Below are 72,089 nucleotides of genomic sequence, written 5' to 3'. Positions count from 1 at the left end.
AAGTGGAGGGTGATGGCCAGTCAGAGGTTGCTACACAGAGCTGCATTTTGGCATAGAATGAGAGAGGGGCTGTGCATCCCTGTGCCACTCTGCAGCCATGGTCCAGGAGCTTCCCAAGGTCAAACCCACAGATATTTCCTGCTGTAACCTCTGAGGCTCCCTGGTTGTCTCGATTGTGCCATGGTGTAGGTTGTGCCGTTGTGTGGGTTGTTTGTGGGTTGTGTTGTGTTGCGGATTGTATTGTGATATGGGTTGTGTTATGTTGTGGGTTGTGATGTGTTCTTGGTTGTACTGTGATGTAGGTTGTATTGTTGTGGGTTTTACTGTGATGTGTGTGATATATTATAGGTGTGTTGTAGGTTGTATTATGATGTAGGTTGTGTTATGCTGTGGGTTTCGCCATTGTGAGGGTTGTGATGTGTTGTGGGTTATATTGTGATGAGGGTTATACTGTGATGTGCTGTGAGTTGTGTTGTGTTGTGGGTTGTGTGCATTGTAGGTTTTGTGATGTGAGTTGCATTGTTATGTAGGCTGTGCTGTGCTGTGTGTTGTGTTGTAGGTTGTGTTGTGATGTGGATTGTGCTGTGATGTGTGTAGGTTGTGTTGTGAAGTGGATTGTGCTGTGCTGTGCTGTGGGTTGTGTTGTGTTGTGGTCCTTCATGGCTTCACCCCTATTTTTCAAGACTGTGGCTATGGCATTCCAACAGTTCTAAGAGTTACTGCGCCACTTACCAACTGAATTTTAGAATGTCTCTAGCCACTCACTCTCTATTTGCTTTTCGCCATGAAGTGTGGACCCCCAGGTTTGTTTCACATGAGCGTCATGTCCCATTGCCAATACTGGAAATCACTGCCACGTCCACTTATGGTGTCATAATTTATTAAATGTCTTTTTTTTATGGCATTTTGGGTATAATGTCAGCAAGGACAACAACTCATTATTTTCAGTGAACTTGAAAGTCCAGTTCAGGAGCAGAGCAGCCATACAAGAGCTGCAGGAAGGGAAACAGGAAGGCAGAAACCCTGATGCTGAAGGAAAGAAACTCCTTAGAAGACAAGATGCACTCAGAGTGGAATTCAATGCCCCACAAAGGGAGAGGGCTGAGCGACAGTGGTTCCCAAAGGCAGGAACCAAAGTGGCTTCTCCCCTGAAACAGCAGCCAGCACAGCACATCATTTCAGACCCTGGGTGAGTACTGTGTGGTTTCAGTCTCCGGACTGCTTTTATGCCATGAAGAGTTTTTTTTTTAAAGCCCATGTTTCTAATGAATGATTTATGAACATTGTGCGTGTGCATTGGGTAAGATACTTATTCTACATTCACTCTAATATCTGATGCAGAATACATACCCATTGAGAATCTATGAAATGAATGGAAGATTCTCCTCAAATATAACACTTTAAGAAAGAGCTTTACAGCATTCAGAACGATGTAGATAGAAATGTGAATTAGCCCTTCTGCTGAAGACTCTTCTGTTCTCTTGTTTGATTGTTTTTTCTAACAGTCCTACAATCCTCAAGCACTCATGGCCTTGGGTCCCTCTGCAAAACACTTGCTGGATTACTACTCCTCTGAGAAGGTCAAAGTGGGACATGTTTGGTGACCAAATATGGAATATAAAATGGTGTGAATTCTACACTTTGGAGCTTTGGAAGGTGATCCATATAAACCAAAGCAATGAAAACTCACATTGTGTGTTTCTTTCAATTAATTATGAACAAAACTGCTTTTCTATAGAATATCTCTCAGGAACCCTCAGAATTAGCCTCCTCAGATAACACATGTTAAAACTGGGTTTTGATCATTTGTCCAGATATAAGAGGAAAAGCAGAAAATCATCACAAAAGGCTTCCTGTTTTAGGTGCTTGCTAACATTGGTCCACCAGACTAAGTTCTTAATTGTTATTAAATTAGTTGGAAAACAAAGCACCTCCCCCCACACACACACCTTGAGAGCAGAGAGTCCCAGGTCAGACCACAGTCAGGCAGCTCTGATGCCAGCAGAACCTTCAATCTGGCTAAAAGCACTCTGAGGAAAACAGATGATTAATAAACAGGTCACACTGTCAATGAAGTCTTCAGCTGTGTCTTCATAAAGATAAGAATCAGTGCAAAACAGGACGTATGAGTACCTTATTCTTTTCTCCTCCCATCATCTGCATCCGTTTCCACAGATAGTTATCAACTCTGCAAAGTATGTCTTATTATATTTTTAGCAAGCATATTAAGGTAATAGGGACAGGAAATAAATTCCACTTGTCTGAAGTATACAGTTGGCCATTTTAATCCATGTTGGCCCACGTGAGACAAACAGGCTGGGTGATAAAGTGAAACTGCGGCCTCCTCTAAGAGCACCTCCATCTTTGAAATTGCCTCCTTCCTGGGGCTCCTGCTCCAAGCCTGGCCCCAGGAAAGCATGGTTCTTTCTACCAGCAGAGTTCTTCATCTTGTACTTCTGTTGGTTATGACATCGTGTCTGTGTCCTTTTACACGTGATTAAGTATCTCCAATCATTTGTGCAGCAATATGATCCAGTAGTTCACGTCTCAATGTTACTTATCGTCATGTCATTGCAGGGTGACTGATGGTATCCCAACTAGCAGACTTTGACCAACAGCCCACCAGTCTGCTGACCCCAGGCTGCCTGTACCTCTGACGACTCGCTCTATCCCAGACTTTTCTATAATTCTTAATATGAAGGATGTGATTACATAAATAATCACAGGCAGAAACATTTTTTTTCATGAGTCTCATGGTTAAATAGCATCGAACAATGTGACAAATAGTCAATAAATATTTGCAGAATTAATCAATCAATAAACACAATGGTTCCAGATAGTCAAACATAATTAAGGCATTTTTTTATATTCAAGAGAAGAATTCTTCAAGAATGAATATTTTTAAATTGATTTGACTCAGTCATTGAATGACTATGTAGTCTTACCTGTTCTGAAAAATATCTTTTCATTCAACATTATCAGAGATAATTCAGATTTTAATTAACAGTTTCTACCCACAAGAGCATAGTGTATAATTTGAGATTATTATATTTGAAAAAAAAAAATTAAGTGACTTTCGCTTAGACAATAAGGTTTATCTCACATACAATGTGCAATACATGATGCAAATCAGGCAGAAAACAGGCTGGGCAATTCGCCACTCTCATCATGCATGGCGACAAAACGGGGCACCCCTTAGATGGAGTCCTCACAGCAGTGTCTTCAGACCCCCACAAACTCTACTCACTAATGCAAATGCTGCCACTATGGAATCAGTCTGTGTGTAAACAGTAATGAAATGTGGGGAGGGGCCCACATTAACATTCTGTAGATGGAGGAGTGAGTCATTTGTAAGTTAGAATGCTCTGGAGGAAAGTGGCTCTTACTAGTTAAAAATGTAATGCCTTTGTAGGACGTGGGTAGCTCACAGACTTTGAAATCTGTAGACCTCTGTTATGGAGCCATTACAGGGCAATCACAACAGGGCAGACAAACCAAGCAAAGCAGCCATGAGAGAAGCACCCGGGCCTCAAGCTGTCTTTGAGTCTCTCTGCCGGAGAAGACATCCAGGACATCCTCAGAAAGTTTTCTCTCAAATCTCAGCTACAGCCCAGGTTCCTAGAAGGCCTGGAAGAATGACCTCCGTGAGGAGCTTACCTGACCTTGTGGCAATGGTGATGGCCTGAACTGACCAGCTTACCAAGTCCAGCAAGATCCTAAGTACTAAGAGAAAGAAGAAATAGATAGCAAGTCACTATTAAAAGCGAGCTCTGGGGTGGGTAGTCCACAGTGGAGTGCCTGCCAAGCCTACATGAAACCCAGAGTCATCTCCAGCATGTGTGGACAGTGGCAGGGAGCTACAGTCCAGAGGATACGAGCTACAGGAACACAGGATGTGAGCGATGCGCTCTGTTGGTACAGAGTGGAGTGAACCCGTATGGACTGGCAGAAGTAAACAACTTAATGGATAGCTAGCAGCCAAAGGCTTTCCAGGAAGAACAGGCTATACCTGCAAGACGGCTGAGCTAGAACTTTTTCTTGGTCACAGACTTCACTTGGACTGTTTTGACAGGTTAAATAGTATCTGCCTTTTGCTTTCCATTCTATAGGCCTCCTTCCAGGAGCTACATGCTCAAAGAAAAGCATTTTCCAGACAGAAAAATGACCTACCCCTAGTGGAGAGGCATATTCCAAACAACCAGTAGGAAAGGCTAAGAAATCCACACAGGGAAACTGCTGGAAAGATCTTATGGAAAACTGAATTGGACTCATACTTTGGAACATCTGTCACCTGTAATATTTCAAAAGCATCTGAATATACATTTCAGAAATGCAGCTGAACTGCCCAATAAAAATATTTTTAAAGCTATCACATTCCCAAACTGTCTCTATAAATCAACACATACTCTTGTCATTGTCTATACATATGTTCTAAGTTAAAAGGAATTTTATGAGCTTTGAACATCTTTTACTCATTTTTTTAGTATCTTAGTGCTAAGCTAATGTATTTTCCCCTAGCAAAATCTTACAGAGTGTGAAGCAATATTAACATGAACAGAGAAAACAAACCCAAAATTTAAATTGGCATTACAGGGCATAGTAGCAAGTCATGTCAGGCTGCCCCTATTTTATGAACTGCCAGGACTTAAGCAATACTAGCTGCGAATAGTCATGTACTCGTAACATTAGAGATGCAGAAATGCTTGTGCCTTCTGAGAGGAAAAGATGGAAGTTTATATCAACTTCTATATCCACCGAATATACATATAAACCTACCTGTGTGTCAGTCAGATTTCTTATACATGTCATAAATGTCATGCTACCCAGGTGGGACACCAAGATAGTATGATCTTAAGCTAGATGACAGCTATCATCTCTTTTATCTGGGTTGCCATAGTAACGCTACCGGTGCTTTAACACTGCACAAAATTATTTTGTGATACAGCTAATTTTTTCTCACTACAGTAAAGTGGCAAACTATAAAAATGGGCCACTATGGTAGGAAGGGAGACAAGCAGACAAGCATGTGATGGAGAAAAAGGAGAAGCCCAGACTCTAACCAGAGAACAAGGAGAAAGTATGAGGGAAAGAACACACCGGGTGTGAGCAAAGCGGCAAAGGCAATGGATGGATTGGCTGTGCGTAAACAATCCACAGAAATGTTTCTTAAAGAGGATTTTATCAGCCCCCAGAGTTCCTTAAAAAATTCCCCCAATGCAACTAAACTTCTTCACTGCACAGAGAAATATGAAAATATCAACAAAAAAACAACAGAAAGACTGGTCAGCAAAGGCCACACAGAGATGGCACCGATGTGGGAGCAGCCAGCAGGCTGCACGGCAGCCATCACAACCACATTTCATCAAGTGAGAGCAGACTTGAAAAAGAGAGAAATGAATATAAAGGTGAAATTCTTACTAAAAAGTGGGGATTATTAAAAGAATCAAATAAAATCATCATGAAAACTACAAGAGAACTATTGCATTGAATGGGCTTTTATTGAATAGAGAGAGAGGGAGGAACAAGCGAACTTAACACAGTAAATATAAATAGGAATTAGACTCTCCCAACCTGATGATTAAAGCATATGCACAAGCTCAGAGGGACACCTGCAAACCAGGCGCTCCTGGATCTTAAACCTGCTAACGATGAATTGTGATCTTGAGGAAAGACCGTTTTCTCTGAGCATTATCAAACAGTTACTGCTTCATAAATTTTGAAGCAAATTTTCAAAATTATGATGTATTGTATTCCCAAGTATTTTTTTTTCTGATTTGCTACAACTGGCAGCATGCATTTGGTCCACTATGGGGGAATCCACCTTTAAATGCAGACTGGAGTTGACACTTTAGTTCATTCAGATCTAAGGCTGTGGAGAAGAGAGGAGAGAGATGGAGAAATGGAGAGACAGAGATGGGAAGAAAATGGAAAAAATAGAGATAGGTGGGAAGGAAAGGTGGAAAGAGAGAAGGAGAGAGGAGAATGTGGGAGCAGAGAGTGAGAGAGGAGAATCAGAAGCAAGGCTGGTTCAGGAGCTCAGGAAATGCTGCATGAGAAATTGTCTTAGTGAGGGGTTTCCATTGCTGTGAAGAGACACCATGAACATGGGAACTCTTATAAAGGAAGACATTTCATTGTGGCTAGCTTGCAGTTTTTCAGAGGCTCAGTCCATTGTCATCATGGTGGGAAGCATGGCAGTGTTCAGACAGACATGGTGCTGGACAAGGAGCTGAGAGTTCTACATCTTTATCCACAGGTGGTAGGAAATTGTGTCACACTGGGCATAGCTTGAGCATATATGACTTCAAAGCCCACCTCCACAGTGACACACTTTCTTCAACAAGGCCACACCTACTCTCTCTATGGCCAAGCATTCAAACATACGAGTCTATGGGGGGCCATTCCTACTCAAACTACCACAGAAATGGAAAGTGGTGATAGGAGTAGAAATGCTCTATAGGAGTCGAGGACACACACACACCAGGAGCAGGAACAGGACAAGTGGGTCAGGGAACTGACACAGAACCAGCATGCGTGAGCACCATTCTCAGAGTAAACTGCTGCAGGATGGTGGTGAAGTAAGAGCTGGCATTGGTGAGACGCACAGTGATGACACCTCTGGAGGCTCTGAGACCAGTGCTGGGTGTCTGCTCGCTACCACAGGTGTAATATGAACGCTCACTCTGCAGGAGAGCAGAGCAGATGTGGCAGGCACAAAGATTCTACAGACTCCGCACAGTATGGCAGCTTCCTCTCCCAATGCCACGGGGCTGAAAAGGAAATGAACCGGGGCCAGAGAGGCAGAGCTGAACTGAACCAGAGAGCTGACCGGATAACACAGTCATAAGCAACAGCATCATGATTGAGGGTGGTGGTTTGCTGAGTGAACCGATGAGGCAAGAGCAAGAAGCAGAGCTGGGCAGAGAGGGGGAAAAGCCATGGGGATGGTCTGCTCCAGGGGAAATGGGAAATCCCGGGAGGTCTCACTCCTGGGCTTGACATTCTCTGTGTTTCAGCGTAGTTAGTCTGGGGAAATCTGTGTGCTCTCAACAGGGATGTACACTCTACCGCGTTTATTTGTACACACTGGGTGCTGTGGACAGAATGCCGATGCCCTCTCAAGTTCAGGGGTTGAAATTCTTATCCTGCTATGATGGTTTTGTGGGTGATGAGGTCATGAGGGTGAAGGCCCTGACTATGATCCATGCTCCTGTAAAATGGACCCCTTAGGGCTCCCAATTCTCTGCATCATGGGAACCACAGCGAAGAGGATGGTGCTAGGACAGAAGGTGCTGTTGTATGAGAGGGAGGCGGGGAGTACATTTGCTAGAACACCATGCTGAGCTCTGATCTTAGGTCGCCTCTTTGGCTCTCTGACCAGATGTGAAACCTCCAGAACCAAGGAGCAACTCTCTGCTCTGATTCGTTCAGCCTAGTGTTTCCTGATGGCTCCAACAGCCTGAGGCCCAGGTGTCCACCAGGTGATGCCCATCACTCCAGCTGCTTGTCATTCTCCTTTGCTGCTATCTCTCCTGACCTGCTTCCTCAGCTATCGTACTGAATTGCTCTCACAAGGTTTCTGGTTCTCCACTTTGTGTCCATCTTTGCTTTATGCGTTTTGAAACCACTTTTGGATGCTCTAAATAGAATTTTATTAGATTAAGAACCTAAATCCTATTTATATTGAGAATCAGTAAATCTTCTAAGGACATTCCTGGCAAAAAAAAATATTTGTCATAAAACCATCTTTCTTATCTAGTAATGCTAGGAATGTATTTACTTTCTATGACATCTTTTCTTACCTTTGACCTCTGAGTATTTTTTCGTTGTTTTAATCCAGTCCAATAATATTTTTGATGGATTGGCATAACATCATCCCCACTATATTTGGATTTAAACTCTCTCATCTTGTTTTCTTTCTTCCCTTTCAATGACTCTCCCTTTACCACTCTTATTATTTCTACATTAATCAAGTGTCCTAATTTTAATTGTTATCATTCTTTACCACTCTTTTGAAGCATAGTCCAGAGAATAAAACACACATCATGAATTTAATTAGGATTAATGGAGGCCACTACAGTGGCCCTCCTAATGCTTCAGCACAACATGACCACCCTCCTCCTTGTATGCTATTCTGAACATGCTTTCATCCCGCTTGATTTTAGCACCATCAGAACTGAATTGATCCTCGTCAGCAGAAGCGGTCTCTGGTTTGCCTTGAGCTCCCCTTTATCTGAGTTTCTAGGACCATTTCCTTCCTGACCGCTAAGCTTGCTGAACTGAACAATGAAGTGGAGGCTGATGCAGAAAAATCTCTTAAATATTTGCCTGAAAATTATTCTTCTTATCTTTGGGGTTGAAGAACAGTCTTGCTGTGAGTTACCTCTTTTCAACATTTACATACCACATTCAGTCTTCTGACGCATCACTAGTGTGTCTGCAGCTCCCTCTGGCATCATCACTGTCCCCCTTCCACACCCCTCCCCCCTTCCTTCCCGTGCATTGATGTGGTCATTGTCAATGCCATCATTCTCCTCATCACTCAGTTTAGCCTTCCTCACTTAGTGTTTTAGATTTCTTTTTTTTTCTTTTCCATAGTTTTATTTTTCTCATTAGTTACATTTTGTAATTCTGTATCCCAGCTGTATCCCTCATTCCCTCCCCATTCCCACCCTCCCTCCCTCATCTCCTCCCTGCCCCTTTCCAAGTCCACTAGTAGGGGAGGACCTCCTCCCCTTTCATATGACTCCCTTTTGTCAGGTATTTTCAAGACTGGCTGCAAAGTCCTCCTCTGTGGCCTAACAGTACTGCTCCTCCCTTGGGAGGTGGGGAGGTCAAAGAGCCAGTCATTGAGTTCCTGTTAGTAATAGTTCTTATTGGTAGATTGGATTTGGATTTCTCTAAGAGCTGGTGGGTTAACTGCCTTTGCACCAACTTATAACTCACCAAATTTCTTCTCTGGGAAAACATCTGTCCAGGTCCTCTTACCCTTTTAGGGGGTTCTGTTTCTCTTCTGCTGAGGTGCAGACCTTCTGAATGAAATAACAGTGGGTGCAGCTCAGGGCAATGCTGGGTGGCAATCCCTGAGCAACCTGCAAGTTAAGATCACAGATACTTTTCATGGTGGGAAGCTGGTGAAAGTCATTCATTTGGGCTCTACTGCAGAACCCCAGACTACACACCACTATGTGTCTGGGTGAGTCCATTCACAAATCTTTAAATGAGAAACCTTTACATGCCAAGGTCTTTGAACGCAAATTTCAGTGAAAAAATAAATACCTTCCTCGTAGTGATGTGTTTTTTATTGGGAGAAAAATGAGATTATTAAACAAGACAGATACAACAAATAAGAGGAACCAAAAAGAACTACATCAATAAAGAAGAAAGGAACGAAGAGAGGGGCTAGGGGTGGAAGGCAGTGGTTGACAGGTCCCCTATAAATTGACATTTAAAAGAAAGAAAGAAAAAGACGGGGAATTGGCCAGATAATTTCCCCGAAGGCCCCTGGCCAAGCTTGCCTCATCCTGAATCCTTACATCAAGATACCCCTTGGCCCTGCCTGGGGACTCAGCAGTCTCCATGAAATGGTTGTCAAGGCTGGAGAGCTTTCCCTGTAGTAACTCTGACGTGGGAAAGCTGAGAAAGTCGACACCAAGCACTGAGAAACTCCAGACCATTTGGCTGAGAGTTCTAAGACAAAGAAGAATCAGAGCCATCTCCCAAGCCCTTCCTGCACCTCGTATCCCAAAATTATTCTCACTGCTTGAACTGCTTCCAGAACAAAAAGCCATTAAAACTGAAAATGCCCGTCTAAATAGACCATGGGCCACTGTGCGCCAACTCCAAAGCAGAACATGCCAGCGCACAGACACCCGCTTATGACCTCTGCCTTGCTTTCGTTTTTATTTATTAATTTTTTTGAAGAATAAAATAAAAGCACGCACATATTAAGTTCTCATACTGTAATTCCTGGAAATCATTTTGGAGTCAAAGAATTTTGACTGTTAAGAGCGAAAACAAACACAGAGATTTCCTGCTGCTCTGGGAGTGGTGCCAGCGCACGGGGCTTCAACCGCCAGAACTGCTACGTGGCAAGCAGAGGCCAGGCTCCGAGAGCGGGGACCAGGCCGTATTGACAACTGCAGCGTGACAGCTGGGAGCCAGGCTCCAAGGTCAGGCAGCAGCTCTCTGACTGTCTCCAAGTACAGGGAACTACCATCCACCCAGAGAGGGCCTCGGGCAGGACAGTGTGAAGGTTCTTGTGGTGGAGAGAAACAGCAAGGAGAAGAAGGAGACCTAGGAGATGGCAGAATCTGAAGTAGGAATCAGGCCAACCCTATGTGACCCCTCTTGCTAACCCTTTTGCCAATGGCCAGCCTGGGGCTTAATATGTAGCAAGTACTACAAAGATCTTTCAGCAGTACTGTTCTTCACGGGAAAGATTTTAGATCTTTGTTCATAAGCTATGGAGAGGACCAAGGCTTCTGTGTTTACCATGGGCTCCTAGGGGTTTCAGGCTGTAGCTAAAAGGAGCTTCTGAGACCATCAGAACTAGTGTTTCATTGAAACACAACACTCATCACAACCACCCACAACAGGTAATTACCAGACATTTGAAATCCGCAGAGACAGATCACCACCCTCCACAGGAAAGTGCTCATCCCATCTGCTGTGGGTGGCATAGGATCTGTGCTTGCCTCAAGGACAGAAACCCTATGACTGTTCATAATGGGTCCTAGGAGTCAATGCTGAATCATTTTGTCAAGGTTTGGAAGTCACTCAGCAGTTAGTACTGACTTTTCCCCCAGAAAATTCCAGCAATGCTAACTGGCTTTACTAAACTCCACGAAGGCTCCTGTAATCTACAATCTAAAAACATGACACTGGAGGTCAGCCTCGCCTGGTCCTTCCATGTTTCCCAGCATGCATTGCTTTAAAAGTGATGTCTTCCTGTGTCTTTGACAGGTAGAATTTTGTAGGTTCTCATCTATAATGACGACCATCCTAGCTCTGTCTGACTTGAGGGATGAGGACAGGATGGCCATACAAAAGGGAAGCAGGCAAAGTTGAAAGGACTTGGTCTTATGTTGCAAAATAAAGTACAAACGGACATGCCCACTCCCATTAACTTGGTCTTTCTGTCTTAGACAAGTAGCCATGAAGTAGGCGTGACCAAATGAAGATCCCACTCTTAAGACAGTCCAGGAAAAAAGGACCCAGGCACAAGCATCTTGGCAGACTAGAACCATTCACCTGCTGGCAGGGGATTTCCTTCATGTGCCAGGGCTGACCATCTTCTACTCTGCAATCTAGGCTATAGGAATGTTGCCAGATCCCTTGAATGTAAGCCCTAAGGCCATGCCACCTTGCAGTGGCATGAGACCCCTGGCAGAGCCCCCTTCCTCCATCACCTCATTTAATCTACACAAATGAACCAGCAAGGACTTCTGTTCTCCAAGTTTTATAAAGAGGAGAACCAGGTTTCCAGAAGCCAGCCCTGGGGTTTGTTAGAGCTGGTGTGAGCCTGAGCACTGAGGACCATGTCTGGACTATTGAAAGACGTACTTTCAGGGTTCCTAAAGCTTTATGGAGCTAGAGTTTTGATACTTGATTACTTTGATGACATCCAGTTCTCACAATGTGGTTAGAATGACAGGCTCAGGATGTGTAACCAAAGGGAAGGGTGTTAGTACACTCAGTTCTACCATTGAGCAGCTTACACTGAGCACAGCTCCTTTTCACAGCTCTGGAGGCTGGGGCCCAAAGCCAGGGACAGATGACTGGCTTCTTCCCAGAATCCCTTTCCCCACTTCCGGACCACCTCCTCCTAGAAGCATCCTCACATTCTCTTCCTTCTTTGTGATACTTGGTGGCCTCATCCTCTTCTTAGAGAGTCATAGACACTATGAGATTGTGGTCTTATAAGTCATCATATGGGTGTCCTCACCTCTGAGGACTTCCCTTCCAAGTACAGACATTGGCTAGGTCTTCAGTATGGGACTATCAATTGACTCCATTACAGTTGCTAAGCTTCCTGATGACCCATGTTCCCTCTGACATAGGATACGCAGTGTGAAGGACACGAAGACTTGCCCTACTAAAGGAACACCCTGAGAAATGTAAGCATGCCACTGCCCTTTCCTTAGCAGTTTACAGTCTAGCCATCATTTCTCACGAAAGTTCTACTTCACTGACGTACGTGTTCACCGTTTTAGGGTCATTATCTCTCTGGATACCCAATATCTCCACTCTACATGTTCTAAACACATGATTAGTGACTTTCAACACCTTGGCGAGCTGCAGTCTCAACTTATGTTGAATTTGATCAAAGCAGCCTCTCCCACCTGTCCTCCCAGCACCTAAGCAAACCAGGGTTAAAACCACAAGCAGTTATCAAATTGGGACATGACTGAAATGAGTCTAAAGGCTGGGCCAGGACATTTGCAATGCTTCAACACAGTGAAGAGCTGGCAGGGCTTCCAAGTGTGAGAATGCCAGAATGGTGCTCCTCTAGAGAAGGACTAGAGAGAATGGCCTGGAGGTCAAGGTTCACCTTCAGAAAATGTCCATGAAGAAAACTGCCTCCAGTGCTAGAGAGAGAGAGAGAGAGAGAGAGGTGCTCCCTCAGAAAGCCATGGGGGAAAGGCAAAGAATGCATCGATTGTTTTTATCACAAAGAGAAAATTGAAAACAATTTCTTATTTTAATTAGTATGTAAATGTCTATGACACCTCAAAGTTTAGGTGGGAGGGGCTGATCATTGTTTTCCTTCTTAACAATCTTCTAGATGGTTCAGTGGCCCCACAGCAACCATAGAGTAGTGGGAGCAGAACTGTGGGAGCCAGTGTTTCTGGGGAATAAGAACTTTGCTTTGACAGAAGGTAGTGAGGATGAAGTAGGTGGTGAGGAGGCAGGGACATCCACGAAAGAGCTAGTTTTCACATTAACAGGATGGAAGCAGAAGACATCAAAATCTTAAAAGTCTCATTTTAGCTTACACTTTTTGGTTTCTGATGAATTTGAATAGACAAGTCCTGGAAAAATTCCTTGCCAAGAGTCATTTTGGAAAAGGAACCTTTGACAACAGTTACGCTATGAAATCTCAGAGTGGCAAAGCTTTCGAGTTCTCCACTGTGGCTGGCATCGGTTTCTAGGGCTCAAGAAGGCTGCGCTTGGAAGCCCCTGACAGAAAGAGCCAGGCACATTCTCCTCTTACTAAGTCAGCTCTGGACAGGGACAACCAACAACGTGGCAGCCCTCTCAGAGGACCAGCCCAGGAAGGGAGTGCAGGGGGAAATGGAAAGAGGCCGGTGTTTTGTTGCAAAGTGAGTTAAGAGAAGGCAAATTCCCAACAATTTTGTCTGGCCAAATTATACTTTGGGGTCCAGGTCTGTACTTTATATTTGAAAAGCTTAAATTAGTTTATAATCTCCTGAAATCTCATCTTGCCATTTGTTTTTAATACCACGTCTGCAACCTTTAAAAACACTTCTCCCCTTTGAATAAAAAAGTGGTATTCATTTAAGGCCAACTACTAGATTGTTTTATGTCACTCATTTAAAAAAAGATTTTACTGTTTTTTTTTTTTTTTGAGAGTTTCATACAGTGTGTTTTGATCGTATTCAGCCCCTAAGTTTTCCCACATCAACCCTCCTTTACACTCATCCAAATCTGTATCCTTTTTATCTTTAAATTCACCAAGTCCAGTTTGTGCTGCCCAAGTATTCTTGGATTTGTGGTCTCCCGCTAGAGTGTGGTTGACTTACCAGAGGCTAGACTTTAAATATCCCCCTTATAATGATGTATATTTGTGAGAAGATTTAACAGTTTTGTGTCCTGCTAAAACAGTGACGATTTCACCTGTGCCATGTCGTACAGAGCTGCTATGTTCCAATAATGACCTTGAACTTCTGATTCTCCTGCTTCCACCTCTCGGGTGTTGGGATCATGGGTGTGTGCCACCATGCCATCCAACTAGTGATAGGTACTAAACCCAGGGCTTTGTGCATACTAGGCAACTTTATGCAACTTTGTGCGTACTTTACCAACTGAGCTATAGCCACAGTCTGTTGCTTTACCCATGAGGCCAAACACAATGGTTGAATGAGGAAGTTGGATCTCTGCTAAGCTCTGCAAGTTACTGAGCAAAACAACAACCAAGCCCATCAGTCAGCTTGGTGCAACTGTAAAGAAATAGCCAAAGCGACTTAACCTCATAGAGGAGGGATATTCGGTCCTCCATATTGGAGGTCGAGCCCAAGCTCGATGCAAGGCTAAATCTTCACTTTTAGTCAAGAGTCACCAATAGTTGTAACAACTGCTTGTTGTCATTTTTAATTTTACTTTTTAAACTTTTTTTAAATTCATAGTCCTAGTGATATGCCGGGATGTTGGATGAGAAGCAGAGAATCCCAACCTCCTCAGATTCTGCAAAGAGAACATCCGAGGCTGGAAAGATGACTCAGTCAGTAAAGCTTTTGCCTTGCAAGCATGAGAACCTAAGTTTAGATACCAATATCCTAATAAGCCTGAGTGTGTCAACACACACCTGTAATCCAAGCCCCAGGATAGACACTGGAACCAGTAGGGCTTGCTGGCAGCTAGCCTCCTGAATCTTTGAGCACCAGGTTCAATGAGAGGCTGTCTCCAAAGGTGAGGTGGAGAACAAAGACACCTACCTCAGTGGCTTCTAGCCCCCACACATCTACACATACTAGCATAAACACACACATAGATCTAGACACACACACACACAGATCTACACATACACACATGCTCACTCACACACACACACAAGCAGGCATGCATAATCCAATCCTAAAAGTTGTGGTGTTTACTTCAGGTACTCAACCCATGAAAGTGAAATTAGAAAACATTAAACATAATGCACACCGATGTCCTTCATCTTACTACAGAAGAGCTGCATTCTGAGCCTAAGGCTACCAGCATCCCTTCCTCCCGTTGAACCCAAACTCTGATGAACATTAAATCTTCTGAATAGTGGCATAGTCACCATACAATAAACAATGCCCAGAATTCATCCTTGTCCAGCTAGTTCTGTTTGCCCTCCTCCTTCCACTTCTACCCCAGAAGTTAAATTCAAATTCTGCTACAACTCTATTAAAGCAAAGGTCAGTCTTTCTGAGTAGGGACCGCCCTACAAGGGCTGTGCCATACTCTCTGTTCATTCCTTATTGTGTTTGTGGAGCATGGAATTATTTCCTTTCAGTATTTTGTGAATGTCTTATGCATGGCCCTGCGGATTGACTTTATGCTTAGGTTCCATGAGCAGAGCTTTGTTTCCCAGCAAAGTTTATGGAGAGCAAGTTTCATTGTCACTGGAATGTTGAATAGTCTCTGAGTCCCATGTCTCCTCTTTCCTCTTCCTAGCTACCAAATGTGTTTTCTTAGCAAATTCCTCCTAGCATGCAAATGTTCCCTGGAGACAATGAACTCTTGCATATGTGTCCCAGATTCTCCTGCATATTCATCCCTCCATATGGTTCTGGGGGTTTTCAAGTTTTCAGGCTAATAATGCTGGAACATCACTCAGCAAAAGCTGCTCCAAGCTAAGGATAAGGTCCATACGTGGCACCTGTGTGAGTCCAGTCCTTGTGATTTTTTTTTCAGCTCTCCCTGAGATGCTGATCTCCAGCCAGCTGTTGAAGATTGGTCAGCCACACACACTAACTCCCTTCTGCTGCATTTCAATTTCAGTCATTTACTTGTGTGCAACATGAATAATCCCGTGAAGCCTTGAGCGTGTGTGTGCCATGTTGTTGAAATTACATGTATACACAGACATGCCCATGGTGTGTCTGACCTTGCAACTTGGCTGACCATTACCTTCAACATCATCTGTCTTCCAAGCCCTGACTAATTTTTCCAGATCTGCTTGACAACCCATGCTGGGTGGTGACATGGAGATCTTATGCAGAGGCTTCTCCCCTGCTGCAAGGAACATATGCAATCATACAGAAGCTAGGGCGGGAGTGGGAAGGCAGTCACTTCTGACCCCTGATCTACCTACTATGAATGCCAGAGACTGCCTTGCAGTGCTGGAAGGTTGCTAAGGAAAAAAGTGAGAGGACAGTGGTGTGGAGGACTGGACACCTCAGCAGGCTTAGAGATACAAAGCTGTTTCTCAGGCAGAATCAGAAGCTCCATGGCTGTGAGGAGATTCTGGACCTGTTTCTGGGGATGCAGTGACTGCTAAGAGCACCTAGGCCTTTCCTCTTGGCTCACATGCTCTGGCTGATGAGGTACTGGACACAGCTTGTTCTGCCAGCAGCCCTTGCTCAGCACCTGGAGGAGGGCAAGGCCTCCACTGTTGCTCCAGGTAGGACCTGCCAGTGCTCTGCATACCACCAGCACCAGCTGCTTTTCCACAGTTCCTTTTTCCTGCTTCCCTCCGTATTTCCACCAAACATAGTCCCCACTAAGCTCAGCGAGAGCAGCACCTCTTTTATCACTGTCAACAATGGTCTCTTCATCTTGACTGGGAAAGGTGGCCATTGCCCATAATTAGCATGGAAGAAGCTGAGGCTGTGAGCTGGGGCCTAGCCTGGAATACAGAAACTGTGTCTCAAAATAACAATCAAAAGATTCCATCCTTGTGTCTTTCGGATGCCTGAGGCCATACCTATCCCTGTACTTGCTGCCACCTGGGCCCTCCTGGCTCTTTTCCGAAATTTGGTTATTTTCTTAAGCCCACATTCCTCACTAGTCCCACTAGTGATTGTAGCAGTTATTTCCCTACTCCAATAACCAGTGTGACACGTTGGTCTCCTAGCTGGACTGTCTGTCTGAACAGTCACAGGTCACATTGTCTCTGGGTTTGGGACACGTTCTTTAGTTCTGGACCTATGACTCATAGAGAGACCTTTTACCTCTGGTTACCTACTACAATGATAGATACTGAACCTAGTAGTCTGTGATGTCCTCTCTAGAGAGATAGTCAGGTCTCCTCCCTTCTTGCAAGTACGAGACCTAGTAAGTTCTAAGACCATGCCAACCACTTTGACATAGAGGCCCATCCATGCTATGGCCTTTATGCCTTTATAGTTGTTCCCATGCAATGTCCACTCTGCCTCAATGACCCAACAGCAGACAACATCTGGAAGCGATATCATAGATAGTAAACTAGTGTATCCTTCCATTCTGTATATCATTTATGTATCATCTACCTTGTATCTATTATCTACCTATCTATCTATCTATCTATCTATCCATCCATCTATCATCTATCTGTTTATTTATTATCTGTTATCACCATCTGCCTATCATCCTTCTTTTATATATGATGCCACTTTCTTAAAGTGAACAAAGATTTATGCTCCTAGAGTCAATGGATACAAAGAATACTTAGACCTCTCCAGGGATAAAACACAGACCCTTAAGATGGTGCTTCTAGTCACCTGTATCCAGCCAAGACGTTGGAAATGCTGGGCAAGTTCTAATCAGTAGCTTGTTTGTGCTTCCAGAATGAATACATCATAGTATCTAATACAATAAAGAAAAAAGAAACACTGATAACCATGAGACTAGGTAGCAGGTCTCACCCAAGATAGAGAGGTCTGTATAGATGGATGTAGTGAAAAACCCCAAATTTCAGTGGCCAAAAGTCACTGGAGTAAACTTTCAACCATCATAGTAGATAAATAGCTTCTAATCACTTCCATCGTGTAGAGACTTCTATTCCTCTCCAAATGTGGATCCACTATCATTGGAGGTCTTCATTCTCTTCTGTATTTACTCAGGGTAGAAAATAAACGTCTGAAAAACAAAAACAAAAAATATTTGCCAATGTAGAATTATGGCCAGAAACAGCAAGCAGCCTAGGGTACATAGCATCCCTATGCACAGACATACATTCTTTGCTCCAGGGATCTTCTGCAGGAAGATTGTCTCAACATAGTCAAGAAGAAAGTCAACAGCCTTGGTGAGCATATGGCCATCTCCCACATCTTCCTATGGGCAAATAAGGATACAGGGAAAGAATAAATGCCAGAGAGCTCTAGAGGTAGGAGTTTCCATACACTGGAGGCAGGAAGTGGCACATAGTGATGAGCCTGCCAAGTGAGACAAAGTTGTCCAGGGGACCCCTTGGGCTCTATGAGTCACAGGAAGACTGTGGAGGATTAAAGGAATAGTAAACATAATCTTGATAGTATTTTCATAGGTTTACACTCACTGTCAGGTGGAGGAGAAGGAGACACCTTTGAAGTGACAGGACAAGGCAGTTGGCTGTGTGACAGAGATGTTGGGAGAGAACAGATGCAGCAGGAAAGACAATTTTCATTGGGCTTCTGAGCAGTGTTGGATACCTTCGATGGCAGCATTAGATGACAGGTGGGTTTGTATGACATAGAAGATCACACCAGGGTCAGTAGAGGTCCCGCGTAAGCACAGAGCACGATACTGGGGAAGATCTTGTCTAAGACCCCTACTGTAGCATCAACATCACAGAGAATCTGGCAATGGTGTAATTTGGAACAAATCTTGACTTTTAGACTGGAGACTTGGGCTAGATGCAAGCTCCTTGATGATGGCTGGCCGCTGGTTAAAGTGGGAAACTCTCATGAGCATGCTCTTGAGCTCTTCTCATAGGGTTTCTGCTCCCCAAGGAGGACATATTTGATTTTATGAGGTAGGTGTGAAAAAGATTCAGTGTTCTCCCATTAATGCAAGGGAGAGCTTTGGAAGTACCACATATGTACATGGCACCATTGTTCTGGTGGCAGAAAGATTCTCAACCTGCCTGAACAAAAGCCTGAGTTCATTCTAGTGGAGCAGAAACAGACACTGGACTTGATCTCTTTACATACGTTAAAAAATAATAAGTTCCCATATCTGTGCTTCAACATGGTTAATGTTAAAAAGGCAGAGCATGTTTTATTATCTGGGACAAAGACAAGGATGGAGAGTGGAGGAATGAACTGTAACATGTTGAACACAGACTCTTGTTCCTGAGCTCCAGTGAAGGCAGACAGGGCGGTAGCTAAGGGTAAAACATCGCTTTCTGTGGCTTGTCAACTCCTTTCAGTGAGCCCGTTCTGTTTTATTGCTCTGGTTTCAGAGTTCTCCTAGTCAGCAGAGTGTGTGTTACATGACCCTCTGCAGTGGAGCTGGGTTCACTGGCATGCCAGAAGCCAAAGCCAAGGTCGGGAGTCTGAGCTATTCCCTGCTAATTAGATGGCGCCTGGGCTGTCATGCATTAGGTTTCTCTGCATTCCACCTGGCTTTTATGTCTTCCAAATGTAGAGCACAAGTATGATGGCAGCTTCTTCAGACCCTCTCAAATCGTTGCATGAAACTCAGGTATGACCACCGTTGGACACAAGACATATGAAATTGGGTAAGTTTATTGCTACCCCTGACATGTGCTAACATGTGTTTCTGCTGGCTGTCTGCAAGCAATGCTGTTCACATGTCACTGAACATAGCTGACTGTCAACTATTTCTCCCTTTATAGTCAGGTTTTGCCAAGGCAACTGCTGAACAATAACTAGTTTGATTCATTCAAGAGCCAAAGTTACAAAGTCAGGGGACAGGAAGTGGAAGGCAGAACTTCCTGGTAGAGAGACTGGGATGATGGGAAAGAGATGAGAAGAGAGGATTCAGCGAGGGGACATGATAGTGAATGGATATGAACATGATAAGAGAGATAGACCAGGTCGTGAATGGATGTAGGCAGAATTAGTCAGGTTAAAGGAAGTGGAAGACAACCCAAGTTAAAGGCCGAAGATTTTAAAATATACAAGAGTCTCTGGGTCCTGATTTCTAGAGATGGCAGGGTCATTAAAGTCCAGCCAGTGCCCCACACTCAGTGTGGCTCTTTCTTCCTCAATTAGCCTAACCTTGAAAATCCCTAACAAATATGTCCGGAGATCTGTTTTCATGGTGATTCTAAATCCATTAAATTGACAGTCATGATTAGTCATCACACCATTGTTTTTCTCTCCCAGAGAAGTTGATGATTTTTTTAAAAGATTAATTACACCAAGAGTTTCTGTTTCTACATGAATGGTTCCTGTCACACACCCAGTAATTTGATGGAGAACTTCAGCCTGACTGGCTCACTGCTGTCCTGGTGCACTTACACATTTTGCATTGTTGCTCATCATGCCTCCCCACCCCCCAGAGCAATGCTTCATTCAGATTGAGGACATTTGCACTGCTAAGTCGGTGCTTATCACACTCTTATGTGGCACTGGTAGCACACTGTCACAGGTTTGTGCCACTGCTACACAGGTACACAGGCACAGTATTACCTTAGACCCTTCTTTAGAAAATGTTTCTGTCTTTAAAACATGAAGTTAAGTAAGGGATAGCATCCTACCTATGGCAGAAGGGCCCTGAAGATGGAGCCTCCTCTTCACCACCTCAGGGTCTCCTGTCTGCATTTCTTTTACCTGTAGAGAAGGACAACTCTACACACAGATATGGGCAAACTGTGTCCCTTTTCTCTCTAAGAGGCCCTCTGAAGTCAGACGTGGTGGCACACACCTTTAATCCCAGCACTCAGGGAGGCAGAGGCAGATGGATCGTTGTGAGTTCAAGGCCAGCCAAGGCTATACAGAGAAACCCTGTCTCCAAAAGCCAAAATAAATAAATAAACAAACAAATAGCTCTTTGGAAAAGGATAGACTCACTGGTTGTCATTGCAGGGAGTGGCAATTTTATGGAATGTGTGAATGCAAAGTAGCCTTGAAATTATTATATAAATAATTGCTATATAAGATAAAATTCGTTTGTAGAAAAGTAAAGGATGAAAGCCCATTTCAGTGGTCTGCACTGTTGATAGAGTTCATTTTAGTGATGGCATTTTATCCCATTTATAATTATTATTATAAAATAATAATTAACAAGAACTGTTGGTGGTTGGCCTGGTTCTAATGTTAATCGCTTACCCCCTGAGGCCTGCTTGCTACAGGCAGACACTCACCAAATGACATTGTAAACTTTGCCTTTCTGTTTAACCAACAAAATGTGGACACACCTGGGCAAGGTGGATGGGGAGGTGTGGCCAATGTTTGTAGGTTCTGGGGGACAGAGAGGATGTTGGGAAAGAGAGACAGGAAGAAACAGGAGGAAGAAGAAAGCCACCACAGGTTAGCATGGGAGAAGCAAGTGGCCAGCAGGGATGGAGGAATGGCCCAGATGAAGAATACAAGCAAGTATTTTAGAATTATGGATGGAAGGTAGCCCAGATAGGAATGATTAAAGCAGATGAAATGGGATGGGGACTGGGTCAAATTATCTGCCCAGTTCAAGGTGAAATAAGGCAATTATAAATCTATCAGGAGTCTGTGTCCTTTACTGATTTTAATAGCAGGTTGGATAATACTGTCGAATTATAGGGCTAATAATAAACATTATTAGACCATACCATTAAATTAACAGCAACAAAGAACAAATAAATTTTATTTGCAATCTGTTCTAGTCAATGTATCTACAATCATCAGTGCTTTATCAGTATGAAAATGTGAATATATGTCTCATTCATGTTATATGTATGTATTAATTTTACTTTGACACAATCCACCACCTCACCACATCTGAGGAAAAAGTCGAGCTGTGCATAATTTCTTATACAAGTAATTGTAGGAAAAATAAGAATTTCAATGGCCTACTCAATTTCTCAAATTATTGGCAATCACATTTGTGTTATGAAAGTGTCTGTATGTGATATGTCCAGATTAGCCCTGGAAAGAAGTGTTTTGGAAATAGGTCATAGGTCCTTGTTCAACCTTGGAAAACATATTTAGGCACCAAAGAAGTGATTACACTCATTAGTTCTTACTTTCAATAACTAGGAGATATATATCCCTTCTATCAGGAGTTTGGGATTCTGTACTTCTGAAAAAAATGTTACCAATGTCTCATTGACAACTGTTATCTGTCTTTCAAAAGACAAGACATGATTTTATCTGCAGACAGGTGCCAGACAGGAAACTGGTGTGTTTGTTAAATTGCATGGATCATCTAATAAATTTTGAGTGGGCGTTTTCCCTGTAAGTGTATACATATGTGTGAACTCGTGTCTGAAACAGGCGAGAAAGCAATTTATATTAACAACTGTCACTCCATATCCAAAAATGTTAGCCTGCCAATGTTTTACAGACTCTCTGTGTTATTCTAAATCACAGAACGTTTGTACTGAAAATTCATCTCAGACCAATTACAAAAAACGTCTACAGATGTCATTAAAACTATGGTTATCCAACCACCAGAGAGCATGCATGGGATGGAACCAGGCCCTGTTCACATATGCAACAAACATGCAGCTTGGTCTTCATGTGGCACCCCTAACAACAGGAGCAGGAGCTGCCTCTGACTCTGTTCCCTGCCTTTGGATCCCTAACCCCTAAGTGGGCTGGGAGATCTTTCTAGTCCTACTGCAACTTGTAGGCCAAGAGGGTTGATATCCATGGGAGGCCTCCCCGATTTTGAGGAGAAAAGGAGAGGGGAGGGGGAGTCAAGATTGAGGGACTTGGAGGGGAGGGGGAGGGGAAGATGTGATGGTGGATGTAAACTAGATAAACTATTTTTTTTTTAATCTATGACTATCTCTAAGAAAGCAATGGATTTGCCATCAAAAGCAGACAAAAGCATCTTGTTTGTCTTCAGGCAAAAAGTCTAATATAACCAAGTAAAGTGGATGAGCATGTCACTGGATATCATTTACGTGAGAGAGCAGAGAAAGAGCTAGCATTCAGAAGAGGAGAAGTGAGGATCCAAGGACAGGCTTTGTCTGCCACTTGCTTGCGTGTCTGTGTGCTCTTCTATCAAGACAATTTCCTCCTGAGGTTGTTACACTGGGAGTGGGCCCCATCCCCTGCTGTGCACTTGGAGAGTAGAAATATGAAGGCAGCTGGCTGTGTTCCTTTGCTCTACTTGGACAAAAGTCTTGGAATGAGTAAGAGGCAGCTTCCACAGTGTTGATGACCCTGAGTTCCAGCAGCCATAGACTGGGCTTTCATACCATAGGCTTACATCTCTAAACTTTGAGAGCTGGAAGCTAATGGCTCCAGCATTTCAAGCAGGAGGTTCACTTCTCTGAGTGCTCAAGGCAGAGTCTTACTGCTCTGGGTGCTCCAGACAGAGGTATAGTGCTCAGGTTTAGAACACAAATACCCATAGATCAGAGTGACAGTTCTTGAGCTTGACCTTCATGATCCTCATCTGTGGTCTTTGGCAGCTTTCTAGTGACTTGTAGTCCTTCTACCCTCAGGTCCCACCTTGGGGTCTTCCCCTATCTCATCTTCTACAGCCTCAGCTTCCCTCTCTTAGCTTCCCCTCTTACCTACTTGCAGTTTCTGCCCTCAGTGTCTCTCTGGGACTCTCAGCTGCTTCCTGGTCTGATAGCTCTGAGCCCCCAGTAACTCTCAACTTTTCCTCTATTTCCTCCTTGCTGTTGTTGGAGCTGGAATCCCTAGTTTTTGTCTGTTTCTTGTGCAGTGAGCTTAGCCCACTATGCCCTTTGGAACATACCGCAAGTAGGCAAAAGAGCTTTGGGGAGAAGTCTTTGTTGGGGTCTAATGTTGTGGTACAATGCATACATACAGAAGAGTGGCACACAGCTGGCTTTGGTAGCCTGAAGGGCAGTATGACATACTCTCCACCGATTATAATGTAAACCTCTAGTTCCATCAATTTCAAGCCTCATGTAAATGCCAATCACAGGTCTTTTGGCTGAGGCACTGGGAAGATGTCCCCTCCCATTGGTGCTGAGTGAGAAGAGCCCCCAGGGTGAACGGCCTAGAGTCACCAGGTGATGTCTGAAGCAGCTGTGACTAGAGCGCCGTCAGGAGGAAAAGCCTATGGCTCCAGCAGGAAAACGGTGCACAGTGTTCTACGAGGCTAGCTATTGTTTCTTCAGTGTCTATGAAGCATTCGAAGTAGCCAAGAAGTTATGATGACATTAACACAAATCAGCAAGAGTGTCATCTTGATCAATACTCCCCGCTAAAGGCTACAAGGCTTTGCTGCCAGTTGACAACCAGAGGGTCAAGTTGGCTTAGTCCTCCAACAGGCTTTGAAAAATTAACATTAAAAGGTGCTAACGGTAATGACTATTGTAAAGTCATGATTTTAACAGTATTTTAAAGTGTTTTAACTTTTAGCCAGAGGGAGCTGAGTTGGTTTCTATCAAAGGGAAGCCTCCAGGCCTCTGAACTTCAGTCTCTCTGGGCAGTTCAAGGAAGGAAAAAACAAACAAACAAACAAAAAAACAGCCTTCACTTTGGCATGTTTTACATTTCCAGCCTGCACTGGTGTGCATAGCCTAAGAATGTAATCAGGAATTCATACTTCCAGGCATCTGGAGCCTTAGATCTACACCAGGGCAGCCCTGGCAGGAAAAGAATGACCAGGGGTCATTGACTATAGATCACAGTACAGAGGCCAAGTCCCAAGAAAGAGTCCTTCCAAGTGATAGACAGAGTGCTGGACCCATAAACAATGAAGGCTGAGGACAGAGTGGCACTCCCTGTGAGGCAGTGGAACATGTGCTAGGAACTGATAGTGGACACTGAGGAAACTCCACGGACTACCTGCTGTGGGGGTGCTCTCAGAGGAATATTGTTCTCCTGCTTTGGAGAAAGAGGCTGATCAGACACAGGGCACACAGTTGCTCCGTGAGTTGCACACAGTGAGCCGTGTCTGGTGACTGGCCCTGAGTCAGATGAGCCAGGGTGGTCCATTCATCTATGCCAAGGAGGGCAATCATGCTAATGCTGTTCTGTGAACCATGTAGCTTGGTATGAAGTATGTGTTTGATACCTAGCGCAGATGACCACATTCTAGTTTCCATGGTGGCCATGTTTCTTTACAACTTAGTCTGAGCTTATTGCAAGCCTTGCTTGGTGCCATCAACTGGCTGCTTCTTATAGTCTCCAATGTGTTTGTTTAGTCAAATGTTGCAAAGCTTCCACAATAACGACCCTCTATAGAAAGTATAGAAACATGGATAGAGAGTCATCTTTGTTCTATGTAGAGACTCTCTTCCTGTTACATGATCCTGATAGGAAGGAGAGGAGGGCGGGGCTGTTCCTATGTCATTACACCACAGCCCATGTTCCCACAGACAGTGGAGAACTCAGTTGGCATTCTGCAAGATACCGTCTCAGGGGTGAGTGAAATAATTGATGTATGTCAGCTCATTTGCAGTCAGATATTTTCCAACTCCCTCCACCCCTGGCCTTCATTTACCTTTACCCTCTCCCTCCCAATGTAAAGCTTTTTTTTTTTTTTTTTTTTTTTTTTTTGCTTTTTTTTTTCAAGGACAAGATGAGCCTCAAACCCTGGGCCACCATTAAAACTCAGCAGGGCATGACTTAGGGAGGTCCTAACCAGAAAGGAATGTCTCCAGATTTCTCTGGTAGCTCTTTTCCCTAGCACAGCCTGGGGTCAGCAGAGAGGCAAGCTGGAATTTGCTTTGTGGGGAGCCTTAACTGCTGAAGCCTCAGACTGGATGTCTACAAGCTCTCTTTCTTAGATCATCCCTTCAAGCTTCTCTGAGAAACTTAGAATCTTAGTTGTCTGATGAACTTCATGGTGATTCTTTAAGGTAAATGTTAAAACTTTCCATATTGTCATCAAATAAAAGCTTGCTCTAGTCTTATTGGCCACTAAGACAACCACAAATGATTAGCTTTTTTTTCCCCAAATATATATTTTGTCTTGTTTTGGCCAGAAATGCAACTATTTTCCCTGGGATGGTAGATTTTCTTGAATAAGAATTCTGGATTTAAACTTTTGAAAACTACTTAAATGTAAAAAGTAAAAGGTATACAAAACACTACAAAAAGATTAACAGTACATAAAATGAACAAAATTTTGGAAACCCAAGGGGAAACCCAAACTCAAAATGAGCCGGACACTAGGAGCTGCAACTGAAGCAGAAAAGCATCAAACACAAAATTTAAACCTTGAGTAGGTAGGGTCTCTTCAGCCCATGATGAGCCCGATGGGAGTGGGTTTTGAGAAAGTTCTAAAGAAACCAGATAATAAATAACACGCTGGCCCACAGGGAAGTCAGGAATGGGCCCCTCCGCACCTCTTCAACATTGAAGTACTACTCCAGTGTGCCAACTAGAAAGTGGATTTCTAGGAGCTCAATGACAGCCAGAGTCATAGTGGGTAAAAGAGGTTTCATTACTTATTACTAAGTAGAGGCTTACCCTTTCTAAGTTAATTCTTTACACTCCTGGAAGATATGTTTTGTTTTGTTCTCCGGGAAAGGCAATCACCTTTCTAGCCAAGCTGGGTGTCCTTATGGAACTGGCTCTCCTTTCTCGGCTCGGCTCACCCCCCTCTCTAAGCAGAGCTATGCTGCCTACTTGAACCAACTCCTTTGTTGCTAAAATAAGGAGAGATAGTGAGGTCTCAAGATAGTTTGTGTAACTGAATTAATTGTATTTCAGACATGACTTTATGTTGTCTGAACTGTTTCCCTTCCATCCTTGAGATGGTAACCAAAACTATGTTAACAGGTGAACGAAGAATGCAAGAGAGGAAAGGCCAGGGTGGAAATGTCTCTCCTTCATTCAAGGTGCTCTTATGACCTGTGGCATCAAATCTCTTATTTGTTCTTAAAAACTAACCATTTTCTACAGGAAACCTCGTCCTGACCTCTGATTTATTTCCCTTTCTAGATGTATCTCCACATCACACAATTCTGAGATCATCAGGCCCTGAGGTCCAGGTACAGATCCATACAAGTCTCAGCCATACCTGCCCCTGCAAAGGTCCTTCCATAGCCCTCTGCCTTCATCTGTTTCTCTTTGGAGCCAGCTGAACTGAGCCTGTGTTTTCACACTTTTGCTTCCCAGGAGTCCACACTTACTTCTGGTAGCTCTTTGACTACGCATCTACACTTAATATTTCACATTCCAGCCTGTTTCTCTTGGCCTCAGTCAGCCTTTCTCCAGGTGGGACAGCATCTCTGTCTTCCATCAGGTTAGGAGGCCTTGGTCTTTTCCATTGTGTAAGGAGATCCTGCTTGTCCTTCAGTAAAAGTTGACTGAGTCAGCCCCATCATCATTGAGGAGATGCTGAGCTGGGGGAGGAGATGGAAAGAGCAGACTGCAGGATCCATGCACAGCTAGGTACCTGGCCACCGTCACAGGGCCTCTGCTTCAGCATAGCATGCTCACCAAGTTTACTCAGCCCTGCACAATCCCTTGAACCTCAGGAGCAGCCCATTCTGTGCTAACGGAAACTCTCATGTCTTCGATGGTAGACCTCACTGCGGAGCATCAGCCCCACCCTACCCATGTCTGGAGGTCATTGTCCCCTTGCATATAATGCAGTTGCTGACAGAAACTGGAAATTTCTTTACAAAAAAAAAAAAAACAAACAAAAAAAAAAAACAAAAAAAAACCTGAGTCCATATTTTCCCAGAATCCCAAAACATAATCTGCTTTCTGGCTCAAGCCAAGGAGGCTCTCGCAAGGCTCTGCTGTGTCAGGAATGTAAGGGTCCTGCTCCTTTGGATGAAAGTGGAAACCAGAATCAGCTGGTAGCATTAAAGTTCATTTGGGCCCAGAGCACTTAGCTAAAACCGAGGAGGTAAGCCTGGTTTTACTTGTGTTGTGCAGTCCAGGGCAGAGCACGGAGTCTGAACTGTCTCCCAATGTGTTATAATCTGCACCTAAAAGACAGAGTAGAGGAGCTGGCTTCCTGTGCTGTGTCCAGGCCCCAGCTCCACACAGATGCTGCAGAGAGACTGCAGCGAGGAACGCCTCTCACATTTTCTGTCTCACATCCAGGCCATCCTGATAGGCATGAAGATGTTCTAAAGAGATACTTGTATCCCTCCCTGTGGCTGTCAGGCTATTGAAACAGTGGACCCGAGAAATTATACTTTCCTCAAGAATCTCTTACTGAGAGAAGGGAAGTCTGAGAGGCGTGGTGTCAGCCACAGAGACGGTTCCTCCAAGAAGGATTTCACACTGTTCTGACAAGTTGTCAGGCTATCTTGCAAAACAGACAAACAGCAATGATGAGTGGGACCACACCTTAAGGACTGCTCAGCTGTGCAGGACCCTTTCCTTCTGTTTAAACCCGGATGCTCCAAACCCTCCAGGCAGGACCTTGAAGTTTTATGTTTCAGTGTACATTTTCACATCAAATAGATTCCCTTTGTCTGTGTTCTACGCTTATTGCTTTCTTTAATCACCCTATGGGAGATGGAATCTAAGCCTGGTTTGTCTATACCCAGGTTCTGACTCCAACATGTTTGTTTGTTTGTTTGTTTGTTTGTTTTACTTCTTCTACAGGAAGCAGTCAAAGGCCAGGGTCAAGAGTCCAGATAATAAAGAAAGGCCAATCCCAGGCTCCTTCTTTCAGAGAACAGCCCCTTCCTGATCCTCAGGTAGGTCTAGGGGTCCACCTGCTCACATTGGTGACCCCTAAGTGATGTGCACCTCAATTCTTCCATCATTCTACAGCTCCTGGGGTCACTTCCATACCAAACAGGATGACCCACGCCTACATCAGCACTCTGCTCCAAGCTAGGGCAGACCCCAGTCACAAAGCTGCCTTGGATAGTGGAGACTTGCACAAGGATTCAGGGTTACTGTTATAATAGCTCTAGTCATGGATGGAGGACAAACATGAAGTCATGCTTGTCCAGTCACCAGAATGTGACCCTCCCGGGACACTCTCAGCTCCATGGTGATTCTGATGACTCTGGCTTCCTCCCAACTCCACTGCAGGCCTCAGCTCCCAACTTCACTATCTTTTCCCCATCAGCACAGTCATTTTCTAAAGTGCATTAGCTCACAGGGAAACTCATTTGAACTTATAAAATCAAATTCCTCTGGAAATGCACACTGAGGGGGGTTGCTTAGGATTGGGTGATTGTCAAACCCTTTAGCATCCCGCTCAGAGACATTCATGGGGAGTTTCCCCTGACCTCACTGCCCAAGCTCTGTGGCTCATGCTCGTCTCATTGTTCATGGTCCCTGCTGCTGCTCAGAGGCTTCTCATAGCTGCTGGTTCTCACACCACCCCAAGCTGATACACAGTGTCCACTGTCCAGGTCTGTTACATTCCTTCTCTCTAACTTCATTTTCACCTATCCACTTCACAACATCTGAATGAAGAGTTTATCTTCATTCAGTCAGCTATTCATTTCAGTCAGCTTTCACAATACTCCCTCTCTTAGGGTTTCTAGTGCTGTGATAAAATACCAGGAGAGAAAGCAAGTTGGGGTGGAAAGGGCTTATTTGGCTTACACTTTCACATCATAGCCCATCACTGAAGGAACAAAAGAGGACAGGAACCTGGAAGCTAATGCAGAAGCCATGCAGGAGTGGTGCATACTGGCTTGCTCAGCCTGCTTCCTTACACAAGCCAAGATCACCAGCCCAGTGGTGGCCCCACCCACAACTGGCTGGGCCCTCCTCTATCAATCACTGATTAAGAAAATGTCCCTAGTAATGGGAACAGAGACTGTCTCTGACTTGAACTCAGTGGCTGGCTCTTTGATCACCTCCCCCTGAGAGGGGTGTAGCCTTACCAGGCCACAGAGGAAGACAATGCAGCCAGTCCTGATAAGACCTGATAGACTAAGATCAGATGGAAGGGGAGGAAGACCTCTCCTTTCAGTGGACTGGGGGAGGGGCATGGGTGGGGACGAGAGAGGGAGGATGGGATTGGGAGGGGAGGAAGGAGGGCACTACAGTTGGGATACAAAGTGAATAAACTGTACTTAATAAAAAAATAAATTTTAAAACATAAGTAATTACAGTAAATGACCAGTTGTAATTTTCAAAAGGTTAAATAATTATAAAAATTAAAAATAGCCCATTTTCCAAGTCAAAAGTATTTGCCAAATAAAGCAATTATGGAATGTTTTCAGTAATTTTGTGGATATAAATTATCACCAACAATGAGATTGCAATTTTTTTTCTGTGTTCTCACAGGGAAAACAAAAACAAAAACAAAAACAAAAAAACAAACCTTACAGGTTTTACTCAATTTACTCTCCAAAATAACAAGTGCAAACTTTACTAGAAAAACTAGTAGAGAAAATTGTTGAGGCCTGGTTCTTTTGGCATAATTATAACCATTTTTGTTTCAGGCCTAACAGCCACATTATCTCAGCTTGTTGCTGATATAGAGAAAAGCTCTCAAGCAGGGCCTGGTGGTACATGCCTTTAACCCTAGCACTCAGGGAAGCAGAGGCAGGTGGATTGCTGTGAGTTTGAGGCCAGCCTAGTCTACAAAGGGAGCCCAGGACAGCCAAGACTACACAGAGAAACCCTGTCTTGAAAAAAATAAAATTAAATTAAAAAGGTTGACCAAAAACTATCTAATGTTCAGCATACTCTGCCTGCTACTCCTAGAAATTCCCCAATGATAAGAGCAGCTGGCCCTAAATAAACTCCACTTGAGACCAATCAAATTAAAGGTCAGCTAGAACTGGTTTGTCTAATCAGTGAAAATAACGATGCAAAGGTGACTGCCCTGTTCAGTGTGGTCCTCGTCCCAGCCCCCTGCAAGACCTAACTACAGTTTTTGCCTTTATAAGCTAACTCTAAAATTAGACACTCAATGTCATAGTTTGGCTCTGAGTCCACTGCTCCTAAGCATGGTCTTGGAATGTTGCATTCGATATATCATACATTTCTAAAAAGAAAGAAAAAAAAAAGTCCTACAGGCTTGCCTACACACCAGTCTATGTTCTCAGTTTATGTTCACGCCACTTGATGACGATTGCTTGTATCAGGTTGACATAAAACTACCCAGCATCCCCCACTGAACAAAGGGTTGTTCCTGCTCTGTGAAAGATAAGGCTACGACACTCAGAATGTGTAAGTAGCTTAACCAGGGATACACAGGCAGACAGCACAGGCTGACGGGCTCATTAAACACATACCTGTGCCCCTCTTCCACACAAGCACGCACAGATATGCACATAACGTGCCCTGTGGTTTCTCAGAAGAATCCGCTCCAGAACCATAGGCTTTGACGTTGTAAGGTGTTTCTTCGTGCCTCAACCTCCCCTCCTCAGCTGCTGCCTGGCCTGTGAGAAGACAAAAACGTCTGACACCTGTTCACAGGACTCTCAGGTTAGATCTGATCCTCTGGATTTCTGAGCCAAGCACATGGGAAGCTGAATGTTTAAAATATCACTTCTCCTAAGGTCTGATGTGCACGGAGTGGGGAGGGCCATCAGAAGATGCAAAGGGCATCTAAATATGAAAACCCAAATTCAGCCTGGAAGTGGAGGCGTGCTGCCACAGCTACCGGCAACACACAGTGCTTCTGAGGCGGCAAGGTGAGGATGGGTGCCTAGTGTCAGTACTCAAGGCCTCTCAGAACTCACCTGGAGTGAGAAGTGTCAGAGGTGAGCTGCTTTACTCCTGTGTTATACAGATGCAACAAAAGATAAGAGGTGCCTAGGGCAGACACTTGGTAACTGGCAGCGCAGGCTTCTCGGCAAAAATACCCAAGGGAGTTCCCAGGCTACTGTCCTGGCTACCTTGGCACTGAGATCTCTCTTCTGAACAGTATGCTCTGCCAAGCATATCCTGGGAGCAGAGCAGCGCCCATCCCTGGAAGGCAGCTGACATGGCCAACGACGCCCTCAGTTCTCTCAGATGCCTCACTAGCACTGGGTTGTTAGCTCTGGAAAAGCCTGAGTGAGGAAGGGCTCACAGAAGTGTCTCTTGCATGCTTTCATTTTCCAGCAGAACCCCCAATGTATGTCTGTGTCACCATTTCAATGCACTGTTGCTCACTGAGCCGAGGCCCCAGAACTAGTAAAGTAACCCTGACTCTCCTCATCTGGTTCTTGCACCTCAGTGACCGTTCTGCTCCTGGATCCGGAAAGGCTGCTCTAGAAACCCAGAGCAAGCGAGAAAAGTCAACCTGAGTTTCCAAAACTTCCAAAAGCTTTCATGTCCAAAGAACAGTTTGGCCTCGCACTTGGAAAAGCACAAATCTAGGATTGATAATCATTATTATGATTCTTCCCCAAAACTTTCTCCCTTCCTGGTAGTTGCACACCCCAAGTGCAGTCACTTGGGGAACAAGAGGTCTGTTATAACATGGACTCCTTCACTGCACAGGAGTGAACCCAGAGTTCACACTGGACTTTCAGTCCTTTGTCACCTACAGCAGAAAGTAATCATTGTGTTTGGCTCTAGACTGAAAGCATGCAGCCTGAAGATCATGCAGAATGTGTAAGAAGCAGAAGAGAGGGTATCTGTGGGGCCATTCTCTCATATAATCCACCAAATTCCAAGGGACCCCTCACTCCTGGTCAGGTAGTAGACACACAAGATGCAATCCTGAGGACTCTGATGTGCCTAGGGCCGTGGGGCAGGCAGGGGGTGCTGTCAGATACCACGTGCTTGTTCACAGATGATCAAATAGAAAAACCAAGGTGCAACTGAATGACGGAGCAATGCTCCACTTTAAGGCTGGCTCTTCAGCACTGCTTAATCCTTTCCTGTGTCTCTCGAGTTTCTTGAATTAAAAGTGCATTAAGTGTCCTTCCGCACTACCCCTGCTGAGCAGCCGAGGTTATGTCCCAGCTTTCCCACTGTGGTTCTGAGCTTATCAGAGCCCGGCTCACTGGTGTATACAGGCCCGGCATTCTTCTCTATAGCTACGAAAGTAGTCTACTGGCTCAACTTGACCAACCCTTGGTGTAGTGGGAATTCTGGGATTTTTTCATTTAAAAAAAAATCACAGAAATATTATAAGAATATATTTTTTATTTTAATCCCAGGCGTGGGGCTATCAGGCTGCTTTGCAGCAGCTGATTGTGATTTACCTTGTGCTCGTGCAGAGGCGTGGTTTTGCCAGCTGTAGATAGTTTCTGCGAGTGTGTGATGTTTGGAATTCTGGGAAATTTTCAGAGGGTATATAAATGCTAGAGCCCCCAAGAGGCGGGGCAGGTGGTTGTTGTTTTGTTCGCTGAGGTTTGTCAAATAATTATGCGCAAAGATAAACAACAAAAAGAAATTAGATATCCTGACAGTGAAGATCAAACTTTCCCCAAGGAATCAGCAGGAAGTAGTCTGAGGATAATGTCATCCCTTTCTGACTCCTGACTTTATTTAGGGATTTCTTTCCTTTTCTCTCTATTCTTTTTTCTCTTGTATCTAGTGTTAGGGAGTTGAAAGGGAAGAAGAAAAGGGTTGGGGAAAGGTAGAAGAAAGAAGAATCCACAAAGTAGCAAAAATCCAGTTACAAATAGTCATGTCGCCATGGGAAGTAGATCCTGTATCTCATGACCCCATCACTGATGAGCCAAAGATGCCCACTTTGTCTCTGTCTCTGCCTCATGCCGTTCCTCCTCTACCTCTGTGTTGCTCTCTCATATCTCCACTTGCCTAACTCTACCATCACATGCATGAACCTTCCCATTAGCTAGGTACTGAAGAAATCCCAGGCTACAGTGCTATGTGACCACCCCTTCTCTGCACCACACCAGGACTGGCTTTGCTGGGTGCTGTCTGCTCTTTGCTCCTTCTACTTGGGTTCAGTAGAGGAAGCAGAGCCCAACTGTGTCCATGGTCAGTCCCTGTGTCTCCATCTTTTCTGAACCCTGAAGCGGTTCTTACTGGAGTCACTGTAAGGCTCTGCTCCTGCCTGACAATGAGAACCAGGAGCCAGGGTTCTGCTGAGGGACTGAGTACTGTGCTCCCTCAGGACTTTGGTGGAAGGAGGACTGTGTCAGAGACAACTGCTTTGAACGTCTAACCCGCGCACACACCAGGAAAACTTGCAGCCAAAGAACAACACCCCTTTCACTATCAAGAGTCAAAATGTGGGTTCTCCCTAGGTGAAATGCCCAGCCCCCTCCAGAAGGAATCCCACTAACTCTTTTAAAAAAGGGAGAGAGATTCATTAATAGAAACCTTTTTATAATTTATTTGCTGTTGTTAATCTTTGTTATAAAAATGAAGCTGTAGCTAAACGTAGGGTTTCAGTGGTGAAAATCTGACCCAATGAACAAATAAATAAATATTTACAATCTTTGGCAAAAAAAAAAAAACAATGTATATGAGAAGCTCTTGGTTTTTAAAACTACATAAATAATTTACAAAAATAATATGGTACATTGAACGTATTCACATTGCTCCCCACCACCTTGTACCATTCAACCAAATGCCCCAAGTGAAAGACTAAATGCCCTTCACATCCTCATGGCCAGAAGTCTCCCAATCCCGCGTTGGCCTTGGGAATACAGTTTCACCAAAAGTAAAAAGTGCAGGATAACAAAACACAAGGAAACTCGCCCTCAATGGCGCCAACACAAATAATTCGTCAAGACAAACTGTGGAAGCCCAGACCAAAGTCATGGGCTCTTTCTGTCTGACTTAGGAATGCAGTTGCCATTACCAAAAGGGGGATTATGATTCACCCCCACCTGAGGGACAAGATGCACTTCCACTGAACTCATGTGGAGTGAAAGAGACAGTACTTCCTGCTGGGACATCATGCAGCTTAAAGCAAAAAAAAATAAAATAATCTAAATCAAGCATGTGACTGCCATGATGTGACTGATTAATGGGTGTGTCTGGAAAAAAAATGATGTTTCCCTCAGCATTAAAATAAAAAGAACCTATATACAGCAAATAGGTAACAGTAGAAAGAACTGAATTGAAATCATTGGCAACTGTTTATATTAAGGTTCCATTTTATCATGACATAGAGCCTTGTATTTCAACCAGCAGATATTTGGCAAGTGTATCTCTATATCATTATATCCTTGTCATCTGTTTATTTCTAGAAATTATACTACATACTTGCTACTTTGTTTGTTTAAAATAAGTTATCGGTGAGTGGAGCTACATTCCAAATTCATTTAATAAATATAACAAAACAACTGTACCTGGAACCTTAATAAAATGTGTTACCAAACTCTGCAAAAGCAACTTTTGTATTATTTGGAAGCCTAGAGTAGGAGTAGGGTACCAAAGTGCATTTGCCAACTTCCCGACAGTCTATTTCCTAATAGCAGGGACAGGGAAGGATGCCCAGACAGAGATCCCAGCAGCCATGACTTCCAGCCAGGTAGAGAGTTCCACAAGGCCCAACCCACACAGCCAGCTTAACAGGAAATTACTTATGCTGAGATTTTGTTCTGAAAGCTCTGACAAACCAGAGCTGGAATCCCAAAAGATTCCCCTCTGCAAGGACATGCTTTCTTTATCAAGTCAGCTGGAACTGTGGGCCAAGAGGAGTAAAAAAGTGGTTTTCATCTAATTTTGCAATCATTTTCTATGTTCTTATTAGTCAGTGTTTCACAGCACTGGACAAGGGGCCACAATCTCATGAGACTACCTTCTGGCCTCTTTCTTACTGCAGCCAAGTTCACCTGATCTTTCTTCATAATCAACTTCACAGGATTTGTGTGTTATTGTAGAACAGCACGAATCCAAGAACAGTGACAACATTAAGCACTGAAAGTAGGTGAGCGATATTTTTTCATGCTTAATTTATGAGAATGACTTAAACACAATAGTCCCTTCAACTTCATATACACATAAATACTGTAAGTAATTACATTTTACATGTAAACGTCATTCTTTTTAAACAAACAAGAAAAGGCAATGCAAAAACATGCTCGGTTTTCACTCCACAGTATGTCTCATATTTCATCAAAATGCTTTCCAATAGCAGGCTAGATGCTCATTTTGGAGCTCCCTTGATGTTAACTCCTTGAGGGCACTTAGACTTGGTGCTGACGAAGGAGGTGAAGATCCACTCAGGTAAGGTCAAGAAATAGGCAATGCCGCAAGACAAAAAAGCTGCAAGTACCAAGATGGACCAATGTGTCTAGGAAACAGTATTTGTAGCACATTGCTGGAACTGTAGCCCTGTTCTCTAGACATCTAGAAGAGAAGGAACAATGGGATTAGGATGAAGCAACCAGGGGTATTTTATTATGTTTATTTTCTTCATCACATACTTGAAGACAAGGCTGTCCTGGAACTCACTATATAGCTCAGACTGTCCTCAAATGAAGCAATCCTCCTGCCTCAGGCTCCCAAGTGCTAATATTATGTGCATCTGTTTTACCTATGACCTCAAATATCATCATTTTAATTTTAAGAAGGCATACATTGAAAGATGAGTAGAAAAGATTGATGGATGACCAAGAGATGTTTGGATGAATGAGCAGATAAGAGATGAGTGAATGAACAGAAAGATAAAGGGTGAATGGGTGTTTGGATGGATGAGTAAATAAGTTTTTGGAAGGATGCATGCATAGATGAGTGGATTAATGAGTGGTTATATTAAGAAAAAAAGAAAGAGCTTCAATGAAATCCAAACATAAGAAAGAGACCTTCAGTGGAAGAAGGAGCAAAAATAATGTTCTTACTTTTGTTTCTTTTTGATTTGTGTATTGTTTTCAGGGTATGAGCATTGGGAAATATTTGTGAGCTTTGCCAACTTCTGTACAAGGCATGTCATTAGACCAGACTAGAGTCAAGCTTGCTTTCGGATTTATAATTTGGTTCAGATAAATAAACTTCTAGCCTCTTTTCTTCCCTCACTTCTTTCTTCCCTCCCTCATCCCTTCCTTCCTCTCCTTTTTTTCTTTCAATTTTTAGTGAAGACAATAATCTAACATGCTCCTAGAAATTCAGAAGGTATGGAAACAAGAAACGAAAGAACTCATTACCGTGGCAGGTAGAGCCTGTGACAGATAGAAAATATTTGTCCTACCAAAGACACCCAGACTTAATTTAAAACAAAAAAGAGCCATCAAGAAAGAAAGGAAAGAAAAAGAAGGAACAAACTTAAGTTGCCTAAATTATATCTTTATTGGGAAGAGAGGAAGCCCTAACTCATAGCAGCAGTTCATTTCCCTGAAGTGAAGCCTCTGTAGATAGAAAAGTGGATGCCAGCCTGTCCTGGTTCTGTGAGAACATTCCCTGATGTGAGCATGTACTCACCTCTGCATTCATACTTGAGATCTGAGAAGTACACCATTTCTTGGGAGAAGACAAACAGACCTAGTCGTCCACCAGCATAGGTCTGGTCATAGATTGGTCCTGAGTCAGCCATGACCTGCTTTCCTTCATGCACTAAGACTCTGAAACGGGAAAGGAAGTAAAGGATGAAAGAGAACTTGAACTCAGCAGCACATTTACCTGAGACCAGTGGCTGGCTCTGGATGCCAGCTGTTGACCAAGAGGGATCCATTCTGCCTGTTTGGTGCTGAGGGTGAAAGCATGACCTTGCATATGCTGACCAAGTGTTCTGTGCTCTACCACTGAGCTATACTCAGCCCAGTCCAGAGGGATCTGTGGCCCCACCCTCCACTCCAGGTTCCATCAAGGAGGCAGGACTAGGACTTGCCTTCCCTTTAGGAACACTGAGTTCTGTCATACAATCAAATCTAAAGAGCCCATTCCCTCTCACAGGCAAAACTGATGCACCCTTGGTGTGTGTGACTACAGTCACCCATATTTTTAGTAGGTTGCCTTTAAGAGCCAAGGCAGTGTGAAAAGTGAATGGTGTTTCCTGATTGCTTTGGGGAGTAGGTGCCTGTTTCTTTTCCTTGGAGCCAGGTCTTTCCCTAAGTATGGCTCCCATAGCTTTCATTTTCCATGAGGATCCTGAGTCTCTTCTTTGTCCCATTGTAAAAGCTGCCTGAGGGTGGAGACAGAACTCTATCTTCCTGGCCCAGAGTGGAAAGTGATGCCACAGAATTCTCAGATGGAACACATGACAGATGGGACATCTTTGCAGAGACATCACCTCCCAAACACCAGTCTACACCTCCCTCACTGAAACCCCAAGGATCCACAAACACCAGGCAGCTGGGTGTGACTCAGAGGGACAGCATCTCCTTATCAGGCATGAAATCCTGAATTCTACCCAGATAGTTGTGGAGTTCTTTGTCTGCTACCCAACAAGCATCCTAAGACACAGTTTACTTTTCAAGATTTTAAAGTAAGTAATGTAGAGTAAGGATGCAAGATAGATGACTAAAGGCATTTAAAACTAAGGAATCCAGAGAAGACTAAAAGAATTCATTACGGCATACTTATACAATGGGAAGGCAGATAGAGAAAGAAGATTGTTCATGTAGTGAAAAAGCCATCCGGCCTTTCCATTGGCTATCCAATGGAAAGGCAGAGTGGTTATTTAATGGAAAAGAAGATTAGACCATCCAGTGAAAAGAGGGTCCCGAAAGGCCTATCACTGGACAGACATGCACCCTCACCTCATGTAGCCTGTCTTCGGTCTGTGGGTCAGGTGCCACCTGTAAGCAGTGTAGTCTTTCCAGCCGATGTTTTTGGGATCATGCCATAGAGTGCGCACCTGTGGAAGAGCAACATTGTTGATGGGTAAGATGCCTGCTTCTCTACCATCCTTCTCCTCCTGGACCATGTAAAGCAATCCCACTTGGTATCTCTTTGGTACATTTTGTTGTGTATGCTGTAATTTTTTAAACACCATATATCATCTACCCTGCTACATACACCTACAGGATGCTACAATGTGCACCTAAATCCACCACAGAGAATGTTACAGTTAGCACTAAGAGCCTGAGACCACTAGGCCCAGACAGTCATATCATCTGCCTCTTGGAGGTGGAACTATAGACAGGACTCACACTGTCAAGTCCTGTCTCTGCACGGCATTGGCCATGTGTTCAATCCTGCTAACCATGTCAAAAGCACGGGCATGCTGTGTTTAATAAAGTGGGTATTCAACACCAACTCTTAAAGTGATTACTACTTGATTAAAAATTAATGAGAACAGAAGGGTGTCTCTCTCCAGAATGGGCTAGGAGCTTGGGGGTCTGTCTGGAAGAGGTCATCAACTGCCCAGGCCCTCACCTGGCCTGCTGTGTTTCCCGTGTGCCACAGGGCGTTCCTCAGGTGCTCGCCAGTACCAGTGGTGGAGTTTACCACTTTCAGTGATACACCAGAGTAGCCGTAAGCCCGGCTGGGCTTGTCTTCCCAGTAGGTCTGGGTGACCTGCTTCCACATCACCACATAGAAGCGGCTACTGGACTGATAGCCAAAGACGAAGCCAGCATAGTCATCATCCCGGTCAGTGTTGACATAGAAAGTGCCACTGAAGTCCACAGACCCAAACTCATCAAAACCTGGGTGCAGAGGAAACATAGATGATCTGGAGGCCCAGGGAAAAGCAGCTCAGAAGGCCCCTCAGGGACCCATGTCACAGAAACATGGGTCTAAATACCCCATGCTGTTCGCAGATTACCAAAAGTTACAGGACTTGGGACCCAATTGACTGTTTTGTGGCAAAGGCTTCACTGTGTCATATACCATTTCAGAGGGTCCATAGTATGAACTGGTTTAAATGAACAGCAAATTCAATAGGCCAGAAAGGCGAACCTGTGTTTTCCAAGAGCCCCTAACCAGATTATGAAGGGAGACTGTTCCAAGCATCAAGAAAGGGTAAGGCTATCCGAAAATTTATCCTGAATCCTGTCCACATGGCCTTACTTGGCCACTCAGCCACACCACCTCACTCACGGTCTTACCTACAGCAATGCCAGGGTCCGAGTTTGCTGTCTGCACCAGCTCTTTGCCCTGGTGACGAATTACCCAGTTGGGATCAATTTGTGTGGTTCCCTTGGGATCCAGAGGGACCATCTGGAAGTTCCTGAAGTCTGTCTCAGTGATGGCATTGTTCTCAGGGCACACGTCATCGATATCTGGGACATTGTCATTGTCAAAGTCATCTTTACAAATATCACCCCGGCCATCACCTGTGGATAAGGAAGAGAAAAACTCAGGCATACAAGGTAGGTTAGCTGCGTTTGTCTTCACGTATATAAGCAGAGATCTCTGGGTCCCCAAGGTCTGAGGCTGCACAACTCGCAGTTAATTGTAGATTGCAGGTTAACTGCCTCCAAAACTTTGAGCTTGTGGAGCTATAAGGAATTCCAGGGACACTGCAAACATGGCAGCCAAGGATAACATGGCATGGTAAAGCCTTCATAAGAAGGCTTTCTTTCTCTGCTTTCTCAGCTCCCCACACTCAGAGTTGAAAACAGAAAGTTGGCTGCTGCCAATGTCTCTTTAAGCTCATGTCTCATTGTTGCTCTTTGTAACTGGAACCATTTTAATTTACTTGGTATTTGAAGCAGAACCTTTCCAGCACACATGACTTTCCCTAGGGAGAGTGGACCCAATGGGGTTGGTCTGCAAAGAGGGACAGGTCATGCCTGGTGATCTTACAGCTGCCCTATCCTTGGCCATGGCGAGATGCCCGAAGGCAGAGGCAACAGGCATTTTGCCCTTATTTCTAAAAGAAGAAAAGAAACCATATTTGGTGTCTAGATTGGTATCTTGATTCTCCAATTCTTCCAACTAGTGTCCCGTTCTGTATCCAGTATCACAAGCTCCCCTACTGTGTGAAATATATAATTAGGGGTACGTGTAGTTTATTCCTTGAGACAGGGTATCATAGCACAGGCCCACCTCAAGCCGGCTTTTATGGAGCCAAAAAAGACTTGGCTTCCTCCTGCTTCTGCCTCCTGAGTTATTAGGTGCGGTACTACTATGGCCTTGTCTGTGTAGTACTGAGTATATGCTAGGCCAGTACCCTTCCAATGAAACTGTTCCCCAGCCTCAGTAACAACATCTTAAAAATAATAAAAATACTCCTAGCTTCTCCTTCCAGCTCCTTCCTAGGTGAGCCAAACCCCACCTCTCACTGCCTGCATCAAGCTGGGAGCTTTCTGCTGAAAGGCCTCTTCCCTGTGCAGGGAGGATCCTGGAGCTGCCCTTGGGCCTTGGCCAGCCTTTTCACGTGCTTCTGAGTCATCCTGGCTCGACACCCCAGGACTCCTGGTCTCCATTTGTTCAGGATAAGCGTCTTCCAAACAGAGCTCGGATCATCCTGCACTGGGAGGGAGTAAGGACCAGCCCAATACCAAGCACAGCTGCGTGCTTTGTTATTTGGGACTGCAGTCCTGCCTGGGGTGTGACTTCCTCCAGAGCCTGCACAGCTACAGACCCCTGATTTACATAAGACCTTCCGTTTTGTTTTACACTTTCCCTATCTTAGGTATTAGATATAAAACAATAAACACCCCACCACCACCACCCAGTCATGTCACTGGCTGTGTTCTACGAACCCTTTTTCTATCTAAGTGATTGCCAAAGAGTTTCAAAAGTATGCAGGTGCTGAGAGGTTTCCTCATCCTGGCACGAAGAGACTTCACCCCTCTCACTGGGTGAATATTAAACACACAGAAGAAGCTGAAACTTCCAAGCAGGCTAGACAGAAGACCAGCCACCCCTGTGCCCTGCACCCTAAGATAGCCATCCTGCTAACTCCAATTTTAAAGTAGCTCTATTACCAGAGAAGTTCTGGCTCTGCGGGACTATGCATGCGCTTTGCAACACACATATGTACCGAGGAAGGCACCCACCGTCTGAGTCTTCCTGGTCTGGGTTGAATACAAGGCGGCAGTTGTCCCTGTCATCTGGAACACCATCATTGTCATCATCAGAGTCACAGGCATCGCCCTTGCCATCGTTGTCATGGTCAGCCTGGTTGGAGTTGGAGATGTATGGGCAGTTGTCTTGGTTGTTCTGGTGGCCATCATCATCTATGTCTTCATTGTTGTCACACTGATCTCCAACAAGATCATTGTCCTGATCCATCTGGGGGAAAGAGTGGGAAGTGAACACCATGAATACTGCCTGAGGAAGCACATGAAGACTCAGGTATTAGACTAGAGACCTGCTCCCCTTTGTGTTACAGGCCAGCACTGGAGCCAAGGTGCAAAAATGCCCTATGCTATAGCACTTACTGTCTACACAGAAAAGAGCCTGGAATCCAGATGCCTGGGTTCAGAATCTCTTATCCTGTGCCCCATCCTATGGGGAACTTATTGTAGTTAACTACCACTCAGCAATCACTATACCCACCATTTGTTACTATATACTCAGCAGATAGTATTTCTAGTTCATATTCTTCTTGTCCCTTCCAAGGGCAGGCCTGGAAATGTAGCTAGTTCTGGGTTTGCCTCAGGGTAACCATGGAGACCAATTTCCCCCCAGACAGTGAGGGAAAGCCACTTCCTTCCTTGGCCTATGGCCACCTAGATATAATGTGCTTAGATTTGGGCTAAGAGGTTCCAGCTGAGATTATAGAAAACTATGCTGTCATGCTTGGCAGAACCAATGAGAACCACACAGGAGCATCTTTATGAGGCTGTTTGAGGAGGAGGAACGCCCTGAGAAGAGATGAGGGTGACCTGAGATGTTGGTCGCTCTCAAAGGCTCCTCTCTAGGCAACAGCTGGGGACCACAGACCCCTGTGTGGAGACATCCAATCACCTGATCGGGGTTGTGCATCAGAGGACAGTTGTCACAGTGATCACCCACGCCATCCCCATCTGTGTCTCTCTGGTCAGTGTTGTAGACATAGGGACAGTTGTCTCGCTCATTGAAAACATCTGTTGATGAAACAAAGTGGTAATACACTGAGTTAAAAAGAAAGTACATCATTTCGCCATCATACTGGATAAGATACAGACAAGATTTCACCTAGGATAGGTCAAAAATGTAAAGATTATTAGATTCATGGAAGAGTCCATGATACATTTTCCATTCTTAGTGAGACCCTGTCTTGAAAAAAAAATTCCAGTTCCCTTAACCTAAAATACAACAAGTGTCTGGGATTCTCTGGGCAGTAATGCCCAGGTAGGAGAGGATGAGTGTAACATGTCTATGAGCATGCTGCTTTGGGTGTTACCACTGGGATCTCAGAAAGCATGTGCTAAGTCACAGGAACATGGTAACCTCGGGATGATGCTGACCCATCCATTATACAAATATGTACAAGGTAGATGGGCAAGGGTTTTAGGAAGTCTGAAAATAGGTAAGAAAGTCTACCAGTTCTGGAGAGATAATAATTAAATATATAAATATATATAGAGAGAGGGGGCACAGGAACCAGAGACCCCACTCAGCGCAACAGACGCACCAGCCTACATTAGGACGGACATGAGGTGCCTGCTGAGTGCATCAAGCTCTGAGAAGGCAGAGTGGTCCAGGCTGTCCTGAGGATAACGCTGGATGTAGAAGCTGACTGGGAAGTTCTACAGGATAATATACTTCGAGATGGGTAGAGTGAGTCAGAGGGGATGAAGGAAATTCAGGCTGGGAAGGGATGAGGAGGGGTGTGAGACTCATGGGGTACACAGAGGCTCTACTGCAACACCCCCAGAAAGGAGTGACTGAGTTCCAAGTGTGGTGTGGCAGGTCTCTGGGCTCTTTCACAGAGGCCACCAGTCTCAGGATAAAGTGCCAACTTGCAGTACGGTCAGAGCTCACTGACCGTGAATCACTCCATCTGTCTGGGGACCCAAGCCCTGTGGTTAGGCCTTATCAGTAAACACGGAGAAGCCAGAATGGAGGGAGACAAACAGCTCCCCTCAATGCCTTCTGGGAGCAGATGGACGAGGCGAGGACCCCAGTTCTCAGATGTTTTAGATGGAGGGTTCACTGCAGCTGTGGGATTGGCATCAAAGGAAGAAAATACAGAACACTGTGGTTTTCCAAGAATGAACCTGAGGCTTGTGGGAAAAGGCAAGCTATTTAAGGAATCAGTTTCATAAGTGTATAGATAAATTGGGCTCCTCTAAAATGTTCAAAATTGCAGTTGGCCCTGGTGTACATGGAAGGTAGCTACCAGGAGCCACAGAAATACCCAAATCCAGATGTGTGAATCCATTACACAAAAGGGAGAGATATTTACAAACAACCTACATACTGGAAAGTCATCTCTATATTATAATTTTGTTGTTTAGATTAACAGCATGGTAAAGGTCTCAGGGTCAGTAAGATGGTTCTGTGGGTAAAAGTGCTTATAACACAAACATTGATGACCCAAGTTGGATCCTCAGAATCCACATTAAAACCAAACAAACAAAAACCAGATGCAGTGGTGAGCATCTGTAATGGCAGTCTGCAAGATGAGTGGAAGACACAGGAGAATCTGCTGGGTGTTCTCAGAACAGCTCGTCTGGAGCACACAGGCAGCAGAAACCACCGAGATCCTGCTTCAAGAAGGCAGAAGGAGAGGACCAACTCCTGAAAGCTGTTTTCTGACCTCCACACACAGCGGGCAGCACCTCCTTCCACACACCTTCACACACACCCACACACTCACACATCCTCACACACATCCTCTTTCTCTCTCTCTCTCGCATACACACACATAAATAAATTAAAATTTAAAAGTCTGTACTGTACATGCTCAGTGAATGCAATCTCCTTTTCTATGGCTGCTTGGTTTGTGGCTCTGAACCTCAGCACGCCAAGCACTGCCTCACTCATAACCATGCACCCTGATCTGTGTCACTAAGGTGAGCTGAGCCGCTGACCGTCTCCATCAATGTCCACAGAGCAGGCATCGCCCTCGCCATTGTTGTCTGTGTCAATCTGTGCCTGGTTGTGCACATAGGGGCAATTGTCACAGCGGTCTCCAACCTCATCCTTGTCATAGTCTAATTGACGGGGATTGAAGAGAAGCTGGCAGTTGTCCTAAAAAACACCAGAAAAGGACATCAGAAAGAACACAGACCATACATCAGAGCCGTAACACAGTTCAGTGCTTATGAGTAGACAACCGACAAAGAAAATGAGCCAGTCAGGTCTCCACGGGCCCTGTTTCCCATGACGTGGTTTCACAGTGATGTACACAGCTGTCCTATCTTACGAATGTGGGCATTTCCTATTGCAAAGCAGCAGTCTCCTCAACCTCACAGGGATTAGAGAGCCGGTGAGTGGATGGATGGGGTGAGTGAAAAAGAATGTGAAAGCAGACAGAGGAGAACATTGAATCTCACCATAGAGAACCCATCCTCAGGGAGCTATGCGAGCCCCACGCTAAACCTCCTCTTTGCAGCACCCTAGTCTTGCCCCTGAAACAGCTCGCCAGAAGAAAAGGAAACTGGTAAGGTTTTGTTTTTAAGTACAATTAAAGAAAGTGAAGTTACGGAGGAGTTCCTGCACCAGCTAATAAGCATTTGCAGTGACAACTGTCTCTGTTGGTGGCTTCAGGTGCTCACAAACGTGTCAGAAGAGCAGTCGAGAGCCCCCTCTTCTGAGCTCTCGGTGCCTGAGGGCGGCGCCATCCTACCTTCTCATCGTTCACACCGTCATTGTCATCGTCCTCATCGCAAGCGTCTCCAATCCCGTCCTTATCGAAATCCTCCTGCCCGGAATTGGGCAGTTTGGGACAGTTGTCCTGTGAGTTGGGGGGGAATAACGAGCATGAAAGCCTTCCAAAGCGTCCTGCTTTCCAACGCAGGGAAAAATAAAACAAGACTCAGGAAGCCAAAGGTATGAATATCTGATACAAGTCCTCGGATAGAAGCGGAAGAACGAGGGTCGGAGCCAGCCGGCCTGGACCTATGCTGTCCTAAGTCCTTCCCTGGGAACTATGTCGGTGCTGCACATGAGCAGAGACAAAAGGAGCCCTGTTCTGAGCCCAGAGGCCTCAGGAACGGGCCAGACACCTGGGAGAACAGAGGCGGGTGAGGGCAGAGATGTGGAAGGGCAGCGTCCTGGTTTTCCCACAGCCTCACTCAGTGAACCAAGAGCTGCAGCATGTACGCAAGCTCAGCCCTCACTGGAGAGCAGCATTCAGCGGCGTAGGCTTTGCAGTTCCTGCGCTCGAACGAAGACGCTCAGGAGGCAGGGCTAGCTCCACGCCAGCTCTCCACATTCGATACGTGTGACGGCGGGAGAGCTGCTCTGCTCCGTCCACTGTACGGTGACCCAAACCTGAGCCACAGGGCACCGGCTGAGGAGCCAAAGACGAGCAGGGCACGGAAGTGCAGTTTTGGTTTCAACCACATTGATGCCTGTGTGTGTGTGTGTGTGTGTGTGTGTGTGTGTGCGCGCGTGTTTGTGTGCGTGTTTATGTGTGTGTGTGTTTATGTGTGTGTGTGTGCTGCTTCCTAGTTTCCGTGAAAGCCCTCAGTGTTTAGCCAATACCTGCCATCTCCACTCAAGAGGCTCTGACAGAAGAAATCCCTGCACTGAAACTTCATCACTTCTAACTTAAAATGAGTTAATACACATGTAATTATGTTTTTAAAGTGACGTCTTGGGTGGGAAACCCTGCGGCGCTTCCGCTTGCGAGGCCACAGCGGCTCAAACCTGTATTAGCCTCTCCTGCATCGGATCAAATGTCCGTTCCCCAAACACGACTACACCCTGCCACACACGTGCGTCTTTGTAAAGAAAAGAAAAAAAAAAACATTTGCTGGGATCCCAAGCAGGAAAGCTTGTCTGGGGCCCTTTGGTCTCCTACACTCTGTGGCCAGCCACGGAGTCAGGCTGGGCACCTCACTGCTGTCGGGCTCGGGGCCCAGGAGCAAGCACCACGGGGCGTGTGTTGCTTTCCATAACAGTCCCTGGGGTGGAAAGAAGGTGAAGCGAGAGGCCACCTGAGTTCAGTGCCACGGTCCAATCTTGAAGTTCATGCAGAGCGTAGGCAGGAATGAGACAATTTGGAGGTTTTTCGCTATCTAGATCATTGCTTCCAAATTGGCCCGTCTCTCCTGGCAGTGAGTCACTGAAGAGGGACTGGGGTGGTAGAGCAAACCCTTACCCTGCCTGGAGAGGACGGGTCTGTTCACCGATGAAGCAGGATCGACCGGCAGAACCCTATGCTGATGACAAGGTGGAGGCGCAGCCCCCTATGCTGACCAAAGACCTCTGAGAACGACCGAAGCACAGAACCCTGGCTCTCAGCCTGAGAGAGTGCGACCCTCACCTTGATGCAATGGTAGGTGGCGTTGGTAGCACACACCAGGTTGCTGTTGGGCCAGCCGTCCAGGTCTGAGTCCTCCCCACAGATGAGCCCATCACCGGCGTAGCCCGTCTGGCACTCACACTTGTACATGGGGTCACTGAAGTGGCCCAGGTAGATGCACTCGGCATGCTTGTGGCAGCTGTGAGTCTTGTCCTTGCAGGGGTTCTCGGGCTCACACACCTTAAGAGCGAGAGCAATATGAGCTACAGACAGGACTACTGGGGAAGATGATGGCCGCTGGCACCCTTGAGAACGCATGAACTAGATGCCTGGTCCTCAGTCTTGGATTTCCAGCCTCTAAAACTGTGAGACATAATATCCCTACCCTGCCTCGGGCATTCTACTAGAGCGTCCCAGTAAGGAGCAAGGCAGAATTGCTACCCTGAAGTGCATACATAGGCCCTCTGCATGAAAACATCTGGATTCCTCTGTGCCAGCAGGAGATGAACAGAGCCCAAGAGGTCCCCTCTCCCAACAATGCTGCCCTTTCCCTTCCACCCCACCTCCACTTGCCTAGACTTTAGAAACACAGGTAAGGCCAGCGCCACGTACTTGTTTTTCCGTTCTAGCAGCCTCCAGGCCAACCCCAAAGGGCTGGCTCCCCTTGTAGCGTGGGGGACAAGGCAGGCAGTGGAAGCCGGGGTTGGTGTTGACACAGCGGGAAGCTTTGTTAGTTGAGAAGCAGATGTCTGAGACCACGGCACACTGTGAGGACAAATGGACATTAGCCTCTCTCCAGATCTCCACAGGATACCCTGCTGCCCAAGGCGGAGGTACCAACCTCATCCAGGTCCTCACAGTAGGTACCATTGCCCAGGAAGCCCTCTGGGCAGGAGCCACAGGACCAGGACCCATCAGGGAAGCTGTTGCACTTGGCTCCAGGAAAACATGGGTTGGATAAGCACCCATCTGCATAGAGAACGTGGGTTAAGAACACACGCTACATGTATGTGCACATGTGGGCATACACACATTCAAACGTGCATGCCCTGTGACCTTCCGGTGGGGCAGCTCCTTTCCCACACACACACAAGCAGACACGGCCCATTACTCACCAACAGGGCAGCTCTTCTTGTTGCACATTTGATGTTCCTTCACATCCCCCACACAGTCCTTCCCTCCATACTGGGGCTCAGGGCTGTTGCAAACCCGTGTGCGCTCACGGATCCCTCCAGCACAGGTAACAGTGCAGGCCGACCAAGGGGACCAGGGGCTCCAACGGCCATCGACTGTAGCGAGAACCAGGGAAGCTGGCTGAGAAGAGGGCTGGGTCTATGGCGAGCATTGGCAAGAGCAGCAGGAAGATGAAGGAGGTATCTTGGCTATTCCAGGGAAGTTGAAGGAGCTGGTGTGTAAGTGAGAAGGAAGGAGCTAGCCTGCTGTGAATTTCCAGTCGTGATTCAGGGAGTGATACTGGTTACAGAGATGCTGACAGATGGCTTTGCCTCTCAAAGAAAATACTTAACAATCCTTTCTAGCCAGAAGCCCCGAATTTCCTTACTTAGCCAGGCCTCCAGCACAGATGGGCCTCTAATCTGAAACACTTTGTGGGATTGATTCTTATTGCATTGGACAGGTGGGGAGTGAAGACCTGGGTTCACTCCACTGTTGTGGAAGCAATCCCCCTGCATCCAGTGTTCCATGAGAGCCCAGCCTTGCTGGGGAGAGCCTGGTATGCTAAACTGTCTCCTGAGCAGCATGTTGGTATGACTCGGGCAAAGCCCTATCCTGAGACTTGCTCTGTTCATTTCCTGCTTTAGGTCCAAATTCACATTCTGGCTTATTTTTCTATAGGTGACGATCTCTGTCTGCTTGACTGATCCGTGAAAGGTACAGAGGACTTCAGGAAGTCAGGGTATGGAACCTGTGACAGGCACTGATGTCAGAGCAACAGAGCAGCCACACTCACTGCTGAAGCCATGTTGGCTTTTGATTTAGTAACCAGATTAGGTTGGGGCAGGGCTTAGTTACCAGCAGCTGGCACCCCCTCACCACCCCCAGAATCACCTACTCACTTGGGCACGGTGCACGCTCGCAGGCCTTGGTCTCGCGGCCACTGCCCTTGCAGTTCTTGCCACCCATCTGGGGCACTGGTGAGTTGCAGAGACGTATGCGGGTGACATTGCCAACTCCACAAGTCACGGAGCATGAAGACCAGGGTGACCAGTGACTCCAGCCACCATTCTGCCGGACTATAAGAGGAAGCAAGAAGAGATCAATGTCTCAGGCTGTGACCCTGGGCTGGGCAATCCCCAACCCCAAGATCTGCCTTCCCAGCTAATCCCTGTTTCCATTGGGGAGGGTGAGCAAGAGAACATGACCTTCATGCAAGAGAAAGCTTCTCACTTGGCAAAACCTCCCCTGAGGCCGCAGCCTCCAGACACCAGCAAATAGCTGCTGCTGGCATACCCACGCGGGACACCGTCCACCCTGCCCTGGACACTCACTTCTCGTATCGCATTTGCCCAGGCTGCAGGTCCTTGTCTGGATGGAGGGGCCCAGGCAGGTGTTGCTGGTGACGTCACAAGAGCGGCCTCTCTGCTGGGTCCCAGAGCCACAGGTGACAGAACACTCGGTCCACTCTGCCCACGGAGACCAGCCCTCATCATTGTCTGTAGCTAGCCAAGAAGGTACACATATACATGAGGTTGTACCCTCCCTCTCCACAGGCCTCAGGGAGGTCAGGCCCTACGACCATGTGGGGCCTGCTTTGGAGACTTCTTAGCAGGAAGACTTCTATGGGCAGAGGCCTACCACCTGGGCAAGGGCTTGGGTGCCTTCCATGGGAAGAGCAAAGCACAGGGAAGAGAACACTGAGTGGTACTAAAGTGAATTATCTAGATGTGTTCAGGGAAGCTGGTCCACAGAGTAGAGGAGATGGCTCCAAAAGAGGATGCTGAGTCTTGTCTACAGGAGGCATTTTCAAAGTCACCACGAGGACATTTCTACATAGCTTCTGGTGACTCATATAAGATAAAATGTCAACCATTTGTTGAAATTACAGGTTGCCTAGTTTATTTCCAAACACTTTAAACTAAGGAAGATTCAATTAAAAGGCAATTCTTCTAGAATAAATTCTTCACAGACACACAGGATATAATATACCAGTGCTGGGGCCTATGCTAAGCACACAGTAGGTCTCTTAGTAGGTGCTCTTTAATAGGGGACTCCCAGTAGGGGTCCCTTTGGATAATGAAGGAAAGAAAGTAGAGCAGCTGTAAGAGACAACACTGAGTGCAGGCAGCCAGAGCATCTAGGTTGTCATACCCAAGCTGTCTATTTGTACCCTTATCCTCACCAATGTGGGAGAAGCAGGCTCAGGCACCCAGCACTGTGACAGTAGCATTGCTGTGCTGAGCAAGTAGCTGAGATTCTGGACAAAGACCAAAAGAAAAGACCAGAATAAAACCAGAGCAGAGGCACGCAGACATAGGGGATGACAACTGGGTGGGAAGGCCTTGCCCACCCATGCAGGAAAGGCTGTAACTGAGCATCGGCTGGAGGCCAGATCCAGATCATTGGCCCAGTTATCCACAGACTGCTGGGGAATTCTGAGGGAGGCGGGGAGCTCTAGAGCACCTCTGGGACTCCTTAATGTTAGTCCAGCTCTGTCCCCACAGTGCCGGACCTCACACAACTGGCCCCGCCATAGTTCCAGTCTGGGTCACTTGGACCATGTCTCTGTTACTTGAATGCATCGTTGAGTAACAGACTCCGGATTTTGTGTTTATTTACCGTATCATGGGTTACACAGCAACTGTCCAGTCTTCACTCAGCCCAGGTCTAGTGGCAGCTCCTGACTCACAGTGGCTACTGACACAGGGGCCTTGTTCTTGGCCTGGGAGTTGGAACTTTAGTCCCTTCAAGGGTCACTGGGGGCCTCCTTGTCTGCCATGAGCCAGAACAGCTGCAGGCACTTAATTTCTAGAGCTCTCAATGGCTTCCCGGCCACTCGCTGGTGGCTGATGTGGGCCTTACCCACCTCTGCTCCCCTCCGCTGCCTGTCTATAGGAACTTGAGCCTCGCCCTCCTCTATTCAAACCACAAAACAGACACACAGATGCAATCCCGAGGACTCACAACATGTTCACCACAGGCAACTCACAGTGGGAGCAGGATGGACAGCACTCGCCCTCCACAAAAGATGGGTTGGCACACGTCGCAGGCGAGCAGGTGATCTGGTGGCACACTGTTTTAAATTTCTGAAGGCATAGATAAAAAATACGTGGAAAACAGTCATTGACTGTAGGACACGGTCACAGGAGCTGGATGGGAAAGGGTCGGTAGAATGGCTAGGTATTTTTCTGTCGACAAATTCTACTTCAAATACAGGGTTGGAGCAGACCCAATGGCTCCGATGCTCTGTCCTCCCACCATGAGCAAAGAGATGACAGGACATTTCCAGGTCGCCCAATATCTGAGGTCAACACACAGACAGGGAACAATGAAAAGAAACTAAACCATCTACATTTTCTTGATGATCGCCAGGCTTTCCTGATCTCTCTGCTGAGCACGGTGGCCCTGTCCGAGATGGATGGGATCAAATGCAAACTATGGGAGCCCTGAGGTAGCTCCATTCCCACTGTCTCTCTCTCTCCATGATGCTGGACAATGCTAGACAGGCCACTCCACCCTCCATGTTGTCGTTTCTTTTTGCACAGCACAAAGAGGTCAATTTACGTTACATTTATGTTCACTTCTATGTCTGAGGCTCTCATGCTGAGCCCTACATGTATCTGAACACCTTTTGTACAAATGTACTGAGCAAGCCATAGCCCCTAGGATATGCATATGGCAATCTGAGCATGTCCGCCCTGTGGGCGGCACATCTGCCCGCAGGAGGACTTACTTGTCTCTGGAACTCACCTTGCAGGTGCACGTGGTACAACTGTCCACAACCCAGGTTTCATTTTCTGCAAAGATCCGGCCCTCCTGCACACAGGCTGACATGTTTCTCGTCTTCAGAGGGCCCCCAATGAGCTCCAGAAGGAACTGGTTATCACTGGACTGGAAACAGAGGTGAGGGTTAGGATAAGAATTCCATGGTCCTCCTTCATGGAGGAGCTTAGGTCTAGCAGCGAAACCACCGGGTGTGGGTGTAACCCCACATGAGGACAGATGGTGCCTCAGACCCACATGAACATTGCAACAAAGACTGCATCACAGAGCTCAACTATATGCACTGTCTGTCTCTATTGCCTCCGTCCCTCTTCTCATCTCACAGCTAATATCCAATGCACGGACAACCATAAGCACTACCTTCTCAACCCCTGGGCTGAACATGGCTCATAGATGAAAGCAAAGCCACCACTGTGCACAGTGTGCAGAGGTCAGGGGAGAGGGGCCAATTCATGAATTCACCCACGCTTCCTTTGTTCAGCAGGCAGGACATGATGGGCGATGAGCACTAGCATGGAAGAAGACAGCCATAATCCTGGCCATCCGAACATTATACCAGGAAAAGGAGGTAAAAGCTAAAACTCAGATAAACTCCCATAAACTGCTACTAAACATCTGCCTTGGCTGTCTCAGCACTCCCATAGGTTTCCCCCAAGGTGGACTAGGTGAAGGGCGGGGGATGGGTAGTCTTTAGGGATCAGATGAATGTCACGAACCTTCTACTACAAATACACACAGAAACATGCCATCCCTGTGGCCTTGTGCAGCTTCAGGGTTTCACACATCCCTCAATCCTTGACCTCATGTTCAGGGACCGAGACTGGAATACATTGCAGCTGTAGAGAAGTTGCCCAGCCCTGGGATCAACCCCTATCTCTTGTGAGCTCTGTTGCCAGGTCATCGGGCAAGGGCCAGGACCATCACCAGGCACCAAGCAAAGAATTAAGTGATGCCACCTGGGGAGGCACACTAGAGTGGAAGAGAACTATGCCCAAAAGACAGCCTCACAGAGCACTCTGCACAGGCCTTGGGGTGGGCCTTTCTCCCTCAGCGATAAAAGGAGCCTTTTAGGAAGTGTCTGAGTGGCGCTCTCCCTGTCCCACTACTGCTTCTCATGATTTCACAGGCACTGCAGGGCAGCACAGCCAAAAGAGAGTACAACTCTCATCTCCCTCTTCAAAGCCACAGAACACTCGCCCTGCTTCCACGTACTTTGGGCCACACGTTCAAGTCTGTCAGCCTTACAAAATCGTGAGGCAGAGGCATTTCTCAAGCCTGGGCTGCTCCTCTCAACACTCAGCCCTTCACACAACAAGGCTTCCTCTGCATGGATGCCTTTTACTCTCCGGGAGCTGCACTTCCCAGAACCACAGATCTGTTTTGGAGCGCTTCTGTCCCCAGACTGTGTCTTTATCTGCAACACTTCTTGCATCTCTCCGTCTTTCCTCTCACTAGTAACGGGGTTCCCGAGGGACCTGACCTGGACATCTGCTTCGTGTGTCTTTCTAACCAGAGTTTTTCCAAAGTAGGGAAGCATTAGTCCCCAGAGCCCTGACCAGCTGTCTCGCAAGGCTCCAAGGAGGACTGGCCACTGAGGCTTCCCTGATAGACTGCCTTCTGTTCCTACCACCCTCGATCACCACCTCACCCTCCACCAGGCACCCACCACTTTCTCCAGGTTCTTGCTCAGCTGGTTCACCATGACGTGCAGTCCAGATAGCTCGTTCATCATGTTGCTCAGCTCCTCGCAGGAGTGTGTGCACACTTCCTGGGTCTTCTCTATACCCTGGCCCACCATATCTGTGGTGACGTGAGGGCTCAGGTGCAGGGTCTCTGTGTGCTCACTGATGGTGTTGACTTCAGCTAAAGGTAAGAAAGCACAGTCAGCGGAGCACAGGCTCTGTGGTATCAAAGCTGCAACTGTGAGCTGGAACCCATTGACATGGTCAGTGGAGCACAGACTCTGGGGTTTAGCTATAAACTGGAACCCATAAAAATCTGTGCTTACTTGGAGTGGCCACATGCTAAATTGTATCCATAAACTCAAGAGCATTTGGTAGCAATTGCTTCCAGGAAAGACCCGGACTTGATAAAAGGAACCTGTCCCATATCGTATGCCTATATCATCCCTTGACAGGGCAGAGATCCAGACTGGGAATGGAGAAAGGTAGGGCAAGCTATGGGAGACAAGTCGTTTGTAATGCAGGGCCACACATCACACACCTCAATCAAACTGAGTTGAGGACCAGTGCCTTGTCCTCATCGTTAATTGCAAGTCTGCCCTCCAACACACAGTCCGTGTACTCATTCCTCCCTTCACCTTCCCTATGCCCCATTTCAACCTGAGGGCCAGCTCTTAGGGCTTCCTTTCAGAATAAAAGCAAACTCAGGTATCTTCACACCAGAAACATGACACCTCCAGGCAACACTCATTGCTCTCCACACAACATGCTCTGATGCCCAAGGGCTCCTCAAAGCAAAGGTAGACACTCATGGTCCTGGTGCAATCACAGGGAGTCTGCCTGCGCCATGCACACACAGAAGACCCCTTAATTCTCAAGGTGCTTTGAGACAAGTCCAAAAACAGAGTCGCCCTCAGAAAAGAGTGAGGAGCTCCAGGGAAGGCAGGGGTGACAAGCATCACTCCACAGGTGACTGCTCATTACTTGGGCTCAAATTCTTGTTGCAATCCATAGTGTGCCACTAACCACAAAATGCCATGCAAATATCAGTATTTTTATAGCTCAGTAGACAGGGGCACTCTTAATTAGTGAATTCAAGAGAATTTTATTCATCATTTACGTTTTTAAAATCTTTAGCTTATCTAAGACATTTCTTTTTCACGTCTTAGAGTTAAGCAGAATGAACTAATTTGTGCCTTTGTTCACCCTGCCTCTACCATGGATGGGGTTGGACAGACAAATGTTTGAGCCAATCTGTACCTCCCATATCTATACCAATTTCTGCAGCTTGAAAATTTGAAATGAAATTTGAGTGGCTTAGCCTTGTAACAGAGAGATTCTCATTTTGAGAAACGTCAAAGAAGCCACACTCTGAGGCCAGCCTCAGGAGCTTGCTGGAATCTTCAAGTCTGGCGTGACCTATGAAGAAGAATGGGAGTCTTTGGCAGGCCCCAACTCTGAGCGGAGAACTTACAGTGGGTCCTGACTTATGGATGGAAGAACATAGATCCAGTTAGTCCGTTCTTACTCCCCATCTTAAGGGAACAGATTTAGACTTCTGTGGAAGTCCACTGTCTTAAGAATGGCTCAGAACTTCCAGAAATGTTTAAGTGTTTGCTTTTAATAGTTCTATGTGTTGTTGACTTGTAACTCTAAGCCTAGAACAACCTATTGAAGAATCCTACATGTTAGAAAGTGTTTGGAAGCCATGAAAGGTATGAGTGGTCTTGATCATGGACTGGACTGTGACCTCAGACCCCCCCCCCCAATGGGATTGTTATTCTTAAAATCTATTCAGAATTGATCATTGACTATCATTTTCAAAGATTGGGAAATCTAAGATGCCCAGCAAACTCACCCACTGAGGATAAAAGCACTTGACCCAAGTCTCCAGCAGGGCACACACACACACGGCCCAGGAGCAACCTACCTGGACAGAACAGAAACTCCTAGATCCAAGCTCACGCACCTGCCTGCCTGTGTTGACAGCCTTTCTTGCTTAGAATATCTTCCACAGAATCTGCAAACACGAGATGGACATTCTGCAGCAAGCCCTGGAGGGAAGACAGAGCAACCGGACTGCATAAAAACTCAATGGGAACTGATGATACTTTATAAATGCAGAATAGAAGATTCCAATAGCCCTGGGTCACCTCTGCTTTACCCAGTGTGTCTGAAGTCTCTTTATATCAGTTACTTTTTTCCTGTTAGTTTGAAAATGTTTCTAGTTTCTCTCTCTCTCTCTCTCTCTCTCTCTCTCTCTCTCTCTCACACACACACACACACACACACAAATGCATACAAAGGTTTAGCATAAAAATATTTCTAACTAGGAGAAGATTAACCTTGGAGAAGAATGAGGAAGGCCTAGGGATGGGCAACTTTTGCTCCCTGTATATTACCAGGTAGACATCTGGGGAATATCCTCACATGGGAGTGGAATGCTGCATCTTGTTGCTTGTGATTCAAGTCTCAGAAACACCTTTCTGTTTACTGTAAACGGGTGATTATGGTGTGGTTCACCCAGCCCTAGCATACGCCTTTAATCCAAGAGCTCTCTGTACACCGGATTTAATAAAGTTAGATCCAAGACCCAACAATGCAGGTTCTAAATTCCCAGTTTTAGAAGGATCCAAATTTCCTGAGCCGCAGCAGCGAGGGGACAGGGAGGTATCCACCCACAAAGCAGCAGCTTTTGTTGGAGGGACTCAGTCCCTCCTTAGCGCCCCAACTGCTTCATTCCCAGAGTAAGGGCTAGGATGTGGCTTCAGGCCTAGTAAAGTGATTTGGAGTTTCTGGGAATCTCAGCACCTGACTCAGGTATCCAAGAGCAGTATACCCTGACACAGACCCGCTTCTCATAGCTTAGGAGAATGTATTCTGTGCATACTGAGTTGATGGTTATGAATATGTGCGTGCGTAGGTGCCATGTGTACAGAAGCATGATGTACATGTGTGTGCACAAGTTCTTATGTGTCCCTTGTGTATGTGTGTAATTCCACATGTCAGTATTATGTTTATGAGTGCAAATGTGTCTGTTGTGTGCGCACATGTGCAAATGTGTGTATGTGTGAGGGTGTGTGGTCATGGTATGCATGCTTCTGCGTGCTTGTGCAAGGAGTGTGAATGCGTGGTGTGTTCACATATTGTGTAAGCAAGTGCATTATACCAGCGGACACTCGGGGCAGATGTATAGGTGTGTGTGCTGTGCAGGCACATGTGTGGTACGTTCACACGCTTGAGCGTGCACATGTCTGTGAAGGTCAAAGTATCGGTGCTGCCCAAGAGAGCATTGTGATATTGCATGCACGTGTCCGTGTATGTACAGGCGTGTAGAGTGTGCACACATGGGCCACAGCACGTGCTACATGTTTCCCTATGGAAGGGAACACAAATGCTGCCCTGAGTTGCCCCGTGCCATGAGCTCCCTGCCAAGCTCTGTCCCGCGGCTGCCGTGCTGCATACACACCCTGAAGTGACTCTCGCGAGATGCACCTTTGGCCACGTACATCCTGCTCCTGTCTGCCTCCAGCTGCTCATAGAACGGCTCTTCCAGGGTGACGCTGTCAACGAGGTCGCAGCCCACATACAGGCTGTAGGTCTCACTGGCCACCTGCACGGTCACATTCTTCCACTGGGAGTCGGCCAGGCCCACATCCTCCAGGAAGTTGGTGTGTTGAGTGCCTTCCACCCAGTAGTTGAGGTCCAGGGTGTCCCCTGGGCCATTGGACACAATCTCAAACTGCCTCTGGGAGGTGCCGGGGCCTTCCAGCACCAAGAGTGTGCCCCGGGAATTGCGGTCCTGCTTCAGCTGAGCCGTGAGGAAGAAGCCCTCCTTTCTCCTCGCCAGCCTGACAATCCTGCCGAAGTCGTCTGTGTTCACTGGGGGGATGTAGTCAAACCGTACAAACCGGTAAGCGGGCACCCCGGGGTCAGGCCCTCGGAACTGCTTGGCGCCGATGGTCTTCCGGTTAATGTTGCTGACGCCGAAAAGGTCAAACGACGTGTCTTCGCGGTGGTCAGCAGCTGCCGAAGGGAATCACAGGGGCACAGTTACCCACAGGCTGAAGCTGAGGCTTTCTGGGCTGCAGGCCGGAGGGCCGCAAGCTCGCAAGGGCTTCTCCCCTGTGTCTATCTTTCCCAACCCTGGCTGAGCTGTAGCAGCCTCCCCGCGGTGCTGGAGGCTGACTTTCTCCAGGGCTACAGTGCAGACTATGAACCCAGAACATGCCGCCATCCATGAATGCCAGCAGTGTGCGCATGCCCACCACACACTGCAGACCAGGCCTCTGAGTTCCACCCCCTGACCTCTGGAGTTATTTGTCCCAGACTTGGGCTGAGCACAGCCTCCCCTCCTTCGTGGGACTGGGGAAGAGGGAGGCTGAATAAAAGGAGGCCTTTGACTTTGTTGCACGTGGCATTTTAGTATCTACTAAATCCTTTGCTGCGCTCTTGGGATGATAGTCTGCTTTAAGGAGATGGTGTAGACAACTTTTCATTTCTGCAGAAATGCCTTCAGTGATTATTGATAAAGAGAGTGCACTACAGACCAGGATCTGAGACAACAATGGACCGCATGCTCTCAGTGAGTGTTTGAAGTCACCGTCCAACTTCCAATGAGAAAAGTCACCAGGATCTCATCCACAGTTAAACAGGGTCAATAATTCAAAATAATAGACGAGGACGGTAAAACAAAGCTTCTCACCAAGTGCCTAGCAACTGATAACAGACTAAACTACTGCTTATAGAGGCACAAAGATCATCATTTTAATAAAGATATTGACAGTAACACAAGATAATTAGACTCTGTGACCATTGCTACTAAACTTGGCAGGTTTTATAAATTCTTTTATAAATTATAATAACGCACAAGGGCCAAGCTATGTGAAGCAAATAAATACCTCACCACTGCTGCACTGCATAGGTCTTTATTCGAACTTCCAAAAGACAATCTCTCTGTCCTAGACAGACCACCCAAAAGTCCATAAATATTTTTTATCTACCAGAAGTTAAGAAAGCTTCATGTGCTGGGAGCGGTGGCACACACCTGTAATCCCAGCTCTCAGGGAGGCAGAAGCAGGCAGATCTCTGTGAGTTCGAGGCCAGCCTGATCTACAAAATGAGTCTATGACAGCCAAGGCTACACAGAGAAACCCTGTCTTAAAAAAAAAAAGAAGAAGAAGAAGAAGAAGAAGAAAAGAAAAAGTGAAGAAAAAGAAAGGAAAGAAAGAAAGAAAGAAAGACAAAGCTTCATGTCTCCGTGTGCTAGATGCAACTACAACTGCATGCTGTCTCTGGCCTGCAGCTAAGACACGCTACAAACAGAGACATGGGTTATGTCCATACTCACCATAAGCTCTTGGCCCCATGCCCAGAGCCAGCAGGGCCAGTGCCCAGAGCATCCTGTCTCCACCCGTGACACTTAGGAGAAAACCAGTCTCGTGGGTGATGATTGCACAGCTGCAGCCTGAGTGTCACTGGGAAGTTTGCTCACGTGACCTTTGAAAAACAGTTTTCACACAAAAATCAGAAGCAAATGTATCTGTGGGAAGCAAAGCTCTAGACAAGACACTTCCTTCCCAGCTAGGCTCTTCCAGCTGCTACTAGCATTTACCCCACTGCTTCTCCCTGACACTGAGGTGAGGGGGTTCAAAGCCCCCTTGCTGTGGTATCACCATGACAACTTGGGGGTCCTGTGGCTGTGACTGTGCCTGCTCTTTGGAGGGGCAAGTGGAGGCTGTGCCAGGGCATTGTTTGTTTCCGTGAGACTCTGCTGTAGACCAGTTGCCAAGATTTCAGTCCAGGAGACCTAGACCCATGGAGTATCCTGCAGAGTTAGAACACTCTGAAAAGGCGCTCTATGTAACTATCCGAGAAAATGCATAACTTATTTAAACACAATCAATACTGACTGCATTTTGAAGTTAGGCATAAACTCCGCATTTTTCTTAGGGCAAGCAGAAACTTCCACTCAGCAAGGATTTATTCTCCTGCAGGCCTGTTTTTCCATTCTCAGGGATTCTAAGTTGGCTCAGCAGACTCTGGATCAGAAGTCAGGAGGCCTGGCCTGGAGCCTGGCTCCTCTGTTAACTCCTTAGCGGCTTCCTTGAGCTTTGGTCTTAGCTTCCCATCCAAGAGGCATACGGGGCTATGGCCTGTCACACCCTGCCCTGTGGAAACAGACCCATACACTGCAGTCCCTCATCTCTGTTAGACGGCTAAAACGGCTTAGCCTCTCATGGATAAGGACATCCAAGCAGTCCCTGTCTCCAGAACACTTTGCTAAGCTGGAACAGTGGCCTCACAGAGGGAAAGTTTCCTCCCCAGAAAAGAGCAATCGGGCAAGACCCTCAGTTTCAAAGGACCTGGGCTTGGCTCCTAAAGCAGTCACCAGTGCTAATGTGCTGAGTGCAAGGTCAAATTGCAGGAGGCAACCAAACTTACCGTCTCACCTGAACTCTGAACACTAGCCTTGCCACCCAACTTTTCATCCTCTGACTCAGTTTCCTTGTCCATGGCTTGGAAAAAAAAATCAAACTTACTCTTAAAATATCAGCCTATCTGGGGTGCTAAAGAGAGACCCTAAGCAAATGAATATTCATGGAGCTATTTGAGGCACAGCTAACCAAGACCTGGAGGGCTCGTATGTCACCTCTTGAAGTGGCATTTCTCTGAGAATTCAAGTGTGAGGCAGACCCTGTCAGGCACTTCAGAGAACCTTCAGAGTCCACACCTGAAGATTCAGAGTCTAGCCTTCCCTCTCCTTGAGTCATTAATAAGGTGTGTGCCTTGGGACACCTGCCTTTGAACCCCAAACCCCAACTTTCACCTTATCCCAAGGACAGTTATAAGATGCTGGCTCTGCAAAGGCAAGCTCCCTCTCAAAATGACATTTTACAGCTCAAGGTGTCCAGCATACACGCAGAAGCAGACTACATTAACCTGTGTTTGGGTGAAAAGTCAACCCCAATCAGGAGGGTCACGAATAATCAGTCATTAATTAAGATCCTATCTCATGTTGTTGCTTTCCCCAAACCAAAAAGGGACAAAGGAGTGAAAAGTTCTGAAACAAGCTTCCTAGCAGCCAGTGCAATTACATCCAAGCTAGACACACACACACACACACACACACACACACACACTCACACAATTCCTCTGAACTCTTCCCTGACCACAAGTCCACACTGCAGGCTTATGGGTAGATGTTCATGAAGGTTTTCTGCAACAGGCTGTTATCACAACTTATATAGGTCTTTAAAGGGTTCACTTCACAGAACATTCAAAGTGAAAGTGCCTTTGCTGGGTGGTTTCTATGCCCTTTCAACCCCTGCTATTCTGCCTGCCTCCTCTCTACCTCCTCCATCACACCATTTTCTTTTAGCTGCCCCAGGCTACCAACTCTTATTGTATGCAAATTATCCAAGCAGCAACCCAAACACACTCCCTTCAGTGACACCCTCCCCCCCCATATTATAATGACAGCAACACTTGTTCAGATGTTAAAAATGTTTTCAGTCAGGATCCCTATAATCCCTCTAATTATTTTCATGTTTTTAAGGGATCCTTTGACAGTCCTTTCTCTGCTTCCTCCTCCGTAACAAATTTCGGTGGAGAACCTTCTTATTTTAAAGTAGAAATTGACCATGTGTCCTTCCCACCCTAGGAATGAAGCCAGTCAGACGCTCCCTTCATTGGGTTCCTGCTGTGGGCAGGACCGGCAAAGACCCTGGAGACAAAAGTTCCTGGCAGGTCCCTACACAGGGCAAACTTGGGGTGAGGAAGCCACTTTGCAAGACATCAGAGGCCACATCTGCACTTTCCTAAAAAAAAAAAAAAAAAAATACCACACGACCAATGAAATATTTTTTAGAAATAAAAAAGGTACCTGATGTATTTGAAAATGAATGACGACCGATGTCAGTATTCTGAGTCTGTCCCGAGGAAACTAGCCGAGTGACCTGGCCAGGGAGGCTGTTGACAGTCGATGCTCTCTCTGCCTCCAGGCAGTGACCGGCTCCTTTATACGCCTTTTCCCCAAGAGCCCTGTCAATCAGACACACGCGGAGGCACGTTTAATTCATTCTTTTGAAGGAGTGTCATAATTCCTCCTCTGGTCTCACCATTTGCTCAAAGTACCTGGCTACCCAGTCCAAATCCAGCCCCTCTGAGCTGAAGCCCCTCCTACAAGTCCACCCAAAGCTTTCCAGACAGGGGCCCGGGGAGGAGTCAGACAAGAGGGGCAGGCAGAGACTCACTTTTCCTGTCTTCTCTCAGGAAATAAAATGCTATAAATAAAACCAGCAAGATTGGCTGGGACTCCCTATTTTGCTGAGGAGAAACAAAAATGCCAATTCTATGCTTTAAATGTGTTTCAAATTAGCCAGTGTGATACTGGGCTTTTCTAAACTAAGTGAGTAGTTTAGACTCACAAAAAGACAGTGGACAGACAGTAAGTTCATTGCTGTGCTGGAGAAGTTATTATATTTAAAGAATTGATTTTGTCATATGCAAAAAAATAATTTACCATAAAAGAGAGCCCCCCCCCATTTTATCTCCAACCCAAGGATATAGCCCCACTTCTAGGGAGAACTGATTTTTAGTTTAAGCTCACTTCATCTGTTTTAGACAAGACCCTGCAACTCTCTCCTACTAAGTCTCCCTGAGAGAGCCTAGTCCTCACCCAGGTCTTGTGGGAGCAGCTTTCCCAAGAGTGGAAATCCTGAAGTCAGGAGCAGCCCCTCACAGCTAATAAGACAGGGTTGGGGCCGGAGAGGGACTCAGTAAAAATAGGGACAGGAACTGATGTCCCTGATATACCCTGAAATTCATACACCCAAGCCAGAGGGACCAGCCATCAGTACAGGAAAGGTAAGGCCAGAGCCTGGGTAGATGACAGCTGGATGAGATGGGAGTCTTCAGCCAAGGAAGGCAGTTAACACGCAGGGGTGGTGATGCGCCAGAGCCCAGAGGACACAGGAGACTTGTGGCATCTCCCACAATCCTTGCTTGGGCTTCATTCTTTGCAGATGACACTCAAAGTTTTATAAGTCAAGACCTACTTAAAGGGCAGGAAAGAGAAATTAAATGGAGAACGTGCTCAGCCACTCTCTGGTCTGGGTGCGAGACTTGACTAAAGTGTCCTGGCACTCACTGTGCTGGCTCCTCAGTTTGGGACCAAAGCGGGCTGAGAAGCAGCAGATGCCACCAGAGGAGAAACCCTGCTGATTTCCAATCCCTGCACCTTTGTTGGAATGAAAGAAGCAGTGTAGAACAGGGAGATGAGGGAGGAGAGGCTGCAATTGGAAAAGCCATTTGTTTTTCCTCATAAGAAATATCACTCCTTAAGAAACCTCAAGATTCAGCTATACCACTCCTAGGCATATATCCAAAAGATGCTCATGTATACAACAAGGACATTTGCTCAACCATGTTTGGAGCAGCTTTATTCATAATAACCAGAATCTGGAAACAACCCAGATGTCCCTCAACAAAGGAATGGATACAGAAATTGTGGTACCTTTACACAATGGAATACTACTTAGCAATTAAAAACAAGGAAATCATGAAATTTGCAGGCAAATGATGGGAACTAGAAAAGATCATCCTGAATGAGGTATCCCTGAAGCAAAAGACACACATGGTATATACTCACTTTAAAGTGGATATTAGACATACAATATCGGATAAACATACTAAAATCTGTACACCTAAAGAAGCTAAGCATTAAGAGGACCCTGAGTAAGATGTTCAATCCTTATGCAGAAAGGCAAATGGGATAGACATTGGAAGGGGGAGAAAAAAGGAAACAGGACAGAAGCCTACCACAGAGGGTCTCTGAAAGACTCTACCCAGTAGGGTATTGAAACAGATGCTGAAACTCATAGCCAAACTTTGGGCAGAGTGCAGGAAATCTTATGAAAGAAGAGGGAGATAGAAAGACCTGGAGAGGACAGGAGCTCCACAAGGAGAGCAACAGAACCAAAAAATCTGGGCACAGGGGTCTTTTCTGAGACTGATACTCCAACCAAGGACCATTCATGGAGATAACCTAGAACCCCTGCACAGATGTAGCTCATGGCAGCTCAGTGTCCAAGTGGGTACCCTAGTAAGGGGAACAGGCGCTGTCTCTAACATAAACTCAGTAGCTGGCTCTTTGATCACTTCCCCATGGAGGGGGGCAATTAGTCTTACCAGGCCTCAGAGGAAGACAATGCAGCCAGTCCTGATGAGACTTGATAGGCTAGGATCAGATAGAAAGGGAGGAGGACCTCCCCTATCAGTGGACTGGGAGAGCAGCATGGGAGGAGAAGAGGAAGGGAGGGCGACATTGGGAGGGAATGAGGGAGGGGGTTACAGCTGAGATGCAAACTAAATAAATTGTAGTAGAAAAAAATTAAAAAGAAATAAAATTAAAAGAAAAGAATTATCAGGACCCACAGCATTGCCATGAAGCCTGACAGCCTGAGTTTGAATCTTTGAACCTACCTAGTGGAAGAAAGAAACTCACCCCTACAAGCTGTCCTCTGACTTTTACTCACATGTTGTGATACATGTGCACACACCCAAACACACGCACATACTTCCTCAACACCAATCAATCAACCAACCAAATACAATAACAAATTTTAAATGCACATTATTTTCTAACTTACAAAGAGAAGGTACTAACTAACCTCTCGTGTGTCTTCTTTGAAGGAAGATGTATTGCTTTGAGTAACCTAACTGATGACCAAAAAAAAAAATCTTAATTTTAATTAAAATAATTAGATTCAAATCTATATTTGATTCAGAACCTAAAGGGCATTGTCACCAGATTCTCTGAAGAGGTTTCAGTGCCTAGCTGCCCAGGTGCTGCTCACAGAGTAGTGCCCTTTACGGCAGACATGACAGGGTGGAGCAGAGGCTACAGGGTATAGGAAGGGCACACACTCTCTGTTACATACTCAGCCTGTCGGGCTCCATGCTGAAGTGTAGAAAGATTTCACCTTTGAGCCACCCCCAAGGAAAATCAAGAAGGGATGATGGAAGAGGCGACATGAGCTGAGAGTACCTGATGTGAGGGTGGAGCACTGGGAAGGCCAGGAGCGGGACCAGAAGAGACATGTTTGTCATAGAATCAGTGTTGAAAGGAGCTCCTAAGGCAGAGGTTGCTGAGGTCTATGGGTGAGCCCAGCCATGACCAGCCATGACCAGCCATGACCAGAGGAATAGCTCAGGCAGGAAGTCATGGAGCTGGCTGGCCTCATGATGCCACTACAGCACAAAGGAGACTCTCCCAGATACCTTACTTCTTAGTGTCCTTAGAAGGGATGTGATATACCAACAGATCCAGCAGAGAGATAATAGAACAGCAGGGGTTTCCAAGTGCATGTAGACCTCTGTGAACTGTGCTCAGTGAGAAAGGAGCATGACCCAGAAGCGGGTAGACAGAGGAAGGAAGATCTAAGGGATTGTGTCCAGTGGACCCCAAGGATGTTACCTTGCTGGGACCAGGGCCTGCGTATAGAAGGAAATTAAGATGAGGTCATGTTGAAGGAAGTCTGCTCTCACCAACTGCTTCTTGATCTCATTTAACCCAGTGACAAGAACGATACTGACCGATGGGCACCATCCCTGGATGGCAGCAGCAGAGGTTGAGTACAGTAAAGTACAGCTGTATGCTGCCAGGGTAGTCAATTTTGTGCTGAGCTCTCCTTTGGTGAAACTGTCCAAAGCGGCCATTTACAGGCCCTTCCCTAAGGTCTGGCAGAGAACCATCAGCCAAGCCGCCCATTCTGTGGCTAGCAGCCATACTGCTTACATAGCAAGTTGGTGACTTTGTACACTTTACAGTCATTCTAAGGCTCCTCCAGAAGTCTCAGAGATAATACATGGCTGAAGATGTGTTTCAGCCATGACCATTCCACAAAGCCTACTGTAGTGAGCTCTAAATAACCCTGCAATTATGTTCATCCAGGCCAGAGGAAAGCATTTCCCCTGGTGACCCAACAGAAGGGCTGATTGGTACAACACCACCTTTGATTTTCATGAAGTGTATTGTGATCCCTTGTCACATCCCTTTCTGATTCCTTAAGCAGGTTCACTTTTCAAGTCAACTGAAAGACATACTTCCATACTACTCCTGGTCCTGAAATCCAATAGAAGTCTTCTTCCAAGAGGTCTTGACTTTGTTTACTTTTGATTTTTTTTTTTCTTCAAAAATCGAGGAGCCTGTGCTGGACACACCGAGAGATCACAGAGAAGTAGCAACCGTGGTGCAGAACCAACTGCGGGGCACAGAGCAGCAAGAAGCCGCTCAGAAGAGTTCTAGGGAGTGGCTGGTGGCACAGCTGGTATGATCAGAGGTGTCAGAGAACATGAAGGTTTAAAGAAGATTGTAGAGGAACCTGTAGCCCCATTTCTGGAAGTGTTCTAGACTGCTGTCAAGCCTTAAGGCCAAGGGTCCTGACATCTAAGGCTCAAGAACTGTGACATTTGCTACCATTAGGAGCCATTGATCATGATACAGAAGGCTTGAAAGCTGTAACATTACATGGTTCTGACTGCTTTATCTCTAGCTGATAGGAGACAAAGATAACTCCAGCTGGCCAGTGCCAGGACACTGACAAACTGAAGTCTGGGGCAGTAAGACTTCAAGCTGAGTATCTAGAGCGATATGTCTATGACCTTAGAACAAGGAGCATGAGAGTCTGGTCCTCAGTACTGTAAACATCAGTCAAGTTTGGCATCTTCGGTGCTCACACAAGCTTTTGACATTCACGAGGCCAGGTCTGCCAGGACTAGACAAGCAACTCAGCTACTTACAGTTTCTATCTGTGTTTAGCTAAAAGACTCAGCCAGCTGATGATAGCAAGAATACACAGGATAAAGCAGGGGGCTCCTGGAGTGGTGTGTGCTCAGTCTGAGTATCATCAAAGCTTCTAGGAACATCAAGACCATAGGAGACAGGGACCCTAGGCATCCTGGTTGGAGCCTAGCTTAGTCGCACCGTGACTTCAGGCTCTGGCTTCCAGAACTATGGCACAATTTTTATCATTTAACCCTCACCTAAAAGACGCTTTGCTAGACAGACACCTCTCATGACCTCTCATGGCCCCACAGATACCTTGCCTCAAGCTCAGTACTACAGATATAGTTTAAAAGCCAACCCTATAATACTACACAGCCAGAGTAATGGGAATTTCCACCACGGAAGGCAAGTCCCACTGACTGACCTATACCATCTTAGCTCAGCTCCAGGGAAGGCACGGAAGCCAGTGATGAGGACCTAATGGCAGGGGCAGGGGAGAAAACAGGGCAGTAAGTGGGGAGAAGCTGGAGGTGGGACCACACCATCCCACACAGCCCTACTGTGTACCCTCCCTAAAGGCAGGATGTTAGCTTTTACCAATGCGAGGCAGATGGAAGAGGTTGCTCCTGAAGCAAGAGGCTCTGGCAGGCTGACAAGGTGAGCTGTTCTAACCATAAAAACTCTGCCCCAGAGCTGGAGGTCAGTGTGATCTCCACAGGCAGCAAATTCTGTCAGATCGATGCTTTCAGAACACAGGCATCGGACGCCCACATGTGGCTGGACTGTGATCCACAGAAGGAAGAGTCCAAGGTCATCTTTTGAGAGCAGCAGGGATAGTGTGGACAGGACAACAAAGCGATCCAGGAGCCAGTAAGAAGCGATGGGGCTGTGGGCATACATCCCGTAAGACCCTGGGATGGGGCAGAGCATTATCAGGAGACAGGCCTAACCAATGATCAGCTGAATTCCATGTGAAATGGCATGAAGATACTTGTAAGGGGGGATAAGATGCTCTCCTTTTTACCTTGAGCCCACAGTGCTTAAAAAGAGCCATGCATCCCAGCTTAGCAGCCTGGTCCTGGAGGTCTTCACCAGGGGGTACATTTCTCCCACACACCCAAGCACACCACCAATATCACCCAGTGTGGGCAGGATCTAGGCTGAGGCTGCAGCCGCTGTGGGCAGAGGAAGTGCAGTTCTAGGACTCTGGAAGGAAGTCAGAAGTCCAAAATTGAGGATTCGGGTCCTGAGTACCAGCCGTTTTTCATGGTCACATTTCCAGAGAGCCACCCTGGATCTACAGAACAAATAAGAGAAAAAAAAATCAAGTTTAGATTCAGAGTGGCAGGAGTGTGTTTGGAGAGCAAGAGATGGCCAGTGGCGATGGAGACCTGGAAGAGTACAGAGGTACCTGGAGTCTGGCCCCGAGGGCCCCTCACCCATTTATCCACTGGTGCATGGGGCGCTCAGGAAGCTGGGGTGCAGAGACTCAGTGCCATAGTGGGAAAGGACAGAAGATTTGCTTTTCACATGCTGAGGCTTTCTGGGGGAATCAGCTATTACATCTCTGCAGGTGGCAGCAGCTGACCTCATGGAGTTAGAGTAGAAAGAGGCCTGCCTTGAATTATGACTTGGTCTTCAGCTGAATAGAGATGGTCAAAAGCCTCGGAGTAGACAAGGTCACACAGAAGAGCAGAAAGGGAAAGAGGAGAGGACAAACAGAGCTGTGTGAATTAAAAGTCCCCTGAGGGATTGCTTCCTGTAATCAGGACTAGGTCAGTGTCTGGTCAACAACAATCCCTCCCTGATGGAGCTTTCTAGCTACTGGAACAAAGTTAGGTCAGACTGAGGCTTCCAAGTCTAAGAAAGGAAACAAGAGCTACATGGGTAGGAAAAATGGGACAAACAAAAACCCAATGCGTAAGGTGAGAGGAAAATCTTCACATAGGTTCAAACCCTAGATGCTATTGGGGCATCACAGACAGGAAGTGCAAAGGAGGCTTGGGTGACACCTACATTGTCATGACTATGTGCCTGTGCTTGCTGATATCTGTTACTCTGGGAAGACATTGTCAGAGACAGTATGACGAAGGAGTTAATCATCCATTGGCAGAAGGAGAAAAGGGACAGGCAAGATAGTGAAAGTGTCTAGTGACAGGGCCCAAGAATTTCTCTGCTGGCAAAGATTGCAAAACTGTAGGAGATCAACCAGTGTCTTACCTCATTGTGGTGGTGTGGCAGTCTAGAGAGGGAAGCCAGGCAGTGATGAACTAGATGCCAGTCTGTGCAATTTAGCAAGATCGTGTCTCAAGAAAGAGAAAAATGCCAGAGAGGATACATACATTACAAACAGGTAATGACCCTGATCATTGCAGCATCCTGAAGCCCATTCACAGGACATACCTGAATGCCCACAGGGGACTTTGATTGCAGTAGCTCAGGGGATTTGGGCACAAGACACTAACAGACAGGTGTGAGCCTCAAAGGTTAAGGACTGTGTGACACACTCATATCTACAGACTCAGTGTCTTGGAACAGCATCTTTAATTAGATGTGGTAGAGCCTCAGATATTTTTAATAAAAGGATAAATGAAAAGATTTACAAGTGAATAAGAAGAATGGTCCCTCATTTCTGAATGAGCACTGAGTCAGTAAAGTGTGGACAGTGCCAAAGGGAGAGGGACTGGCCTAAGAGCACTGGCCTAAGAGCCCCAAGGTCCCATGCCAGAAAAGGCCAACTCAGTGGGCTCAAGAGACAGTGTTGCCTTCTTTTTTTTGCAAAAGGGAGGTGTCAGGAGCCTGAGACACTGTGCCTTGGGGATGCCCCACAGATGCTGGTGCTCAAAGAGCTGTGGACAATGAGTCCAAAAGTTGCTGGGCTGAAAAGTCACAGCCCCGGACATCTGTTTCCTCTTAGTGTGTGAGTAAGCAACAGACTCCCGTCCCTCCTCTGGGAGGGAGTTACGGGAACCAGCTCTTCTCTAATGAGCAACAAAGGAGAGCCAAAGACTGGGAATCCAGTGTGAGCACCCCAAGATTGGTAGCAAAAGAAAGAAAACTCCCTGAAAGGCTCATGGGGGCAGGATCAGGCTAGGGCTGCCTCCCCACCCTGTGAAGCAAACAGAGTGGAGGAGACCCCTCTTGGGGGAAGCAATATGATATGAGATGAGATGAGGAGCAAGCCCTGGCCAGCCCACAAGCCAGCTTGTCATGCTCGGACACCCAACTTGACCTTTGCTACCAGGGCAATGGGTACAGCTAAGAAGCCTTTGCTGGGAGGCTGAGAACTGAGGAGGATTATACCTGGGAGCTTTAGACACTCATATGAATGCCTAAAAAGCACTCACAAAGCAAGCTCACAACACTGTCCCCAGCCCAAGTCCCTGGGTCATTGCCTATGGGCCATTGTCTGGGTCTGTGCAGGTTCCAGCCAAAGGAACCACACAGAAATTGTGCAGTTACTCTAGTGAACAGGCAGCTCAAAGTTTCCCAGAATGCAAAGAGGTGACTGAGACATGGCCTGAAACATGGTTGCTGGTCCTCATGTGAGGCCTTTTGAGTCAGAAAATTCAGTGGCATCTGAACCGTACACACACTTACTCTTTCTTTTCAAATCATCTAAGACAAAGAGAGGAAGGAAGAGGGAGAGAAGAAAGGAGGAATGGAGGAAGGAAGAGAGAGACAGAAAGGCAGGCAGGCAGACCAGAGTTCTCTGGCTATCATGTCAGTAAATATATGATGGAAAAAGAAAGGACAGAGCGACAGTGCTTTCCAGGGACAGACAAGGTGACTTGCAATTCAGGCACAGGCCTTCTCTCTGGCAAGACCACATCAGCCTCTGTGTGGACCTCAACTATGTGGCAGAATGTGGCCACCACTCTCCTGTCTTCATGCTTTCACATGGGCTTGCCCTGCCTGTAATTTAAACATCACCTCTAGATAATAATCACCTGCTTAGCTTTGGACTCATCTTCCCAAATGCAGAACTTTTGCCCACGGCAGCTTCCTGCCCAGAAACAAAGGCTACTGCATCCAAGCTGCTTGGGCCAACATGCCCAGCAAGTTTGCCAGCCTGAGGACCATTCCAGGAGACACAGTCTTTGTTATTCCACAGGTTCCTGATGCATACGAAGTATGTGAGCAGTACAGCAGCGAATCCATCATCTTCCCCTGAAACTTTCACCCTTCTTAAAGGTGACCATAGGGACACTCAGAGATGAGAGTGCTTGATGGTCTTCTCCTGCTGGAAGGTTCCAGTCACTCCAAGCCTGACCACTTAATAGCCAAAACATCTTATTATTTTATAAATTTCATTATACATATTTGTGAATAAATAAAATATCATCTTTTATATAAACTAAGAAAGTCAAGGAGCCTTCTTGGGCTAACACCTGCTAACCTGACCTACGTGGACCAGCCTGGGACAGCCTAGGCACTTCCCAGGATACTCTGGGTTATAAATTGCTTGCCACCCCTGGAAATGTGCAGAATGGAATATGTAGAAAATGCCATGGAAAGTGTCACAGGGAACCTTGAAGATATCAAGGCTGAGAACAGATGCGACAGTGGACCTCCAAGAAAGATGCATGTATCCCCAACTGTACGGATCTTTTAAGTGTCCTTTCTCCTAGTCCCAGAGTAAGGCACTTTGCCATAATAACTAACATACAGAGATGGCTGAGGAGCTAGCAGCCACTGTCCCTCAGGTCTTCTGAGTCACCAGCAAGAGAATCCAAAGTAAAGAGTAAAAACCTGAAGACAGCATCTGGAAACTTCTGTTGGGTGAAGTTCTGAGAGGACTGTCAGTCACTGACTCTCTTTTAAAAGCTCTTCATCAACCGTATTCACCGAACAGGTGCCAGGTTCCACGCCCGCTCTGATATATTATGTGCTTCGAGCACATTCCCTGCCACATCCCTCCCCTGTATGTCCTATGCCCCCTGAGATGCTCTATCCTCTTCCCAGATCGTTTCCCTTTGTACTTCTATGTTGTGCGGTGTGTGTGTGTGTGTGTGTGTGTGTGTGTGTGTGTGTTTAACCTAGTTTCTACTTATGAAGAAAAACATGCTAGTCATCTTTCTTGCAGAAAGATCATCACAAAATGTGATGGTCTCCAGTTGCAGAAAATCAGAAGCAAAAGTCTAGCATCTACATGCTCAAAATCCAAAACCTGTTTCCATCAGTGAACTGAAAACCCCAGGGACTCTCGAGGCCTGGAGGAGGAAAACAGATGTGTGCTTTGCTCGGGCCCAGCTCTTCTCTGTCAGTGACTGCATGGTATCTCTTGACTGTAGGCTCTCTCAGCACTAACTACTGTCCTTGAGTCATGCCACCGTGAGACAATGATCACAGCAGCAATGAGTACACCTGGGGCCACAGCTGAGCAGGTGAAAGAAGAGCAAGCTGAGCAGAGCAGGTGGAGGTCGGGGATGTGGCCTGCTGATAGAGACAGGGCAGGAACTCTGTCACCAGTGAGCTGGTAGAGTATGCAGAGAAGCCAGGTTAGCAGGGCTAGTCAATCTCTCAGTGATGTCAGCAATGCCCGGGAGAGACCTGGAACAGGTCATAACCAGTAAAAAAGAGTAAGGACAAGAGAAGTTCAGGTGGACAGCAGGCTCACAAAGGGCCTCAAGTTCAACAGAGAAAATGAAAGTGGGATCTTGTAGAATCATGGGTACCAAGCAAAGTAGTCCCAGGAGAGGGAGGCAGAGAGGCTGTGGGGTCACAGGCTGCCAGCCTGTTTGCTCAGGACAGACCCTAGTGTGCGAGAGGGCTGGATTCTGGGTCATTTTCATGTCTAGGCTTGGGAGAAGGAATGAACACAGAAAGCAATCGAGGTAGAATGCAAGACAGACATGGGGTACCCAGCAGTGGAATGATGGGAACATCCTTTACTCTCAGAAGACAGA

General features: G+C 46.2%; 1 protein-coding gene across 1 annotated transcript; it reads right to left on the bottom strand.

The window, feature by feature from the left end:
* Positions 1–33,876: 33,876 nt before the first annotated feature.
* On the bottom strand, positions 33,877–61,555 carry Thbs2 (thrombospondin 2). The gene is made up of 22 exons (XM_021644010.2): positions 61,276–61,555; positions 58,741–58,889; positions 56,860–57,416; positions 55,360–55,444; positions 53,375–53,571; positions 51,676–51,816; positions 50,915–51,011; positions 49,257–49,427; positions 48,825–49,001; positions 47,865–48,038; positions 47,591–47,718; positions 47,362–47,514; positions 46,771–46,989; positions 45,127–45,234; positions 44,369–44,528; positions 42,318–42,436; positions 41,405–41,639; positions 39,506–39,733; positions 38,832–39,103; positions 38,213–38,310; positions 36,936–37,075; positions 33,877–35,867 (listed from the first exon to the last, which is right to left on the bottom strand). Exons 2-22 carry the CDS (start codon positions 58,790–58,792, stop codon positions 35,860–35,862), a joined length of 3,519 nt encoding a protein of 1,172 aa, XP_021499685.1. The 5' UTR covers positions 58,793–58,889; positions 61,276–61,555; the 3' UTR covers positions 33,877–35,859.
* Positions 61,556–72,089: the final 10,534 nt, after the last annotated feature.

Source organism: Meriones unguiculatus, chromosome 20 (assembly GCF_030254825.1).
Source record: "Meriones unguiculatus strain TT.TT164.6M chromosome 20, Bangor_MerUng_6.1, whole genome shotgun sequence".
In the NCBI taxonomy this organism is placed as follows: domain Eukaryota; kingdom Metazoa; phylum Chordata; class Mammalia; order Rodentia; family Muridae; genus Meriones; species Meriones unguiculatus.
The sequence above is the reverse complement of the archived record's forward strand: the minus strand, read 5'-3'. Positions and strand labels throughout refer to the sequence as shown.

Bases quoted from the DNA above. Each gene is read 5' to 3' on its own strand.
- Thbs2 (XM_021644010.2), bottom strand. From the start codon at position 58,792: ATGCTCTGGGCACTGGCCCTGCTGGCTCTGGGCATGGGGCCAAGAGCT. The intron at 47,719-47,864 runs GTGAGTAATGGG...TTCTCTATGCAG, and splicing joins CAAGAAGAGCTGCCCTGTTG to ATGGGTGCTTATCCAACCCA. The intron at 47,515-47,590 runs GTTGGTACCTCC...TTGTCCTCACAG, and splicing joins ACTGTGAGGACCTGGATGAG to TGTGCCGTGGTCTCAGACAT.